The 72,089-nt window shown below is 39.4% G+C and overlaps 2 protein-coding genes across 6 annotated transcripts in view; one reads left to right on the forward strand and one right to left on the reverse strand.

The window, feature by feature from the left end:
- Positions 1 to 2,893: 2,893 nt before the first annotated feature.
- Positions 2,894 to 56,150, forward strand: STARD3NL (STARD3 N-terminal like). Of its 4 annotated transcripts, XM_087713095.1 has the most exons (9): positions 2,908 to 3,063; positions 6,796 to 7,092; positions 24,195 to 24,272; positions 26,299 to 26,376; positions 27,422 to 27,475; positions 27,585 to 27,702; positions 27,911 to 28,009; positions 40,182 to 40,255; positions 55,646 to 56,150. In XM_087713095.1, the coding sequence occupies exons 2-8, from the start codon at positions 6,868 to 6,870 to the stop codon at positions 40,235 to 40,237; spliced, it is 708 nt and encodes a 235-aa protein (XP_087569221.1). In that variant the 5' UTR covers positions 2,908 to 3,063; positions 6,796 to 6,867; the 3' UTR covers positions 40,238 to 40,255; positions 55,646 to 56,150. The 4 variants fall into 4 exon arrangements, with proteins under 4 accessions (XP_087569224.1, XP_087569221.1, XP_087569223.1 ...); XM_087713098.1 differs by lacking the exon at positions 6,796 to 7,092 and having other exon boundaries at positions 2,894 to 3,063; XM_087713097.1 differs by lacking the exon at positions 40,182 to 40,255.
- Positions 56,151 to 59,483: 3,333 nt separating this feature from the next.
- The window catches only part of AMPH (amphiphysin), a 228,107-nt gene continuing 215,501 nt past the window's right edge, over positions 59,484 to 72,089 (reverse strand). For both annotated transcript variants that reach the window (XM_087713101.1, XM_087713099.1), the window contains 4 exons: positions 66,450 to 66,596; positions 60,527 to 60,778; positions 59,951 to 60,052; positions 59,484 to 59,636 (listed from right to left, as the gene is read on the reverse strand). In XM_087713101.1, the coding sequence (XP_087569227.1) occupies positions 59,529 to 59,636; positions 59,951 to 60,052; positions 60,527 to 60,778; positions 66,450 to 66,596 (609 nt within the window). In that variant the 3' untranslated portion in view covers positions 59,484 to 59,528. The remainder of the gene's footprint in view (positions 59,637 to 59,950; positions 60,053 to 60,526; positions 60,779 to 66,449; positions 66,597 to 72,089) is intronic.

Here is a 72,089-nt window from a genome sequence, read left to right on the forward strand (position 1 = left end):
AATTACAGGTGAAACTCGAACAATTAGAATATCGTGCAAAAGTTCATTTATTTCAGTAATGCAACTTAAAAGGTGAAACTAATATATGAGATAGACTCATTACATGCAAAGCAAGATAGTTCAAGCTGTGATTTGTCATAATTGTGATGATTGTGGCTTACAGCTCATGAAAACCCCAAATCCACAATCTCAGAAAATTAGAATGTTACATGCAATCAATAAAACAAGGATTGTACATAGAACAATATCAGATCACTGAAAGGTATAAGCATGCATATGTACTCAGAATTTGGTTTGGGTCCCTTTTGCAGCAATTACTGCCTCAATGCGGGGTGGCATGGAAGCTATCAGCCTGTGGCACTGCTGAGGTATTATAGAAGACCTGGATGCTCCAATAGTGGCCTTCAGCTCTTCTGCATTATTCGGTCTCATGTCTCTCATCTTTCTCTTGGCAATGCCCCATAGATTCTCTATGGGGTTCAGGTCAGGCAAGTTTGCTGGCCAATCAAGCACAGTAATCCAACAGTCATTGAACCAGGGTTTGGTGCTTTTGGCAGTGTTGGCAGGTGCCAAGTCCTGCTGGAAAATGAAGTCAGCATCCCCATAAAGCTTGTCTGTGGAAGGAAGCATGAAGTGCTCCAAAATCTCCTGGTAGATGGCTGTGTTGACCCTGGACGTAATGAAGCACATTCATTACCAACACCAGGAGATGACATGGCTCCCCAAATCAACACAGACTGTGGAAACTTCACACTGGACTTCAAGCATCTTGCAGTGTATGCCTCTCCATTCTTCCTCCATACTCTGGGTCCTTGGTTTCCAAATGAGATGCAAAAGTTGCTCTCGTCAGAAGAGGACTTTGGACCACTGAGCAACAGACCAGGTCTGTTTTTCTTTAGCCCAGGTAAGATGCTTCTGATGTTGTTTGTTGTTCAGGAGTGGCTTGACAAGAGGAATACATTTGAAGCTCATGTCCAGGATCTGTCTGTGTGTGGTGGCTCTTGATGCACTGACTCCAGCCTCAGTCCACTCTTTGTGAAAGTCCCCAACACTTTTGAATGGCCTATTCTTGACAATCCTCTCCAGGCTGCGGTTATCCCTGCTGCTTGTGCACCTTTTTCTTCCACACTTTTCCCTTCCATATAACTTTCTATTAATGTGCTTTGATACAGCACTTAGGTAACATCCAACTTCTTTTGCAATTACCTTTTGTGGCTTTCCCTCCTTATGGAGTGTGTCAATGATGGTTTTCTGCATAACTGTCAGGTGAGCAGTCTTTCCCATGATTGTGATGCCTATTGAGAGACCATTTAAAGGCTCAGGAACACTTTGTGTTATGGCTTAATTAGCTGATTAGAGTGGGAAACTTTGAGCCTAGAATATTGCACCTTTTCACAATATTCTAATTTTCTGAGATTGTGGATTTGGGGTTTTCATGAGCTGTAAGCCACAATCATCACAATTATGACAAATCACAGCTTGAACTATCTTGCTTTACATGTAATGAGTCTATCTCATATATTAGTTTCATTTTTTAAGTTGCATTACTGAAATAAATGAACTTTTGCACGATATTCTAATTTTTCGAGTTTCACCTCTATAACTTAAAAAAAAAACTTCTATAGGATGATGTATCCTTAGTACTTCACTCCAGACAAGTTGTCAAGAATGTATAAAGGCACTTCAGATGAACATTGGAAATCTAAATGTAAAGAAGAGCCTTTTTATCATTTATGGTAGACGTGTGATAAAACAAAGAAATATTGTAGTAGAATTCATACCTTAATACAGAAAATTCTTAAAATGAATATAAACAGAAAACCAGAGACTTTTCTTTTAGATTTAATGGAAAAAGACTTGGAATTTTTTTTGAAACTTTAATATTATACATGTTGACTGCAGCAAGACTACACACAGAAATGGAAGGCCACCTCAATTCCCACAATGGAGAAATGGCTGCAAAACTGATGGCTAAATTGACTGCTTTGATCAAAGAAAAATACAAAGGCTTTTATTTCTACTTGGAAACTGCTTTTAGACTTTGTGCTTGAGGTGGGAAAAATGAAATGTTGATTTTGGGTTTTACCGATTAGATTGTTATAGAAATGGCTAGTTTAAACAATTATGTAAAAGTAAAAAAGCTGAGGTTTGATGTTAATATCTTATTCTATTGTACTGAAGTGGGTTGGAAGTCAATGCCTTTTTGTTCTTTATCCTCTTTTCTTTCCCCACTTTTGTCTTTCCCTTTTCCTTCCCAATCTTTCTTATTATTTACTTTTGTATTTTTTGTATGCTACATTATAAACTAATAAAATCTTTTTTTAAAAGAATTGTCTAGGAAAATTGAAGCAAAAAACTGAAGCAAAAAATTGATTTGTGGAAAAGTTGAAGTTCAGGTCTGAAAAGGTAGCTGAAGGAAAAAAAATGCCATTAAAAATCTTCCAATATACCTTGAGCGCAAGTTTAGCAGGGAGTCCCAATTAAATCCCAGGGCCCGGAATGCACATATGCAGCACAAAGCATGGGGGAAAGTAGAGGTAGTCTATGTGCTTTCCTGACCTTCTTTCATAAAGCCGACTCACACTTTATTTTTTTTAATGTATTGTATTCTTCTATGATATCGTTTAAATTTTAGTGCAGACCCTTACAATGGACATTAAATTTTCACCATAACTGAAAACTCGCACAATTAGTTCATGCGGACAGAATACTAGCCTTTCAGCGACAAACCACCTCTACGGTAAAAGGCTCCGAAGTTGAAGAGCCAAATAAAATGGAAGAACTTTCGCCCTCCGGATTTCCCCCCCCCCCCGCTTTCCTTTCGGATGGCCCCGCCCAGCAGTACCTCGCCCTTTGTTGGCACCGCCTTAGTGGCCGTCTGACAATTAGTCGTTCCGCTACCCATCCGGCTCCTCCCTCAAGGTCTCCGGGCGGTGTGTTATCACCGCCAACCAGGCGTGTCCTTAATTACTGCTGGGCCGACGGATGGTGAGCAGCTGCTTGAGGTGGGATGACCTCCGCAAGCCTGGCCCGCCCTTGAGAAAACCAGAGGGGTGCGACCCGGTAAGAGCTCCCCCCACCCCGGGTTTGAAAGCTGTTGCTCAGCCACCTTCTCCCCTGGGGCCTTGTGAAGGCGCTCGGCTAACACCGTACGCCATTCTTGCTGGCCTTTTCTCTCTTCCCGTTCCAGCACGTAATCAGTAAGGGGGAGGGACAATTGTGACAGCCTCTGTCCTCTCTCCATGGGTGGTCTCGAAAGGAACTCTGAAGAGTGCGGAACTCTCTTCCGCAGCCTCTCGTCTCTTCTACCCGTCGGGCAATAGCAAGATATGGCATCCAGTGGGCCTACTTTGCCCCCGGTGCAGATATTTCCCAGTTTTTCCCAGTGCGCTGGGGATAACCTCTATCCAGAGAGGAAAGATCAGGCTTAGTTGCAGGAGTGGGGAGGAGAAAGTGTAAGATGCTCGTCTCGGATGCCGTCCAGTAATAGCAGTAGACTTAGTAGTGGTTGATGGGCTAAAAGCTTTTATTAAGTGGGTGAAAAACGGCTGTCGGACGTCTCTGATGTGTTTTTACTGAACCAACCGCTGAATAGACTTCTATTAATTTTATTAGTTGGCAGTTCTGACTATATCTTCAAGATACACTCTGTATATATTATGTGCACACTCTTAATAGGAAATTGGAACCAAGAATATATTTCATTCAGTCCTGTCCCTATGTTTTGTTTGTTAGACTAAAGATTTTCTTTTTATAACTGGTCATCTAAACATCTAATGCTGTGAAAGATTAAGAACTTAAATCCAACTGTTTAAAAAACCACAAAAGTATCAGTAGGGACATAATCCAAAAATGTCAGAATAAAGTTGTAAGGAAACTGTTCTTAAAAAAAAAATTATGTATTAGATAACATTTACCATTAAAAGGCAATCTTCTTCAGTGCTGGAAGGAAGTTCCCTTTGCTCTGTAGCTTGTCCTGTCAATGTTAGTAGAGATGTTGTTTTCATCTACGAAGTTCTTTGATTACATCACTCATTATCAAAAAGCCTACTGACTGAGGATTATTTACTTTTAAATTTTTATCCCGTCTTTATAAGTAACTGAAGTCAGCAAACATACATAATACTTCTTCCACCTACTGTTTTTCTCCCAACAACTATGAAGAAGGTTGGTCTGGGTGATTGGTCCAAAGTTTCCTAAGCCAGCACCTTAAGTACTACACTAAACTATAAAATGTTTTGATCATCAAAATTTGGATGCTTCACAACTGTTTCATATTTATAATAATTGCAGTGTCCCAAGGTCATGTGATCTACCTTTTGCAACCTTCTGACAAACAGTCAATGGGGAAGCCAGATTCATTTAACAACTATGTTACTAACTTAACTGTAATAATTCAAGTAACATCTGTGGCATGAAAGACCATAAAATGGGGCAGAATTCACTTAACAGCTGTCTCACTTTGCAGCATAATCATGGTTAACAATTGTGATCGTAAATTGAGGATTACCTTAGACCAGTGATGTGCGGTGAGGTTTATGGCTGGTGAGGCAAAAAGAAAGAAAGCGGCTTTTGGCCACTGTCAAGAAAGAGGCTTTTGGCCGCTCCGGCACTGTGTCTGCCATCGAGGAAAAACTTCCTTAGACCAACGGAAGACTTCAAAAGCAGAGAGGTCCTATGGAAAGCTTCAAAGAATCAATGCTGGATGGAACCATAGCCACCCTGCTGCCCTGTCGCTATGTCCCAAAGCCCTGGCCTGCTGCTATGTCCAAAAGCCCTGCTGCTATGTCTAAAAGCCCTGCCGCTATGTCCAACATAAAAAAAAAGGTGCTAGCCCACGTGCAAGCAAAGGCGGGTAAAACACACACACACACACACACACACACACACACACACACACACACAAATTACTTACAATAATACAATTACTTACAAATTACATTAATTTTGAATTCCTCCCCCTCCCTCCGGCCCACATACCTTTCCCAACTGCCATTATGAAAATGTAAAAGGAAAAAGGTAAGAGCTGCTGAGATCAGACTGGATTAGCTGCTGTCAGAGTCCCCAATGGATGATTCTGCTTAACTGTTTAAAAAAGCCTCTAAAAAAAGGGCCCTCTACAGGAGGAGGCGAGAGAACCAAGTGCCTCATCTAAATAAGGAATTTTTTGGCTTTTAACCCTTGCTTAACTCGGATCGAGTGATCATAAAGATAGACTAAATGAGGCAAGGTGGTTCTCTCGCCTCCTCCTGCAGAGGGCACTTTTTTTAGAGGCTTTTTTAAACAGTTAAGCACTAAGCAGAGTCATCCACTATGACTCTGGCAGCAACTACCTCAGCCTTTTTCCTTTTAATTTTCTTTTCTTTTCATGATGACAGTGGTGAGGCCCTGCCTCCCCTGCCTGCATGTCACTGCCTTAGATTTACATTGTCATTTCTGATAACCCCTACTGGATTTTTGCTGTTTAATAGGGAGGGAAGGTGTTATAGTTTAAAGAAACGGAGAAATATAGGATGAAGAGATAGTTGGTTTTATTTTAAGAGTGATAAATTATTTATGTTGGTTATATTTTTCCTCCCCCCCCCCCCAAATCTCTCTCCCCCTTTTCTGCCCTTTATATTTTCTTTACTGTATTTATTTTGTAGTTATGTAAATTTTTATTTATTCATTTTTTAATTAAACTTATATTTAGCAGTTAGCAGTTAGACTTATATACCGCTTCATAGGGCTTTCAGCCCTCTCTAAGCGGTTTACAGAGTCAGCATATTGCCCCCACAACAATCCGGGTCCTCATTTTACCCACCTCGGAAGGATGGAAGGCTGAGTCAACCCTGAGCCGGTGAGATTTGAACAGCCGAACTGCAGAACTGCAGTCAGCTGAAGTAGCCTGCAGTGCTGCATTTAACCACTGCACCACCTTGGGTCTTATATTCCACTCAGCTTGTTAAGTGGCTTAAGATATTCAATTAAAATGCATAATAAAACATTAAAACAATAAGTAAGGATCATAAATTTAAAATTCAATTAAAATAAAATTAACCAGGATGGAGAGTGAGGTTGTAAAGTGTGCAAGGGAGGAGACAGAGTGACATCTACTTCATTAATCACTCCCAAAATACCAAACTCATTGAGCTGGCACAGCCATGTCTTCAAAATTTCAATAAATTCTACTTGTACAATATAATCTCTAATAATAGGGAAAATGAATCTATGGCTAAATAAATAAACTTATGTGAGTCACTTATGTAAATTCTATGTTGCTTTGGAAAAGAGATCAGTGAGTTTATTTTTAAATATAAAAAATGATTTAACTTGCCAATATCAGAGTTTGGATTGGATTTGAACCTTAGAAATAAGAAAACAGCTTGAAATTAATTTAGTTATTAAGTTTATATGCCATCCATCTCATTTTCCAAAATATACCAAAATAAATTATTAATTGGAAACCTAAATATATTAAACTTTTTAATATTTATATTTTCTATCTTTAGTTTGAAAAGAGAAATGAACTCTCTTTACTTAAGATGATAACAGCATAATTTGTCCTACCCACTTTGTTGTATTAGGAATATTTGACTTACTCTGGAGTAATGTGGAGAGAACAATCATGCTTTATTAGTTACATCAACTTATTTTCAATCAAGAGCCCTCAACCTTTTTTTGCCATGCTGAGAAAATTTAAGGCCAAAGACTAAACTTCTAGAACACATTGGTTTTGGGATGTATATATTGCATAATCAAATTTTATTAGTAAAGAATAGACTAATATGATTAATTGTGGCATTTCTTTTGTAGAGAAATCTTCAAAATGGATTAATCTGGTAGTAATGTTGAAGCTGAAACAAAGCTGCTGTAACCAAACACAGGATGAGTTGGATTTCAGGCGATCAAGAAAACGCCCAAGGCAGCAATCTGGGTTCTCATCCTTCTTTAAGGGATGTTCATTCCATCAACCCAACACAGCTAATGCCAAGAGTTGAGCCCTATGAAACCCGGGGGGGAAAAGGCATTTCCGATGTTCGAAGAACATTCTGTTTATTTGTCACATTTGACTTGTTGTTTATAACCTTCCTGTGGATAATAGAATTAAACGTGAGTTCCTTTTAAAAGTAGAAATATTTTGAGAATTTGTGAAAGCAGGAATAGTGAAGATTGTTTCTTTCATTAAATTAGACTGCAGTCCTTTGCTTACTGAACTAGAACTAAATTTCTGGGACACTTCCCCCCTCCCCCAAATATACAGCACTGAGCTATTTGAAACAGTTTAAACATACTACTTATGTAACAAAATTAATCAGTCTTTTTAGAAGTGTTTGCATCATGTAAAAATTCTAAGAAAAGATACCACTTGAGATAGCACTTTCATTTTTTGTAGATCTCTGAATCTTAGTCTATATCAGATACTCTATCAAATACCAGATATGCTATATCAAATATAGTGAGTCCTCAATTTACAACCATTCATTTTGTATGTATTCAAAGTTATATTGACAGTGAAAAAAGTGACTTACAAAAGATCCTCACACAATCAATGCAGCATCCCCACAGTCAAGTGTTGAAAATTTGAGTGCTTGTGACTAGTATCCATTTACAAAATTTGCAGCATATTAGGGTCACATATTAGGAACTTCTCTAACACAAAAAAATCAATGGAGGAAACTATTCACCCTAGCAAAAAAAAATCGCAAAATTGAGTTCACTTAACAACTGCCTTGCTTAACAACATAAATTCTGGTCTCAATTGTGGTTGTAAATTGAGTATTATCTAGAGCCGAAAGTCAGCTCTTAAAATATTGGGGAAAAAATAAGTGATTTATATTGTTTTATGAATCAGCTGCTATTTAAAGATGGAAATTCTTTTGATTCTGAAAATGGAGCTGGCATATTAAATTTCATAAAATATTTTATTGTTCCCTTTAAGGAGGAACTGTGAAGGAACAAAGAGGAGTAATATAATTGAAAAATAAATGTAGGTACTGTTGAAAGTCTACTTGGAAAGAGGTTTAATTGGGGGTTTGATTTTCTTGGTATAGTATAATTCTGATTGTGTGACCCAGAGAACTATTTTGGTCTCTCCAAAATCTGAATTGATGGTTATTTGTCACCTCAGCTGTTGTTCAATGAAAAATTGATTTGGAGGTTGATGATTCTAAAAAAAATAAATTTGAGGTTTGATTATGAATTCTTGGAATAATTTTATTGTAATCAGATAAGATGAGAGGAATTTTTGTGGCTTGTACTTACATATAATTGTATGTATGGTATACCCATAGTATACATAAGGGGAGCTAAAATAATGAAAATTAGAACATCACTCTTCTTTTTTACACAAGTCCATATTACACAAATCCAAGTGGAAAGATTTCTCCTTATTATTCAGCTTTACTTGCTTTATTAATTTTTAAAGATTGACTATAAATTTGCAAAAATATAAGAATTGAGTTTTATGCAAAAATATGACATGAAAATGAAAAATATATTAATTCCTTGCAATATATACCGTGTTTCCCCGAAAATAAGACAGGGTCTTATTTTCTTTTTACCCCTGAAATAAGCACTTGGTTGGGGAGGTCTTATTATTTTTGAGGTGCAGTAGGTGGTGAGCGTGGTCACCTCATGGCTGCTTCTCTTTGCAATATTTTCGGGGAGGACTTATTATTCGGGGAGGGCTTATTTTTAGGGAAACGGTGTTTGTTTGTGTGTGTGTGTGTATGTTATATATATAAATGAAAAAATAAAATAAAAGTGAAATGTCATTCATGCAGCATCAGAAAATCTCCAGAACTGTAAAGCCCACAAACTTGAAATTTGTCATGTATGTTCCTCTTGGCCTCTACGTGCTCGCTAAGAAAGGATTTTTTTTTAAATGACCATCAGATCATTAATATTTTTTATATTATTATTAAATGCTCTGATGCTAAGGAGTTAGGCATTCTATTCCCCTTCCCCACCTGAAAAGAACTCTGTTCCAATTGCAACGTGGACATTAGGGTTAGGGTTAGGGAAAATGCTCTGATGCTAATGAGTTAGACTGAGGGAGAGAAAGGGATAAGATTGAAGAGGCCTCTGTGGAGCAAGCCTGAGGGAGAGAATGGGCATTGGTTCTTACCTGATACGTTCATTCTCTGTTGAAGTGGAGACAGCAGCCAGACTGGGTTTCCTCCGTCCAGTAACCAATTGGACTGAGAGCAAAAATGTACATGTGTCAAGCCCGTGTCCTCTGTTTTTTTTTTCTCTCTCTCCGCACAAAAAAGTTCTGAATTGCATGACGTACCCCAGGGTGGGGCTGGCTGCTGTCTCCACTTGAACAGAGAATGAGCATATCAGGTAAGAACCAATGCCCATTCTTCTGTGATCATGGAGACAGCAGCCAGACTAGGACATACAAAAGACTGGGCTGCCCACTAGGGTGAGGATACTAAAGAAAGTCTGTTAAGGCAAAAGCATCACCCTGCGCCCAAGAGCTGCATCAGCCGATGCATACTTGTCTAACTTATAATGACGTATGAAGACCATGGAGGATTGCCATGTGGCTGCCCGGCAGACTTCTTCCAATGTGGCTTGTGTAGACCAAGCAGCAGTTGTCATAGCACTACGTGTAGAATGAGCTGTAAAGTTTAGAGGAACCTGCAAGGACTGACATTCATAAGACAGTTTAATACAGGCTCTGATCCACCGCCCCAGACTCGACAACAAAGCCTTATTACCCAAGGAGGCCCGGCGAAAAGATACGAAGAGAGCTTCCGAGTTACAGAACGAAGCGGTGTGGTCGATGTAGATCTTGAGGGCACTTCGTATGTCAAGAGTGTGCCACTTAACGCTCCTTCTCATGTCAAGGAAATGGGCAGAAATCAGGCAAGGTTAACTCTTGACCTCTGTGGAAGCAGCTATTCATCTTTGGTATGAATGTCGGGTCCAGTCTTAAAACGACTCGGTCTGGATGGAACACGCATAAGTCATGCCTGACTGAAAGGGCAGCCAAATCAGAAATATGACTGGCAGATGTTATAGCCACCAAAAACAACATCTTAAAGGACAACAGTTTCAAAGAAGTGGATCTCATAGGTTCAAAGGGCGAGGAAGTCAGAGCCTCTAGGACACGAGGCAAGTCCCAAGTCGGATACCTATGGATGGCAAGAGGATGCAGGTTGGATACTCCATGGAGAAATCTCTGGATCAAGGAATGAGAAGGTAGATGGTCAGAGGCAAGACCGTCTAGGACAGAAGCCAAAGCGCCACCTGTTGGCATAACATATTAGGGATAAGACCCTGATCAAGCCCCCTCTGTAAGAAGTCCAATATCTGTGGAATGGATGCTTTAAGTGGGTCAATAGTCTTGTTGGTACACCACAGTGCGAATGCCCTGCAGGTGGCATTGTAAATGCAGTTAGTAGAGCTTCTGCGTGATGCCTGAATAGTAGCAATGACGTTGAGGAAGATGTTATCGGCTGTTAAGGCTTGCCGCTCAATCGCAATGTGGTTAATTGTAGCCACTCGGGGTCGGGATGACAAACTGACCCTTGGTATAGAGACAGGAGAGACCGTTGGATGTGCCATGGAGTGGAGATTGACAGAGTCACTAGATTGGCATACCAAGGTCTGCATGGCCAATCCAGCGCTAGCAGCAATAGTTCTGCCTCCTGCTCCAACATTTTCTGAATTACTCTCTGAATGAGGGGAAGGGGCGGAAATTTGTACAGGAGACCTTTGGGCCAATGGCACCTGAGGGTGTCTACTCTTTCTGCCATGGGATCCATGAACCGCGAGTAATACCTGGGTACCTGATTGTTGTCTGCCGTTGCAAACAGGTCTAGGACTGGGAGACCAAATCGTAGTGTCGGTTGATGGAAGAGGTTCGGTTGGATGCTCCACTCCACCTGATCTATCCTGGTCTGGCTCAGCCAGTCTGCCTGGACGTTGGAGGCCCTGAGATGTGCTCTGTCCTGAGAGATGACAGGTGAGATTCCGCCCACCATCACAACAGGTTGGACTCCTGCATCAGATGCCAGGAACGTGTTCCCCCCTGCCTGTTTATGTGTGCCTTGGTCATGGTATTGTCTGTTAGGACTAATATATGGTGGTCCTGAGCCCTGTGTTGGAATTGTTTGAGGGCGAAGCGAACTGTCTAAAACTCTAGCCAATTTATGCTGTTTTAGCTTTCTTCGAAGGACCACTGACCCTGAGCCAGTAGGTCCTGCATGTGTGCCCCCCACCCCATCAGACTTGCGTCCGTCGTAAGTGTGAGATGGTCCGGATCCCTGAACAAGGTCCTTTGCAAAATTGCCGGGGATTGCCACCATTTGAGGGACTGTAAGACCTGACTGGGAAGGGGAACCCAGAGAGGGGAGCAGCTCCTGTCGGCCTTTTGATGGGGAAGCATGAACCATTGAAGGGTCCTGCTGTGGAACCTGGCCCACGGGACAACCCCGAAGCAAGACACCATCTTGCCCAAGACTTGGGAGAGAAGAAGAAGGGATGCCTTGGGTAGGTGCAGCACCTTTCTGACAATTTTCTTCAGACTGAGAATGCGGTCATTGGACAGAAACACCCTCCCCACCACAGTGTCTATCAAGACCCCAAGGTGAAGAATGCGAGTGCCGGGAATGAGGTGATTCTTCTTGAGATTCACCCCGAACCCGTGATTCCTCAGGGTGAGGAATGGTGAGAGCGAGATCCCTTTCTGCTTGAGTCGGAGACCTGGACAACAAGAGTAACAGAGAATCCGAACTGGAGATGACTTGATGTGGATGGCTAGGACAGTCAGCATATTTGTGAATACCCTGGGGGCCGAGGGCAATCCGAACGGAAGAGCTCAGTACTGGAAGTGCCTCGCCCCATAAGAGAAATGGGGATATTTTCAATGGTCTATGAAGATGGGAATATGAAGGTAAGGTTCAGTCAAGTCTACCAACATGAGGAAGTTGCCTTTCCTGAATCCCTGCAGGATGGGGTGCAGAGAATTCATTTTGAACTGCCAGTAGACAATATGGCGATTCAACGATTATAGATCCAAAATTGCTCTCCATCCCCCGGAATTCTTCTGTACCACAAACAGGCGGGAATAAAAATAAATACCCTTCCTGATGGGGAGGAACCAGTTGGATGGCCCGGATCTCCCAACAGGTGCTGAATGGCTGTTCCATCAGTGCCCTCTTGCGAGGACACCGAGAGACCGGGCATGGCACAAAGTGTTCCTGGGGGATGGAGAGGAATTCCAGCAAATTTGACAGTTTTGAGTACCCAATTGTCTGTTGTGGTCTCTTCCCAGCAGTGGGCAAAGAACGCCAGGCAGCCTCCGATCAGAAGAGAGTCCAGATAGTCATTTTCGTCGTGAAAATTGGCGGTTTCTTCCTCCACGGTAAGACTTCTTAGGGGGGAAATGTGCGTTTCTGTTAGATCTGTCCTGGTGAGATCCCTGTCTGGGAGTGTAGGGCTGATGTTGCAGACAGGAGAATGATGTTCCCCCATCTGCTGGCCGAAAGGGCAACCTGTAGTAAGGAGTAGGATGACTGTCCTGTTTTTTATATATGGATGAACGGACCTTGCGCTTTAGATCCAAAGGAGTACCAAATAATTGGGTGCCACTGAAGGGGGAGGCTGCCAGGCGCCATTTGGTACGGACATACGCCTGCCAAAGGGGCTCCAGAAACCACAGTAGGGGATGAAAGTACTGCAACCAGTGCGTCCACTGGGGGAGGCTCAAGGAATTTGTTGAGTTCCAGTGAAATGTTATAGAGACATTTGCCGAGGTTGGTTGGCTGTGGACCTGTGCCTGGGGAGTCCCACTGCTTCTGGATCACATTCAGGAATATCTTGGGAACAGGGATCACCTCTTTTTCCACAGTAGGTTCGGTGAATGGGGTACTGGGACCCTCAGTTGTAGTCAGTTCTGCTGGTTTTTCCTGTGAAGTAGAAGCTGAAGCAGAAGATAGTAAGATAGCAGCTTTAATGGCCTTAAGCAGTAGGGACTTAAAACACTCGGTTTTAAATAATCCGGCAAAGGCCGGGGCATCCAGGGTGACCGCCTCGTCGTCAGACAGATCTGAATCCCGCAGATTATTTTGTTCACCACCAACTGAGGCCTGAGAAGTAGAAGCAGAGTGATCAGGTTACTGAGCAGCTGCAGAAGATTTATGCTTGTGGCTATGTGATGGAGCAGGTTGGGGGCGCTGTTGTAGGCCAGCAGCCATGACCTGTTTAATGGTTTCAACAATGATGGTTGCCATATCTGCAGGAGAGGTGTACATGGCTTGGGGAATCCCTGAACCATGCGCCATAGGGAGGGAAGCCTGCTCAAAGGTGTGTTCCCTATTGAGAGGGACATTAAAGAAATTGCCTCTGTTGTCAGGTTCTATAGAAGAAGAGGACTCAGAAGAAGAAAATTCCCCATCTGAATCTGCCAGTGAAGGCAAGGGCCCATGGGAGGCAAGCTAGGTGGATCTAGGGAGACAACTTGGAGACCCTCGGGAGGAGGGGGGTGGGCTGGGTAGTTAGAACTTGTTGTTTTTGGGCTCTCTGAAATTCTTTCTCAAGAGCCTTCTGCCTTCGCTCTTCTGCCCTGGTAGTGGCTTTAGAGACCTTGGGATTTACCCCTGAGGAAATAGCCTCTTTGGCTTGCCTCTTCCTACTGCCTTTTGCCCCCGATTGCCCTGCCTCCTCCTATCCTCTATCTGCAGATATAGCTTGGTCAGTCATCTCAACCAACATAAATCAACACCACAATAAAGGTAGGCAACGGTTTCACCCGTTTGATGGCCAGGCACTCTTGATCGGGTCCACCAGGAATGATCCTGGGTCGCTGGGCACCTGTAATGGCTGCTGCAGAATTCGTGCCTTTTTTAAAATGGCCGACTTTTTTTCTTCTGAGGCTTTTCCAAGCCTCAAAATGGCCTCCGCTATCTTTGCGGGCTTTTCTGACCTGCAGAATGGCCACCAACATTCAAAGTGACCGGGCGCTCCACAGAATGGCCACTGATATTGTCTGAAACCGCTGCACATGAAAGGGCTGGTCGCGCGACTCTTCAAGTGCCCAGAGTCCAGGAATGCCTTGGAGAAACAGCTACGGAGCCATAGCTCATGAGCTGGCCGATCCAACTGCAAGGCAGGCTTCCTGAGTGAAATCATGGCCACAGTCAGTCAGAACGGCTGAAGAGAGGCAGCCTGGAAGCAGTTTTGAATTTCCCTCCAATTTGGTCAGAAGAAAAAAATGATTTAAAAAGATTTAAAGGAAAAAGTTTTGTAAAAAATCACCAATTAATGCTATAAAGCTAAAATTTGGAGGAGAGATCAATTCTCACTGCTAGTCTTGGTTGGACTGAGTCTGAACTGGAGAGGAGCCACAAGGGCCTGATGACATCATAAGTGTAGACTCAGTCCAATTGGTTACTGGATGGAGTAAACCCAGTCTGGCTGCTGTCTCCACGATCACAGGAGAAGGGAATATGAGAGGGTCAATGGGGCCAGCCTAAGGGAGAGAAGGGAGATAGGAGAGGATTCTTTGGGGCAAGTCTGAGGGAGAGAAGGAAGAGGAGAGGATCAATGGGGTCAGCCTAAGGGAGAGAAGGGGGATAGGAGAAGATTCTGTGGAGTAAACATGAGGGAGAGAAGGGGAGAGGAGAGGCTGATTAACATTAATTTTCAAGCTGTGTCAATTTATCAAGGCTGATCATATAGTTTTATAGTGGAACACAGGTATCCAACTAGTTATATATATTTGCAGGGTGGGTTCATTACTTATAACATGTTTAATTGTGACATTTAGTTACAAGATATGCAAAGATATGCAGAGAAGGAACTTTTTATGTTAACTGTCTTATTTACCGTGCACATACATACCTACACACACAAGATTTATGTTAGAATATGACCCGTTTAATTATTCATGTGCTTTGATTAAAAAGATCATTCAGGTAGTTATTTAAATCACACTTGTATACTAAAGATAACTTTTGACCACATCTATTTACTTTTTAAAAACATAACAATTGAGTAATTTATTATCTTAAATATATATGCATATTTCCCCCAAAGAAAGAAATAATATGGAGCTAATTATCCTTCCCACAAATTATACAACTCTACAATTTGTTTTCTCAAGCTTATTTAGTGATAGGAATTCTGGATTCAGCATCATAAAATTTGAACAAGTTTTTATTGTGCATGAGTAAAATGCAGAAAGCATAGTTCTTATTCAGTAATGTTTAACATTTGTGGTGTTTTGGAATGCTTGATATGCTGCTTAAGCATATTTTGCAATAATTAACAAGTTAATGGAATGTTGTGTAATTATAATACTATATTGTAGAAGTGGCTGAAGGTGGCTTGCCTAGGCATATTAGGATATAGGACAAAAAATAAGGACTGGATTTCTAAAAAGTAGTCTTTGTGCAAAAATTAGAAGAAAGGATTATTGATGATTTTGTAATATTTTAATTTGAAATTATACATTGTTAGTAAAAGAATACTACTACTCAGCTATTATTGCCATAAATTATTTCTAAAAGTAGATTTGGTATAAAATCATTACAATGTGCAGTGGGAAGGAGTTATATATGAAAATTCTCAATTCAAGTGCATGAGTCCTTTTCTTCCTTCAGAGAGAATTTTTTTTAAAAAAATGTTTTTATTGAACATATTTCATATATTTCATTATTTACACCACATTTTCAAACTTTACAGCGCTCCAGTATCAGTTTTGCTCATAATTGCATAATGGTTATTTCATTATTCTTATTTTCCAATTATATACATCACTGTTTATATATATTATATAAATATTTATACATCTATATTTTACCTTTTAGCTTTAAATTGTATCTATATTCATAAATACATATATAGTACCTTTTCACTTTAATTTACTCTTAAATAATATTTATGTATAATCTGGTACAAATTTGTATCATTTGTCCCAAATCATATAGTACAGGGCGGGGCATAACCTTTTCCTAGGGGGTCACAGCAACACTTGTAATAACAACACAAATAATTCATACACCATTCGAAAGCCCATCAAAAACTGAGTTTATTGACACGATTTAATAGTCAGTATGACCACCATTAGCCCTTCGAACAGCATTCAAACGAGGTGGATAAGAACACAACAAATCTTCAAACAGTTCCGTTCGATTTTCCAGATTTTTCAACACAGTTTCCAAATTCATTCTCAAAGTTTCAACCGAAACAAATTTAACATTTAATAGCTCATTCAATTCAGTTTTTTATGGGCTTTAAAATGAGGTGTCGCGGAAGTTGTAAACTGCTGTCGATCTTGCTGTGACCCCCTAGGAAAAGGTTATGCCCCGCCCTGAAAATCGAACGGAACTGTTTGAAGATTTGTTGTGTTCTTATCCACCTCGTTTGAATGCTGTTCGAAGGGCTAATGGTGGTCATACTGACTATTAAATCGTGTCAATAAACTCAGTTTTTGATGGGCTTTCGAATGGTGTATGAATTATTTGTGTTGTTATTACAAGTGTTGCTGTGACCCCCTAGGAAAAGGTTATGCCCCGCCCTGTATTCCGTTTCTCCTCTGTCTTTCAATTCCATAGTTAACATGTCCATGTTGTAATTTCCTCTAACCCAGTGGTTCTCAACCTTTCTAATGCCGCGACTCTTTAATACAATTCCTCATATTGTGGTGACCCCCAACCATAAAATTATTTTAGTTGCTACTTCATAACTGTAATTTTGCTACTGTTATGAATCGTAATGTAAATATCTAATATGCAGGATGTATTTTTCTTATTACAAATTAAACATAATTAAAGCATTGTGATTAATCTGCCAATCTTGATTTGGGAGAAGATCAGCCAGGCTGGGATTTTCCAGGATAAAACTACCTCCCTGCCTGCCTCCAGCAGCAGTTCGTGGTTTACATGAGTTTCACTTTATTAAGTTTACTTTTTTTACATTCCATTCCCCACCCACCCAGTTTTCTTTTTCTTTCTTTCTTTCTTTCTTTCTTTCTTTCTTTCTTTCTTTCTTTCTTTCTTTCTTTCTTTCTTTCTTTCTTTTCATTCCTCCCTCCCTCCCTTTTTCTTTCTTTCTTTCTTTTTCTTTTTTTCCTTCCATTCCTCCCTCCCTCCCTTTTCTTTCTCTTTTTTTCTTTTCATTCCTACCTACCTACTTTCCTTCCTTCCTTCCTTCCTTTCTTTCTTTCTTTCTTTCTTTCTTTCTTTCTTTCTTTCTTTCTTTCTTTCTTTCTTTCTTTCTTTCGGATCGTTACAAGCAGGCGTGGGAGCACGTAGCAGTTAATTTGTGCGAGCAATCGATTTAACACAGATTAAGAAGTTGCCCTTTAAATGGGATTTTAAATGGAGGCTTAAGCTACATTGAACTGTGCTTCCATCCTGAGTGGAATTCCTCGAGACGGAAGGAATGGGTGGGCGGGGCCTGTCCTCCCCTCTGGCCTCTCCTACCAGCCCTTCCCGAGGGCCAAAAAGCCTCCTAGCTCAGTTTAGACCGCAGGACAGGACCGGCTGTGGGGGCAGCAAAGGCAGCATTCAGGCCCAAGGCAGCTTGAATCCTGGCATGCATCTGCCTGGGCAAGGGCCTGTCCTGCCAGCTGAAGCGGGTGGCCCGACTGCCCGCTGGTCTCCTGCTCTCCAGCCGCCTTTGAGCCTCTGTGCAGGCAGCTGGGTTGAAGTGGCACCACCAACCGCGCTTGCTTTGGAGCCGAGGCTGATCCACCACCCAGAAGAACCTGTCTCCCCCTTCAGCGCCTCGGCCTTTCCCTGGTGTGGAGACCAGGTGGGACAGCGTCTGGGTTGTGCCCGGAGCCGGGAGGAGGCTGCTTCGCCACCCAGCACTCTTCATGCACCTGCTGCTTCAGGACATGCTCCTGAGCATGGGTGATGCCAGTAGAGGTGGATGGTCTTAGGCGACCCCTATGAAAGGGCCACTCGACCCCCAAAGGGGTTGTGACCCACAGATTGAGAACCGCTGCTCTAACCATTTCCTTATTTTGATCCGATACTTCCTGCCTTCTGGACATGTCCACCACACATGGAAAAATGTTTGTTTGTACTTACATCTCCTGTATTCCGTCGATCTACAGTTGCAAGAAAAAGTATGTGAACCCCTTGGGATTATGTGGAGTTTTGCATGAATTGGTCATAAAATGTGCTCTGAACTTCATCTAAGTCACAACAATAGAAAAACACAGTCTGCTGAAAATAATACTACAAAAACATTAGATGTTGCCATGGTTTAATTGCACATAACATGTAAACATTCACAGTGCAGGGAGGAAAAAGTATGTGAACCCTTGGTCTTAATAACTGATTGATCCTCCTTTGGCAGCAATAACCTCAACCAAACGTTTCTTGTAGTTGCAGATCAGACCTGCACAACAATCTGGAGTAATTGTGGACCACTCCTCTTCACAAAACTGTTTCAGTGTAGCAATATTCTTAGGATGTCTGGTGTGAATCGCTCTCTTAAGGTCATGCCACAGCATTTCAATCGGGTTGAGGTCAGGACTCTGACTGGGCCACTCCAAAGGGCGTATTCAACACAAAAATGGCTTCAACAGCATAGAATACGCCCTTTGGAGTGGCCCAGTCAGAGTCCTGACCTCAACCCGATTGAAATGCTGTGGCATGACCTTAAGAGAGCGATTCACACCAGACATCCTAAGAATATTGCTACACTGAAACAGTTTTGTGAAGAGGAGTGGTCCACAATTACTCCAGATTGTTGTGCAGGTCTGATCTGCAACTACAAGAAACGTTTGGTTGAGATTATTGCTGCCAAAGGAGGATCAATCAGTTATTAAGACCAAGGGTTCACATACTTTTTCCTCCCTGCACTGTGAATGTTTACATGTTATGTGCAATTAAACCATGGCAACATCTAATGTTTGTGTAGTATTATTTTCAGCAGACTGTGTTTGTCTATTGTTGTGACTTAGATGAGGTTCAGAGCACATTTTATGACCAATTCATGCAAAACTCCATGTAATCCCAAGGGGTTCACATACTTTTTCTTGCAACTGCATTTGGGAACAATTTGGCCAATCTTGCTGGGGGTAAATGCCAACGATAAAACATTTTATATAGATTTTCTTTATAGGCTGCCTACATTGTTAATTTGTAGTTTTCCACTCACAATTTTTCCCAATATTGCAATTTAATAATATAGCCAAAGTTTTTTGCCCAAATTATCATAGTTTCCTTGACCATTTCTTCTTTCATTTTAAATCTCAGGAAATAATTGTATGCTTTTATATCATTTTTTCCTCCATCCCCTGTATTATTTTATCAAGCTCTTGTTGTTCTTTATAGAAGCCATAAATCCTTTTTATATCTTGTCTGAATTTGTAAGTATGGCCACCAATGTATCTCTATTCCTTGATATTTTAGCTCTGGATCTGACTTTAATTTTCCTTGATTATCTAATAGGTCTTTATATCTTACTATCTTATTTAAGTCTGGTACATTGGGGTATATCACTTCCTCCATGGTTGATAGTCAAGTCGGTATTTTCGTATAATGGTTTCTCTTAATTTCTCCCCAAACATATAGAAGAGCATATCTAACTTGGTATCTCTGAAAATATGCGTGTGATTTATGTTTCCCTTCCCTGATGAATGAAGGCCAGTCTAATTGCAGATCATTGTCCTCTATTGTCAAAACCCTTTTATTTTTTAAATTTATCTAATCTTTTATCCATGTCACAGCTACTGCTTGGTAATATAGTTCCCATAAGAGAAAGATGGAATAATTATTTCTGCTGGTATCTTTTATATGTTGATTTTTTATCTAAAGTTTGGTTATTATTATGTACCGTATTTATCGGCGTATAACACGCAGTTTTAAAACTAAAATTGGAAGCTTAAACCCTGCCTGCGTGTTATACGCCGATACTGCGCGTTATACGCCGGGTCCACTGTTCCCTCTAAGGTGCGCGGCCGCGCGGCCGCGCACATGGCAAGAAACCCCCGCGCAGAGGTTTCTAACTCCCGCGCAGAGGTTTCTTTCAAAGCAAACGTGGGGGAGTCCTTTGCAGGCGGCTAGAACTGGCCGCCCGCAAAGGACCTTCCCAAACTTGTTTCAGCGGCAGCTCTCAGCCTGGCGGCAGCGTCACTCAGACTGTGAAAGGAGGGGGAGGAGGAGGGAACTAAAGAGAGCTTTTACCGAGTCTGCGCCCCACAGCCAGGACTGTCCTTGCGCCCCTCAAGCCGCGTTTCTTCCTGCAAAGCCCTTCTGGCGTCAAGCGGAACTCTCGGGTTGCCCGAAGGGCTTTGCGGGGAAGAAACGCGGCTGGAGGCGCAAGGACGGTCCTGGCTGTGGGGCGCAGACTCGGTAAAAGCCTCTCTTTGGTTCCCTCCTCCTCCTCCTCCTCCTCCTCCTTCTTTCTGGAGCCCCTTCCTCAAAGATTTGGTACCAAAGCAATGGCGGTGAGGAAGTTGTGTCTTTTGGATTTTGCACTGTTGTCTTTTCAATGGTTCTCAGACTGGTTGAACCTTTAGCAGCTGGGGTGATATTCTTTACTGTTAAGGTTACAATTGGATGTGTTGGACAAATCTTAAAAGATGAAACTTTTATTAAAACGTTTGACTTAACTAAAAACGTCTTCCTTTTTCTTCTTCTTCTTAAATATGATTTATTTATTTATTTTTACTTCAGAAGTTTGATGACCGTTATACAAACTAATCCAACCTAAATGTAGAGGAGGAGAAGAAGGGGGGGGGGATTTAAAAAGAGCAGAGGAAAAAGAAAAGAAAGCATGAAGAAAACATAAAGAAAGGGATGGGAGGGAGGGAAGGAAGGAAGGCACTTTATGTTGAAACAGAAAATATTATATAAGGAAGAAAATGGAAATAACTTTTTGCTCAAAGAGGTGTTTTTTCATTTCATATTTGCCTTTTAAGAGGAGTTAATGTTATAATTCATGTTCTAATGTTATAAATTTTAATCCAACATTAAGTTCCGAGCTTCCAAGTCATTTATTTTTAATGAAAAAAATTTTTACTCAAATTTTTGTGTTAAAATGGGGGATGCGTGTTATACGCCGGTGCGTGTTATACGCCGATAAATACGGTATTTAGTTTGTATGGTTGCCCAACTCAAAAGAACTTCCCTGTTTGTGATTCAGGACAGCTAAGTTAGGTTAAAACAAATTTAAAAAATATCCAACAAAAATAAAATCAACAATAGGAAAATACATTAGTGCAGCCAAAATAATTTCTATAAACCATCACAAAACATGCTTATCACTTTTGTCCAATACCTAGGAGAAGAGCCATGTTTTTCAAGACCTTAGGAATGGTAATTCAAATCTCAGGGAGCATACTAATTTAAAAGGCAGGCACTACCATAGAACTTACTAGGTCTCATAAATACTGTTGTTTCATATAGAGGACACAAAACCTCCCCTCCCTGTTGGATCTTCTGGAATAAGCAAGGATAAGTGAGTCTAGGTTATAAAGTGCTTCATGGTAACCATCTTGAATTGCCCTTGAAAGCCTTTGGGGAGCTAGTGCAGCTCCCAAAGTAGTAGTGTTGCATGGACATAGCATGGAGGAGTAACACTCTATCCAGACTTAAAGATGGAAGGGCCACTAAAATATATTAACTACTTTATCTTGCTACAGTTTGTTCCCCCCCCCCCCCATCTAGACTACCATACCCTCCAAACAAATTTGATGTATCACTTGGTTGGCAGGTAAAGATAGACATAATTATGTAGCTGGACATAATTAACAATGTGATGGAACATATCCATGCTAACCTTATTCATTTTAAATAGGAATGAAAAGAGTAGAAAGTTCTGAAGAATCCAAAAAGCCTCTATAAACATCTCTCACCTCTCACCACAATTCCAGTTAGAACTAGTTGTATAACGAGAAGGCCTTGAAATTGACCCTAACTCCTAAGCTGATCCAGAAGGATATCATCATTTATCATATTTAAGATCCCTGAGAAAACAAAGGGAGTCTCCATGGTGGTTGTGTCAGAGATCATCAAAAATTAATGCTGTCTCAGTACTGTATCCTAATCTGAAACTTGATTGGGACTAGATAAGCTTCATCTTCCAGGGTAAGTTGACGCTATATCCCTTCTCAAAATCTTATAAAAGATATAGCCTTCTGAAAAATATTATATAAAAAGAGAAAGTTTTTATCCAGTAATGTTGGATCTAGTGATAGTTTCTTGAGGAAACTATCTACCCTCTCTCAAGGATGCAACATCCCTCACCTGGATCCAACTATGTATCATTTCCCAGGAGGACTTAACCCACCAGAGCATACATGGATCTAATGCAGAAGTGGCCAACACCAGAATCGTTGGGGAAAGGGCAGAACATTTTCCAGATGACTAAGGCACAGGATTTATACTACGCTTTAAAAACCAACAAAATGTCACTTTACATTTTATAAAGTAGTGAACCAACATGTCTATTGAGTGTTAAAATGTTGCATATATTTATTTCTTCCTTACTTTCTGCTCCCGTAATATTTTTTTCCATTTGTGGTACTTCAGTTTTAGTGTAGATGGTACTTTTCTTGGCTTCCTAGTAGATACCTGAATTTATAGAGATGGCTTAGTTTGATTGGAGAAGTTTCATTTGGGTTTTTATTATATCATTTACAATTTTGATAACTGAAAACATATTTACATATATTTTCTGTTATACCACTAACCATTTAAAGCCCAACCCAAACAAAATCCAAGCGTGTGCTTTCCACCTCTGAAATTGAAATACAAGGGAAGAATTGGATATTACATGGCAAGGGAACCGACTACAGCACTGTCCAATATTGAAGTATCATGGCATGACATTCAACAGGACATTCTCTTTTAAACAGCTTTACTTGAACATTAAGGCAGAACAATATTATCAGGAAATTGATAAATTACATATGGGCAGCTCATCCATCTACATTACGCACATCAGCTTTGGCCTTGAGCATCTCTGCAGCACAGTATGCTGCTCTAGTATGGGGCGCATCTGCATCTGCAAAACAAGTTATCGCAATCAAAAAGCAATATTTTTAATAGCATGCTAAAAAGCAGTATGCTTAGTGACAGGTTGTTTCAAACCTACACCAATTGACAAAATATATCCTCTCACAGGCATTGCCCCACCTAAGATCATGAGAGAAGTAACAGCAGATGCTGAAAGAACTAAGCAAGAGATGCTTAACAACCTTTGAATGGTCATATGCCACAAGCCCGCCAACTCAGATCTATTAACAGCTTTATGGCAAAAACAAACATTCTTGAAGAGGCAACAAGAACAAAATTGAATTAAAAGATGGAGGAAGGAGACCATTGAAGGAAGGAATAACGTTAAAGTAGGATATGGCTGAAAGATCTGATCTCCCTTATACTACTTGGAGGCTCTTCATGAATAACAATGTACTTTGTGAATGTGGAGAGATATAGAGCCCGGCCCATCTGCAGATATGTCGGCAACTATCAAAAACATGTATTGATAATTACTTATTTTTGGTCAACAAAGTTAGTTCTAGATACGGAAGAAGAAATATAAATTTTCTGTTAAATGTTATCAGAGGTTCTCCTGATACATAAAAATTGTCAGAAAATAGATATCATTTTGTGTTTATTTCATTTTTTTCATAAAATCTTCCAACATGCAATGTTCCAGCATGAAAAAATAATCACTTTTCTGCTCCAATCATTTAATTAACTAGGATCAGTTTTGAGAATATTTCATTAAATAATTAAGGCTCATTAGAATTAACTTACACTCTTAAATCTTACAAACTTTGACTCACTTCATCATAATGAAGCTTGCACTATGTAAGTTCCAGAGATGCAAATGCCTGACTGAAAACTCTGAAAATCTCCACAAAAAAGTCATTTATTCTAGAAAAATTACAGCAGTATTTCTTAAATTGACCCACAGTTAGAAAAATAATCTTGAAATGGAGAATACAGTAGTGAATTTACTTAAGCATACCATTCTGTCAGAATCACTTCAGGAGCAAAACATAAAAACATCCAAGTGAAACTCAGAACAGCAGCTACAGATCTTTGACTTCACTCAAAAGAAATATCAAGATTTCAATAAATTCTGTGTAGTATTAAATATTAATTACTTTGGACTATATTCTTAGAATTATGTAACCGCTATCTTAAATTTACCATTGCAGAATGGAATATGTTACTAATATATGGTTGAACACATAAGGTGTTACTGACTAGTTTAAATATTTCCTTTAGGTAAATGGTGGCATTGAAAAAACACTAGAAAAAGAAGTTCTGCATTATGACTACCATTATTCATATTTTGATATCTTTGTAAGTATTTTGTATTTTTGCATTTTAACTATTGTTAAAAAATTAATTCCTCTGCTTAATCTACAATAATTTAAAAATAACAAGAAATCTTAAAAGAATACGTAAATAGCTACATTAAAAAAAAATGATTTTCAGCACTGTAAGAGGAATTCATATACAGGACTCTATATTGCATTTTGTTTACAATTTACCGTTAAGATTTTGTTTTAACTGAGTAAAACTTGGTATCTGACAAGTTTTCCATTGATTTTAAACTTAAAAACATCCCATGAAGCATCCCCCCACCCAGATTTCTAGTATTGAAATAATTAAAAATAAAAGAGAGAACAAGTATGGGAGAGATGAGATGCGAATCTCAAATCTCCCAAGAGATTTATAGAATTTTAACAAGAATTTTTAAAAAGCTAGTTAATAAGTGAAAAAAATGTATTGTTTTACTCAAACTTGACTTCTGGAAACTTCATGGGAATATCCATGTCATTTTTTTTGGAAAGGGCAAAAGTAATTTGCCATTGTCGTCTTCTAGTCTAGCCTGTATGATAAGTTAATATGGTCAGAATAACTTTTTCTTTAAATTATGTTGCTGAACTGAAGAGCCAAGGTGGCGCAGTGGTTAAATGCAGCACTGCAGGCTACTGCTAGATCAGCAGGTCAGCGGTTCAAATCTCACCGGCTCAGGGTTGACTCAGCCTTCCATCCTTCTGAGGTGGGTAAAATGAGGACCCAGATTGTTGGGGGCAATATGCTGACTCTCTGTAAACCGCTTAGAGAGGCCTGAAAGGCCTATGAAGCGGTATATAAGTCCACTGCTATTGCTATTGCTATTGCTATTGAAATAAAGTTCAAGACTGAATTAAGATTGACTTGAAGTAATCAAGAGTGAATTTAAATAAAGGATATTTAAATTCTGTTTGGTTCTCCTTATACTAACACATTATAGCAGTGATGGCGAACCTGTGGCACATGTGTCACAGGTGGCCCACAGAGCCATCTCTGTGGGCATGTGAACTGTCTCCCCAGCACATGCGCACATGCCTCCTGCCAGCCAACTGGTTTTCGCGTCACTGCTGCACATGCAGGGGCACATGTTGGTGGGGTCATGCAGATGGGGCAGGGTGCATGTGAGGATCACGTGTGTGTGCGGGAGTGGGGAAGCATGGGGGTCATGCGTGCATTGCATTATGGGTGCACACTTTCGGCACGCGATGACAAAAGGTTAGCCATCACTGCACTATAAAAACCATCATTTTAAACATCACTTTTGTGCCAGCATCTGATTGATGGATCAAAAGTTTTAGTTTAAAAAAAGCAATTCAATCTGAACCTGTGGTTCATGATTTGAGGTCAGGGAACTAAGAAACCTGACAACTGACAAAAAGATAAAGATTGGGTCTAACATTAATGCTAAATGTATCAAAAAAATAATGGACAACAAACTAATGACGCAAACAATCCATGATATTAGGGAAGTAAATTGAGGGAGCAAATGTTGATGTACATGTACAAATGTTGATAGGAAAGATAAAAATTGTAGTACAATGCATGATGAAAACTGTTCCAAAATATATCATTTATTAGTTATTATAAAATGCAAATACTTTGAGTTGGATAATTAAAATAGTTTGTTAAATTTATTTTCTGCTTATCTTGCCATGGGTTTACTATAGGCGACTGGTGTAATAAAAACAGTTTACCTATGTGAACAAATAGTTTTAGAGAGATCAGAATTTTTATTATAATTTTCTCCCAGATTTGAAGTTATGCTGTCAGTATTAATTCAAATTTAATCTTTGACAATTTATTGAATACAAAATTGGATATGCGTATACCAAAAGATCATGGAGGAATCTTTTCAGACAGGTTAGATTGTGAAGACATGGAAATAATTATGTTTTACAGGCAAAAGGAGGCAGCAGGTGGTGGCAACTTGACAAAACTGTGCCTTGGGGAAAAAAGGAGAGTGGGACCATAAAAGATTAAGAAGATGCTTTTATATAATCTTTTCTTTCCATATTTTATTCCATAGCTCCTGGCAGTTTTTCGGTTCAAGATTTTGATACTTGCATATGCGCTGTGCAGACTACAGCACTGGTGGGCAATAGCAGTAAGTTGCAGATTGATCAAGTGAATTTTGGAATGAAGAACCTACATTGCTATAAAATAGATATGAAATGGTATTACCCTTAGGCTTATAACAGATAAAATTAAAGGTTTCCTGTTGGGTAGTTATAATAATTATGTGTGATAAAACCTTTATTTAGAAATAAAATGCTTCAAAGTTTTTTTTCCAAATAAATAACCTAAACAGCTACAATCGATACTTCTGCAGAGCAATGAAATGTATAATTTAAAATCTTATTATGTTTATCTTAAACCATATCTCAAATAAAAAATGACTATTAAAAAGTTTCTACAAAATGTACATATTTAAGGAAGTCAACATTTAACAAAGCACCTAGAGCTTTTTGTTTGTTTTATTTAAAAATAATTCACCCAGATATGGGTAGAGTAATATTCAAATATGATATTATGTATTAATATTAATTGAATTTAGGTTATTCTACAAATTTTCAACTATTATTAGCGTAAAATAATGATAGATAGGATATTTTGTCTCTTTTGTTTACTTTTTAATTTTAGTAATCAAAGCACTTTACTGAATGAGCTTTACATTTCAACAGATATAGAACTTTTTTACTTAGGGGTTTAGGACTGGTAATTGGATTTTCCCCTCTTTTACAAATACTGCTGCTGCTGTTCTTCTCCCCATTCCTTCTTAGATTTATTTCTCAACTTTATTTTGCACAACTGAAGGTGGTATGAATAATGCTTTTGTTTCCTGTTTTCCTTACAGCAATAATTCTGGGAGTTGTATCTTTAATGTATACTCAAAACCCACTGTAGTGAATAGGCTTGTTAAGATGGGGGAAAAAAATTTCTGGGTACATATAAAAGCAGAGAAGTGTGGGATATTCTTTTGATAATATTTGGCTGTTTACACAAGTCCATAGTTTTAAAAGTTTTAAGATTGCTAATTGTTGCCAAAGCTTTATGAGAACTATTATACCTCAATGATTGCATGTTTATAGTTGTGTATTTTGGTGAGAAACATTTTTATATATGTATGTATGTATTCATATTTCTTTCAGTTTACAACTGCTGTAACCAGTGGCTTCTTATTAATAAAAGTAATTATTTCAAAGGTATGGAATTTAATAGTGTATATCTGTTTATATTATTTAAATCATATAACTGTTTTATTGTTTTTTTACATAACTTATTTTTTCCCCCTCTTCCTTGTTCCTCTTTAAGCTGTTATCTCAGGGTGCTTTTGGCTATGTGTTGCCTATCATATCTTTTCTTCTTGCCTGGATAGAAACATGGTTCTTGGATTTCAAAGTTTTACCACAAGAAGCAGAAAAAGAAACCAGTAAGGCTTCTTCCCCCACTTTCCTCCAGTAATGTATGCAGACAGAAGAAGTCTGAAAGTATACAACATTAGAATTCATGAGATGCAATTATAATTTGAATATAATATTAAAATGAATTAAATCAGGGCACCATATTAAAAGTATGACTAATTATATTTGTTTTGTAAGATAAAGTAATAAAGAAATACTATGATTATTTGCCTTTAGGACTATTGCTAGTACAGGATGCTTCTGAACGAGCTGCCCTTATTCAACCTGGGCTCCTTTCTGATGGGCAGTTTTATTCCCCTCCTGAATCTGAAGCAGGTAATTAAAATTTAGATCAAGCAGACTGGGGAGTACATTTGGAATTTTGAGAATACATATTCATAAAATACTTGTCACCAGTTGCCTATTTACAAAATGACCATGTAATCACTCACAAAAATCATTTACAAGAAGGCAATTTATGGGCTAGTTCAGTGATTTTTGTAGATGCATGCCAAAAGCTCACATGCACCCATAATGCAATGCATGTGTGACCACCCCTGCGCACCCCTGTATGTGCGTGTGACCACCCATATAAGCCCCATGCATGTACGTGCAACCCCTTGCACTCACCCTGCCCCGTGTGCATGCGCACATGACCCCCACATGCACTCCGTGCATTGGTGTGCGACTCCTGCGCATCTGTGCACAATGGGTACTGTGACCCCCACCCATGCATACATGTGTGCTCCCCCGCTCATGTGCATGTGTCTCCCACATGCACACCACGCATGAATGGCAGAGACCTGAAAACCAGCTGGCTGGCAGGTGGAGTGAGCTGGAGCAACGGCTCATGTGCCCGCAGAGAGAGCTCTGCGTGCCATCTGTGGCATGCATGCCATAGATTCACCATCATGGGGCTAGTTCTTTGCTTTCCTTTTTAATGTTGTACCGCCCCAATAAATTTTCTTTGTTTCCAGGCCAGATAGTCTCTTTTGTTCACTTTTTTATTTTAATAATCAGAGCACTTGACCAAATTACCATTTCAACAGATATAGAATTGATAAATATGTAGTTCAGATATTCTAGAAATATTTCTTGGTACTTTGCTTTACAATTTGCCATTATTTATTTAATGATTAAAATTATCTTTAATAAAATCCATTTAGTGCATGATATCTGATAATGCATAAAATGATATGCCTGATGTTTGATTAACTTTCTCAAAATGAAAACAAAAGTTTTGTTCTCATTGTTCTCAGTTTTCTTTTTCCCATTTGTACATTCCTCAATTCCAACTACCCAGAAATATCCACAGCTGATGACATTATTTTTTTCAGTAGGGTAGAGTCCTAATTATGGCTCTTAAGCATGTGCCTGTTGTCCTGCTGTTTTAACAGTGATAGTTAGCGCAGGAAGCTGTAAACACAGAAAGTTAATCCAGAATAACAAGTGGAACATAATTATTTAATTATTTGAATCATCATTCAGTCATTCATATGTTCCTTCCATATAGTGTCCCTGCTTTCATGGTTCTTGGGAGAACATAATTTATCATTGCAGGGAGGAGTCTAATTAGACAAGCCATCATTGATATATGAACAGAGCATTATTGATTTGGCATATAGCTTGACTTTCCCCAGTTTAACACAGTTTATTGTGCCAAATTCTGTTTGGATCCTAACATTCAGAATGTATGCATATTTTGCATTAATTTCATCACTATTATATGGATGAAATTTATTCTGTTTTCCTCGGCTTTCTTTTATGCTTCATATGTCTCAATCACACCAGCACAACATAGTCTATAATAGTTAATCTAATAAACATTTTTCCTGTTAAGATTACACTGATGAAGACAGATTAGGTATATAACATGCCTGATTGTTCCTACTGAAAAATAATTAAAATAGCACTCTTTATGCTATAGAGAGAGATTATATTCCTTGATGCAGTAGTAATGAATAGATGGCCATTCAGAATGAAAGCTGATAGGAACTATGGTTATTGAAGTGAAGGCTGATTGAAAAGTTGAATAATGAACTGAATTGATTAGCTTCTCTTTTTTTGTTTATGGTACTAAAATGAATTACACTCAGGCCAACAGTTTTCAATTAGCCAAAATTGGCATTATTATAATTTTACTCCCTTTTTGGAAGGGAAATATTGAAACTTGTTTTCCCAACTCTTCCAGTTGCCGTTGTTAAGTGATCACATAGGTCAATAAGTGTATGTAGTGAAAGATCTATCTTTCCCTCCGTGCACAGAAGGGAACTCCAGCAATGTGATCCAAGCTTTGTTTCTCTAGCCTGCTGTAGTAGTGTCACCTTTCCCATGCATGGAAGGGAGGAGAAATCCTTTGGCAGGCAGCAGGACCTTGCAGTCCTTCTTGCCAGCTTCTCCCATTGACTCTCTGGAGAAGCCAGCAGAGAAGATTTTAAAAGTTGATCACATTTTTGAGGATCACTTGACAACTGCTTATATATATGAACAGGTTGTTAACTGTACAAAATGCAGTCACATGATTGGCAATGCAACGACAGCAGTAACTTCAAGGATGAGTTGTAAGTAGATTTTTAACAATCTGGCATAACTTTGAATGATTGTTAAATAAATTGAGGACTATTTGTACTTTTTTGTTTAAATACAGGTTAGGTTTAGTGAAGTTTTGTGTGTTCTACAGTAAATGAAATCTCCCAAATGTAACCATTATATCAAGCTGTTTGAATCTTGCTTGGGTAAATGTCTCCCTGAGATGTTTTGGTAATTTTAATTTTAAATAGTTGTCCATTTGGAAGGTGTGTTTATATTTACTTAGCTATTTCAGGCTACCAATCTTACTAAATGTGGCTATGTCATTTTGAGCTTCTAAATCAGTAGTAGTAAACCTGATCTCTACCGCCCACTAGTGGTGTTCCAGCTTTCATGGTGGGTGGTAGGGGTTTTGTCCGATACTGAAGCACTTTCCTTTTTTTTACTTTAATTGACTTTTTAAAAGAAATTCATAGCATTATTTAAAAATTTTCATTAGGTTTTCATAAAATCACCATTACTGTGGAACCGGTGGACGGTTAGAAAATTTTACTACTAACAGAGATACAAAAGTGGGCGGTAGGTATAAAAAGGTTAACTACCCCTGTTCTAAATCCATGATTCTTTTGGCATTTTTTTTTTGTTCTGTTACACAGGGCGCAGGGAGATCACAGCTCTTTATATAATTTGTCAATTTAATAATCAAGAGGGTTTGTGAGTCTATCCATCTCCACTCTGACAGCTGCAGCAGATGTTTTAGGGTCCACACACACAAAATACATGTTAGATGCTGAGACTGTGCTTGCTCTAAAACTGTAATAGGGTGTAAACCCCAAACCTCAGCTCCGTATAGGGATTACCTTGGCTTTATATACTTTTATTAGTGGTACTAAAGAGTCTGGGTAACTGATTCTTTAATTAGAGTAAGATACAAGCGAGCTTTTGCTCTAAGTGTGCTCCATTGGTGGCTACAAGCCCAAGATCCAGGTCTTGGAAAATGTTGTGGCCAAGTATATGAAGGTGCTAACCTGTTCAATTGGTTCCCACTCTAGTTGCCATCTATGTCTCTCGGTATGTTTACCAAACACCATAATTTTTTATTGGGATTTGCTAATAATTAGAGAATTATCCTGATAGTAGTAGCTAAATCTCTTAGTAGTCTACACAATCCTACTTGTGAGTACGATAACAGCATAAAGCAATGTCAGAGTTTTGGCAGCATGACTATTATTATGAGAGAAACCCAGGAGCAAAAACCCAGCACATAGACCTTTTATACAATTAATAGTGGTTTATATACAAATATATACAGACATATACATGGAAATAAATCCTTTACCACTCAGCTACAAACACAAGGAAAGAAATGAGATACACGACGAGAGAGAGAAATGCCCTCTAATATATATATATATATATTACTGCGCATGTGCGAAGGAAGATGGCTGCCTGAGCTCACCGCTCAGGTTGGAAGACAGAGAAAATACCCAGTCTGTGCCATTACCGACCGCTGGACCTCTCAAACGGAAGGCTTTGGGAGAGAGGAATCCAGAGCGTCCGGAGGGCTGCCTGCTGGAAAGACATTCTTGGGCATCCTGGGACGAGCCTCGGCGGTGTTGAACAACGTGGGACGGCCATCGGGCGCCGTCCCCCCCCCCCCCGTGGATGGTGGCTTTTGAGCTGACAGGCAGCGTTTCTTGCTGGCGTGGACAGAGAGAGGCAGCCGATAGGCAACGTTTCTAGCTGGCGTGGAGCGAGAAAGGCAGAGACAGTCTTGGGCGAGCCTCGGCGGTGTTGGACAGCGTGGGACGGCCTTCGGGCGGCGTTTCCCCCCCCCCCGCGGATGGTGGTTTCTCAGTCAACAGGCAGCGTTTCTATCGGGGAGAGCGGCGTTTTCATCTGGAGGGAGGCTGAAGGAGCCTGCTCCAGTGGCCTGATAATTTCTGGCGAGCGACTGCTGGGCACCCCCCCCGCCCTCCTCTGCTGCCCCCCCCCGCTGCCCCCCCCCTCGCCACATGAACAATAGACAGTAATGGCGCCTTCTTAACGAGGCCAACCTACAATCTTGGCCTGAGGGAGCTTTGGCCCTCTCTAATTGCTGGCTAAGAGAGCCTCGCCCTCCCCCCCCTGCTGCTGGGTGACGTTTCTTTCTTTTCGGCTTTGGCATTTCAGCTGCTCCTTGTGAGGGATTGAGATTCACGCCGGGCTAGCCATCGCCCCATGGAGAAGGTGGTCAGCCAGGAACAGTACTGGGAGAGAATGGGAGGCTGTTCACATCTACTGCCATTCCAGCTCGGCTGGGCACCCCCTCCTCCTGCTCCCTTCGGCTTGGCCCCTCCTTTCGGTGAATTCTCCCCCCCACCTGGTTGCTGCTGCTGCAGGGCCTTCTACAGGGCCTTCTGCTGTTCGACATCTGACTCTTTTTTGAGCGCGGCTTCTGGACTGCATTTCCATCTGGCACGGCCACTGCTACCTGATACCACCCTGGACTTCTGGCCTCAGAGAGCGCCACCATTAGATGAGCGGGGGTACTGCAGTATGCAAGAAAGCCCCCTGCTTCCTTCAACTACTCTGGACTTTCTGGATTTTCCCAGAATCTGTCTGTTGCAGAGCCATCTGCTGAGAACTATTTGGCTCTCCCTGAACTCGCATTTTAACAATTTTGCGTTACTTTTATTCTTCTTATTTCCTTCTTTTCTTTTCTCCCTTTTCCTTCTATTTTTAGTATGTTGAGTATATGGGATTGTATGTAAGTGTGTGAGTGACCCACTTTTATTGTTATTACTGTTGCATTTGTGTATTTTAATAATTACGTGGGGACTGGTTGTGTGAGTGTCTGAGTATGCTTGGCTCGGAGGACCTGCTAGGGAAGGCGGGGGGTACCGGGGTGGTTGGGGGGACTACGGCCACGGGAGTGGGTCGGAGCATTGCGGTCGTGACAGGGAGAGGCAGATACGGCGGGGACCTTAGGGCTAGCCATTACCGGGGAAGGAGGGTTCGCTACATTACAGAGATCCCTCCTTCCGGCCCTTTGAGTCCCACTCCAAGACCAGATGGCGCGAGTAGCCAGGACCCTGGTCTCAGGCTGCTGTTGCTAAATGCCAGGTCTGTTATCCACAAGGCTCCCCTCGTCCGGGACTTAATTGTTGACGAGAGGGCAGACCTGGCATGTATTACTGAAACCTGGCTGGGCGCAGAAGGAGGAGTCCCCCTTGTAGAGATGTGCCCAGAGGGATTTCAGGTGCTTCATCAGCCGAGAGCCCAGGGAAGGGGTGGCGGTGTGGCTATTGTAATCCGGGAGTCTGTTACCTCGTAGGGTCCCTGCTCCGGAGCTTGTCGGGTGTGAGTCCCTGCTGATAAAGTTGGACCTCAAGGGTCAAGTGGGTTTGCTGCTAACGTACCTGCCTCCCAACTGCGTTGCAGCATCCCTCCCCTCGCTCCTCGAGTCAGTAGCCGAGCTGGCAGTTGAGTTCCCCAGGCTTATAGTTCTGGGGGACTTCAATTTGCCATCGCTCGGTGAACGCTCTGATGGGGCGCAGGAGTTCATGGCTTCCATGACAGCCATGGGCTTGACCCAGGTAATTCGGGGCTCAACCCATGCAGCGGGTCACATGCTCGACCTCGTATTCCTCTCGGAGCAGTGGATGTGTGATCTTGGTCTGAGGGGTAATGAGATCATACCCCTGTCGTGGTCAGACCACTGCCTACTGAGGCTTGACTTCCGGAGGCCAAACCCCCACCGTAGGGAGGAGGAACCGACCAGGTGGTTCCGCCCCAGGCGACTTATGGACCCATTGAGGTTCCAGACGGAGCTTGGGGTCATTCCTGATACTCTCGCCCACAGTTCGGCGGAGACTCTGGTTGCCGCCTGGCATTCGGCGGCGTCGGAGTCTCTTGATCGGATTGCGCCACTACGGCCCCTCCGGGTCAGTGGATCCCGGAGGCCCCCTTGGTTTACCGAGGAGCTCCGGGAGAAGAAACGCCGGAGGAGATGCCTAGAGCACCAGTGGAGGTCCGATAAGTCCGAGGCGAACCGAGCACTTCTAACCACCTGCACCAAGGACTACGTCCGAGCATTAAGAACTGCCAAAAGATCTTACATTTCTGCCTTGGTTGCGTCCGCCGAGTCACGCCCAGCCGCCCTGTTTAGGATAACCCGCTCCCTCCTTAACAGGAGGGATGCGGGAGACCCCTTGCAGGGTAGGGCTGAGGACTATGCTCAATTCTTGCCGGACAAAATAGCTCGGTTTCGGTCGGACTTGGACTCCACCGCAGTAGATCCAGCCGAGACACAGGAGGACCGCTTGGCAAATCATCTCTGGGTTGAGTTCCAGGATGTTGCCTCTGGGGATGTGGACAAGGCCATTCGAGCTGTAAGTGCCTCCACCTGTATTCTGGACCCGTGTCCCTCCTGGCTGGTTGCCAACAGCAGGGAGGTGACACATGGCTGGATCCAGGCGGTCGTGACCGCCTCCCTTCGGGAGGGGCACTTCCCCGCCGTACTTAAAACGGCGGTGGTGAGACCCCTCCTGAAGAAACCATCCTTGGATCCAGCCATTTTAAACAACTTTCGTCCTGTCTCCAACCTCCCCTTTATCGGGAAGGTTGTTGAGAAGGTGGTGGCCTTCCAGCTTCAACGGGCCTTGGAGGAAGCTAGTTATCTTGACCCCTTCCAGTCCGGCTTCAGACCTGGTTACAGCACAGAAACCGCTTTGGTCGCATTGACCGATGATCTCTGGAGGGCCAGAGATGGAGGCTATGCATCCATCCTGGTTCTCCTTGACCTCTCAGCGGCTTTCGATACCATCGACCATGGTATCCTTCTGCGACGACTGCGGGAGATGGGAGTGGGAGGCACTGTTTTACGGTGGTTCTCCTCCTACCTCTCGGACAGGTCGCAGTCGGTGTTGGTCGGGGGGCAGAGATCGTCCCTGAGGCCCCTAACATGTGGGGTGCCACAGGGTTCGGTCTTATCCCCCCTACTATTTAACATTTACATGAAACCGCTGGGCGAGATCATTCGGAGGCACGGGATAAAATACCACCAATATGCGGACGATACGCAACTGTATCTGTCCGCCCCGTGCCAACTCAATGAAGCGGTGGACGTGATGAACCAGGGTCTAGAGGCCGTTAGGAACTGGATGAGCGCTAACAAACTGGTACTCAACCCGGACAAGACCGAGTGGCTGTTGTGCTTCCCTCCCAATAATTTGGCTAATGTACCAACACTTAGGCTGGGGGGTCAAATTTTACACCCCTCAGATAGGGTCCGCAACTTAGGAGTCCTCCTGGACCCACAGCTGACTTTTGACCACCAGCTGTCAGCTGTGACCAGGGGGGCATTTGCCCAGGTTCGCCTGGTCCGCCAGTTGCGGCCCTACCTAGACCGGGAGGCTCTCACAACAGTCACTCGAGCCCTTGTGATCTCTAGGCTGGAATACTGCAATGGGCTCTACATGGGGTTGCCCTTGAAGTGCATCCGGCGACTACAGTTAGTCCAGAATGCAGCCGCGCGAGTGATAGTGGGCGCACCGCGGTTCGCCCACGTTACACCTGTCCTCCGCGAGCTGCACTGGCTACCTGTTGGTCTCCGGGTGCGCTTCAGGGTACTGATGACCACCTTTAAAGCACTCCATGGTAGTGGATCTGGGTACTTGAGAGACCGCCTCCTGCCGATTACCTCCCTTCGACCAATTCGATTGCACAGACTGGGCCTCCTCCGAATCCCATCTGCCAGTCAATGCCGACTGGCGACCACACGGAGGAGAGCCTTTTCTGTTGCAGCTCCGACCCTGTGGAACGATCTCCCCGCTGAGATCCGTACCCTCACCACCGTCCAGACCTTCCGCGCAGCCCTCAAGATCTGGCTCTCCCAGCAGGCCTGGGGATAGGTTCCTAATTCACCCGCCCGAGTGTTTGATTGTTGAACGAAAGTTGTGTTTTACTATTTTTTTCTTTGTTCACATTTTGTTTTGTTTTTGATGTTGCACTTCCCTCCCTTGTGATTGTAAGCCGCCCTGAGTCCCCTCAGGGAAAAGGGCGGCCTATAAATTTTAATAAATTCAAATTCAAATTCAAATATATACATCTCTTAAAAAGGTACATGACTTGTGTGGCCCCCATCAGAGTCTTAAAGAGGCGATGCCTGTATTGCTGAATCATCCTCATTTCATTAGCTTACATCCTTACATCAGCTGGCAGCTATTAAATCCTCAGTACCTGACAAGCAAGATGTTACAAGTTCTTCCCCCCTCCCCCAAGTTTTTTATTTTTTACACATCAGTGTATTAACAGTGTGGTATCAGTATTACATAAATACTTTTTATTACATAAAAATGTGTATTTTATTAATTCCCCTTTCTCTAAATCCCCTCCCTCTGGTTTTTTTTGTTCTATTTAATTATGCTACTACTATATTAAGCATATTCCCTATTCTAACCATCATCTCTAACCCATCTTAAGGCTTTGATTATTCTTTTCTTAGCTTGTCTCGCATATTCAATTCTTGAATCTTTATTTTTATCTGTTTCCTCATCTTGCCTACTCAATTTAAACTTTCCTCCTTTTTCTATCCTTTTCCATTGTCTAGTTTCCAAAATATCTGCTCTTGCCCCTATCTTTCTCCCATTAAAATCTTCCTGTTTCCCGGGTTTCTTTTTTAATTTCCTTAGAGCACTCTCTGCTTGGCTTATGTCATCAATCTCTATTTTTTTAAATTATTATCTGTGTCCGTCCCCCGTCCTCCCCCGTTCCATTTGTTTTGTCTGTTTCCTTTTTCCATCCCCTCTTCTAGTTGGCTACTCCTCTTCCTGGGCGTCTTGAACACTCACTGTCTCTTGTATTATATTTCCCAGCATTTCGTCTAGACTCTCAATTTTTTCCATGATTTTCCTGTAATGTCTTGTCAGTGTCTCCTTTATACTTTGAAATGCTGATGCCACCTCTTCTCAAGTTCCACTCCCTCCTTCTTGATGAGGCATCTCGTTGAATTTTATTGAATCCTTTTTTGTTCAATAATCCAAAGACCATATGTTTGAACTTATAAACACTTCTCAAAATGTTCATTGTTCTTATTTTTTTATATTCCAAGCTTAATCCTCTGTTCCTCTGGAGAGCCCCTTAAATCTTCCAGCACTTCTTTAAATTCCTCTATAAATCCACTCTTATATTGTCAGGGGTCTTTTCAGCAATATTTTCTTTCATATTCTCAAAGTTCACAGAGGGGTCATGTTTAAATCTCCAGTAGGCAAGCAAAAGTTTGGGAATGTGTTGCTCTTCCTTCCGTTAGCAGGTGGCACTCTTTAATTAATTTTCAATATTAAACAGTTTTTTCCACGATGTAATGTTAATTTTTTAGTAAATAATTCCAGCATTTCAAAATGCCTTTCCAATAAAAAGCCTGTCCAGTTTAAAAGTCCAATTTTCTGTATTTTTAGCAATTTTTCTATCTTCTTTTTTCTGCTCCCTCTGATTCTGCCTCCTTCAATTTTAGTATTTTTTCCAAGTGCCTGGCCATTAAATAATTGTCAACCCATTTCAAAATTCTTTTTAGGATTTGAGAATTCAAATAAATAAAATTCTTCTCTTCCAGTTCCCAACATTGACCACCAACTTCTCTCCAGCACTGCTTAGATGGTCAATCTCTCTCCCATCTTTCTGGCAGCCATCTTAGACTGTCTCTTTTTCTCTTCCTGGCATAGAGAAACAGCTCTAGTGTTCATCAGGAGATTGTAATCTCTCCTTCAACCTCAAAGAACATTACTCCTTAGCTTCACTAGTCCTAGAGAGCAGCTTTTTGGCTCCCTTGGTGCCCACAAACAGGAGAAAACCAGCACAGGAACGGAGCTGACCGTTCTTTGTGGCTGGAGACCATGGGAGGCTCCACTCTTTTGGGATAAAGCAAGCAAGGTGTTACAATTTCTATTTAGGATCGTTGGCAAGTGCATCATAGGGTCTTTTATCTTGGGTTGATAAAACCACAGAAGGAAAACATTCCTGCTGCTGTTGCTCCTCCATGTTAATCTCTAAAAACAGCATATAAAAATTAATTTTTTTTAAAGAGGCAAGAGTGATTAAACCTTGTTAAAAATTAGTTTAAAAGGCCTAAAAATAATTGAAATATTAAAACTGCATAGATTAAGATTTTAAAAACTAAACTGAACTAAACTGAAATCAGAACCTACATTTCCCGAAACTCTCACATAGGAGGAGGAGGAGTTGGAAGCTGCATTAGGCTTTCATGTGAGCCGGGAAGCTCCAGTGAACAATAGAAATAATAAACACCAAAATATAAAATAGTTGAAATATGTACAATGAGCTCTGTGCTCATGTTCTATGTATTCGTATCTCAAATGAATTTGACCATTGCAGTACGTTTGCCTGACTTATATAGCATTTTTATTGCTGGCAACAAAACGCTGGATAAATGAAAATGTCATCTAATCCTCATCTACTCAAAACATTTTTGTTGAACAAATAGACTAGTACCTCAAGCAATTTAAAATGTTTCTTATTCTCATGAATTCTATATAGATGATATTGTATTGTTTTTCTCTTGTAAGCTTAACAATAGTTAAAAAATAAAAATGCCACAAAATAAGTTTAGGATGTAACAATATTGCAAGTAGCATTTTATATTATAATGATTATATAAAATAATACACAATAGTATTACTTTGGTGAGTAATTTTGTAAACAAAAAGTTATATAAAAATCAGATTTTTAGTATTTAAAGTTTATAGAGCAATAACTAAACTGTGTTGAAGTTTGTTTTTTGCTGGGGTATATATGCTAAATGTGGTACTGACACAGAAGTATTACATGGTTTTGTACTACTTGGTGAAACCAGGCAATAGAACATTTTGGGGAAATAATAAGACTCAAGAAATGAAATGATTTCTCTTTTATCTAGTGATCTTGAAGGAAAATTTTGAGCATTCCATGTTTAGTACATATATATATATATATATTGTGGCTCAAATTTCAGGAAACAGATTAGTCTAAGAAAGTTTAGGGCATGAGTGTCATGCTCGATTTCATTGAGGGCTGTATCAGGGTTGTGTTTGACCGTTTTGGGCGGGGCAAGGCCAGCTCGACGTCACTTGTGTCAGGAGCCGCTGTGGTGGCCAGAATGCTCTGCCAGCAAAAATGGGCTCATGAGCCCCATTTTTAGCTGCAATGGCCTTCTGCAACCCTTTGCCAGCAAAAACGGAGCTCACAAGGGCAACTTGTGACCCTTCTGAGCTCCGTTTTTGGGTGCAATGACTTCCTGCAACCCTCTGCCAGTGAAAACAAAAAAGTTTTAATTTTAAACTTGAAAATGGAGTCAGGCTATTTACTTGATACCGAACTACACATTTTCCTTGCTGCTAAGATTATTCCAGGCTGTATACATACGTTTAGGTAGGTTTCTCTTTTAGATTGAAGAAATTATCAAAAGATAGTCACTTCTGCATGTATATTTTTGTTATAATTCGGTGGCATTATGATTGAAAAGCATATGTATATATTTGGCAAGTTAGATTAATTATAATGAGGAGCAGGATAATTATAGAAACAGTTACAAAATGTTTCTGATTAAATTAATTGACATTTAGACATAACATTAGATAATTTTAGTTTCTCGTAATAGAGAGCCAGTTTGATGTAGTGTTAAATTAGTGACTACAAACTGGGAGACCATGAATTTTAGTTCATATGTCTGTGTAGTTGTATCATGATTGGTAGATTGGTGCTGATTGGTGCTGGCTGTGTGTCCATTGTTGTTTTGTGTTGTAACGGCCTGGGTGGTGGGTGGGGCTCGTTTGTTGACTAGGGCTGGTTTATACACACACACACACACACACATACATACACACACACACATACATACACACACACACATACATACACACATATATACATACATACATACACACACACATACTACTTAGTAAAGCTTAACGGCTGCATTGTCTTAAATATTTTGTTTTTATAGGATCTGATGAAGAATCTGATGAAGAAAAGCAGGATAGTGAAAAACCAGTTGTATAACAAATATTGCAATTGGAGGTGAGATTGGAGGTTTGAACAACAACTCTGACATAGACTTTATGTTTTGCATCAGATATGAGATATAAGCCAGCAATGTGCCGCAGTGGTCAAAAAAGCTAATACAATCCTGAGTTGTATAAACAGAGGCATAGAATCACGATCATGTTAAGTATTCATGCCACTTTACAAAACCCTAGTAAGACCACACCTGGGGGACTTCCGGCAGTGACGTCATCATGCTAGGGTTGAGGAATGGCAGCTCCTGTAAACTGTAACTCAAACTTCTTCATTTGGGCTCATTTTTGAGCACTACGGAACCTGAAAGGATCAGCAAATTCAGGGGTAACCTCTGAAGACTCTGTGATGGTAAGGCAAACCCCCCCCCCCCCCCAGTGGGTAGGAGAAACCCACTAAATGGATGAGGATCTATTCTGTCACTTGGACAGGACTGGAGCGATGGCGACTGCATAAGAGGGAAGCAAATAGAAAAAGCAGTTGAAATTGAGGCATTTGTTATCATTGACAACCCAAAAAAAGGAGGACAACACGAAATTGGCAGAGCAGGTGAGCTCTGTGGTGAAGACTGTTTTTACAGTCCAGATTCTTGCCAAAAAGCAGTGAGAGCTGAGGCAGAGAGCTGAAAGTGGAAATGTGAATAATAGAAGGGACGTGGCCGCAGAGGGAAACCCGATAGGAGAGGGAGGAGAAAGCACCAAAAGCCAACATTTACAACGGGAGTGGGATATATTAGCTGTTGAGAAGACCTGGAAAGCACACAAAGGATCATATAACAGTCGGGCTGGTTGTTTGTTTTTTTTCTTCTCCTTTCTGCTCTTTTTTCTGCTCTTTTTTCTTTCTAAAGAATAGCTGAACTTTGAATAGAGTTTCAATCATGAACAATAAATCCAGGTAATGAAGAGTTCAATGGTTTTTTTTGGGGGGGGATATTCTACAAATATACAGTATTTACTCTCCACAGAAGTTGGAACTGGATAGGGGATAGTAGAAAAAGAGCTGTTTTGGAACAGTTGGAGAATTCTTTTATTCTCCCCCCCCCCCCCTTTGTTCTGTCTTTGCCCCTGGGCCTGCTGTGATTATTGACTGTGATTGACGGAATGGACAGTGACATCTAGTGGATTATAAATTTGAACTCCGAAGGCTGATGCAAGAGAAATTGGCTGTGACATATGGTGGATTAAAGAAAACCATAGAGAAACTAATTATTAGAACTGAGTATCTGTATAACTGACATGACTGAGAGATATTTATTTGCATGATAATAGTGTGATATATAATTATGTGATATATAATAGTTAAGGATAAAAAATAGAATAGAATAATATATAGGATTGTCTAGATATTGAAATGTGATATTAAGAAAGGTTAATTATTGTTAAATATTGAGATATATAGCTACTAATATTTGTGGTAAAGTAGAACCTGTATGCAATTGTGGGCGAGGATAAATAGAGGGATAAAGATGGCAACTAGTACTAATTTAATGAAGATAGGGAAAAAAACAGCATACAACCCTGCTTCAGCAACATCCTCACCCTCAAATCAAAGATCTATTGAGAGTGCATTGGGGCTGGAGAAAGGCGGAGCAATGGCAGGAACAACAGGACCAGCACAAACAATGCAAAGTATGCAATTGATGCTCCAGATGATACAAGAGACAATGACCAAAACCCAAGAAGCGATAGCCACAAATCACGAAGAGACGAAGAGGAACCATGAAGAAATTAAAAACGAAATGGGAGAATTGAAAGGAAATATCAAAAAGATGGATGACAAAATTGAAAAGATACAGAATGTCTTAACAATCAACGAACAGAAAATCCAGAACATCAAAACAAAATAGAACAAACAGATCAGAAGATGGAAGGAATGGAGTTAAAATATGCACGAGTCAATAAAGAGTTAGAGGAATCAATAATCCAACTTGAAAACGAAAGAGTTTCATTTTATCTAAGATTCCAAAACATAGTTGAAAAAAAAAGAGGAAGACCTGAAAGGAAAAATGATTGAAATCTTCGCTGAAATTTTACAGAGAAAGGAACAAGAGTTGAGAGGAGACATTGATGAGGCTTATCGTGTGCATGCCAATTATGCCAAAAGACATAGGCTACCAAAAGAAGGGCATGTAAGATTTGCCAAAAAAACAACTAGAGACGAAGTGTACAAAAAAAACAAAAAAACAGAGAAGGAACAATAACATATAAGGGAAAAGAGTTGATTACTCTTAAACAGATACCACGGAGAGTCTGGGAACAATGTAGATGGTACCAATTTTTAACTAACCAGTTAAATAAAAACAGAATAATGTACAGATGGTTAGTACCAGAAGGAATATTGGTCTCTTGGCAAGGAAAAAGATACAAAATAGAAAATATAGAACAAGCGCAAGAATTTTACGAAAAATACTTCACAAGGGAAGAAGAACAAGGAAGTAAAGAGGACCTAGAAAGTAGAAGTCAAGAAGAAGAAACAGCAGAAGACAAGGAAAGAAACAGGAAAGAACAGGAGCAAGAAAGAAAGCAGAAAGGAAAGGCACGAGAGGGAAAAGTTAGATACAAACCAGAAGTAATAAAAAAATCTAAAGATGGACCAGGAAATAACAATTATCTTGTTAAACTTGAATGGATTGAACGCACCAAAGAAAAGAGGGCAGACATTTAACAAACTTAGAAAACTGAAGGCAAACATGACTTGAATACAGGAAGTGCACATTAAAAGGGAACATATTAATTTACTGGAAAACAAAAAATTAGGGAAACTATATACAGCACTGGCAGATAAAAAAAGACCTATATAAAGGAAAAAATAAAGTCCAAAGCAGTCTACTCTGATGAAGAAGGCAGGATTCTAATGATTGAATTAGAGACAACAGAAAAACTGATATTATTAATAGTCATATATGCACCAAATCAGAAACAAGAGGAATTCTATAGGAAATTACACAACAAAATAAATGAATTAGAATATGAAAATATTTGCTTAATTGGGGATTATAACGCAATAGTGGATCAAAAGATGGATTATGAAAGTAAAAGAAATAATAAGACCCCCCCCCCCCAAAAGTTACCTAAACCCTTTTTGAGATGGCAATGGAATATAAACTACATGATATTTGGAAAGAAAGGCACAAAACAAGAAAGCAATGTACCTTTTATTCGAACTCCCACCAGTCCTTATTGAGAATTGACATGGCCTGGATATCATCTGGACTTTGTAATCAATTAGAGGAAATCAAAATTGAAATAAATGAGTGGGTAGATCATAACCCAATAAAATTAAAATGGAAAGGCCAAAAAAGAAGAAAAATATGGATGATGAACCCAAATATCGTAAACGAAATAGAGTACACCCAAATGCTGGAGAAAGAATTAAAACTATTTTTTAGAATAAATAAAAAATAAGATACCTCAATTCAAAATCTCTGGGATACCATGAAAACATACATAAGAGGCAGGGATGTGCAGTCACGGGAGGCGGGGGAGGCGGGGGAGGCAGAGCCTCACCACTGTCATCATGAAAAGAAAAAAAAATGTAAAAGGAAAAAGGCAAGAGCTGAGGTCAGGCTGAGCTAGTTGCTGCCAGAGTCACTGTGGATGACTCTGCTTAGTGCTTAACTGTTTAAAAAAGCCTCTTTAAAAAGTGCCCTCTACAGGAGGAGGCAGGAGAACAATGTGCCTCATCTAGTCTAGTGTTTTATGATCACTCAAGCAGAGTTAAGCAAGGGTTAAAAGTCGAAAAATTCCTGACATAGATGAGGCACGTCGTTCTCCCGCCTCCTCCTGTAGAGGGCACTTTTTAGAGGCTTTTTTTAAACAGTTAAGCACTAAGCAGAGTCAGCCACGGTGACTCTGGCAGCAACTAGCTCAGCCTGACCTCAGCTCTTGCCTTTTTCCTTTTACATTTTTTTTCCCTTTTCATGATGGCAGGCAAGAGCAGAGTTGAAATCCTCTCTGAAACAGCTGGAAAAGGTACGTGTGTGGATCGGAGGGAGTGGGAGGAATTCAAAAAGTTTGATTGCATGCAGAGCCACATTGCCTTTTCAAACATACACACACACACAAAGAGAGAGAGAGAGAGAGAGAGCTGGATAAAAGTATATAAGCCCAGCTTAACTGATTACAAGTTTGAAAAGGCAACGTGGCTCCACCTGCAATCAAAGGCTCGGATCGGAAGGCAGCAGGGGAATGGGGGAAGGGTATGGCAGAGGAGCTGCTTTCAAGCCATTGGAAAATATATCCAATCCAACTTCTGTGTTTGTGTTTGTTTGAGAATGAGTGAGTGAGAGAGGGATCCAACTTCTCTGTGCATGTGTCTGTTTGAGAGAGGGGGGAGGGAGGGAGAGAGGGAGGAAGGACGTTACACCCATCCTCCGCGAGCTGCACTGGCTACCTGTCGGTCTCCGGGTGCGCTTCAGGGTACTGATGACCACCTTTAAAGCACTCCATGGTAGTGGATCTGGGTACTTGAGAGACCGCCTCCTGCCGATTACCTCCCTTCGACCAACTAGATCGCACAGACTGGGCCTCCTCCGAATTCCATCTGCCAGTCAATGTCGACTGGCGACTACACGAAGGAGAGCCTTTTCTGTTGCAGCTCCGACCCTGTGGAACGATCTCCCCGTTGAGATTCGTACCCTCACCACCATCCAGACCTTCCGCGCAGCCCTCAAGATCTGGCTCTCCCAGCAGGCCTGGGGATAGGTTTCCAAGTTACCCGCCCGAGTGTTGATTGCTGAACGAAAGTTGTGTTTTATTTTTTTCTTTGTTCACATTTTGTTTTGTCTTTTGATACTGCACCCCCTTCCCTTGTGATTGTAAGCTGCCCTGAGTCCCCTCAGGGAAAAGGGCGGCCTATAAATACAATAAACGAAACGAAACGAAACGAAGGAGGGGGAGGGAGAAGAAAAAGAATGAAGGAAAACTTTTTCGCAAAGGAGAAAAACAAATGCTGTTGTTTAAATCAGAACTGAGCATGCCTGGCTGTGGAATTCTGGAAGTTGAAGTCCACAAGTCTAAAAAAATTTGAAACCTCTGTGTCAGTGCCTCACCAGCCAACCTCATCACACATCACTGATAAGAGGCCTCACAATCGCCTACATTGTGAGAAAAATCAGAAAACAAAAAGAGCAACAAGAACATATGCAAAAAGAACCTAGGGAAGCCGAAGGTGAATTACAGGGAGACCCAAAGAATAAAATTAAAAAAGAAAAAAGAGAGATGATAAAACAAGATTAACTTAATAACTCAAAAAGAATTAGCACAGAAAATTAAAGCGGCCAAACAAAATTACTTTGAACAAGCCAACAAACCTGGATGATGGCTGGCATACAGATTGAAAAATGAAAGAGAAAAAAGGATGATATACCAATTAAAAGATTACGAGGGAAATATTCAACGTACATCAGAAGAAAAGAAGGCTTTTATTCAAAAATACTTCACAAAACTATACGTGCAAGATAGTATGGAGGAAACTAAGATAAAACAATATTTGAACCCAGAAAAGATAATTCCAATCTCAAAAGAACAAAGGGAGGTGATATACAGGCCAATAATGATAGCTGAAGTAGAATTAGTCCTGAAAAACGAGAAAAATAATAAAACCTCAGGACCAAACGGAATCCCGGTGGAGTTATACAAATATAATCAAATAATATTGGAAGAATTAGGAGTGGAAATGTTTAACGAAGTCTTAGGAAAGCCAAGATGCCTGAATCATGGACGGAAGCAATAATATCGCTAATCCCAAAAGAAGAAGCCAATTTACAAGAAATCCAAAACTACAGACCAATTTCACTATTGAAATCTGATTATAAAATATTTGCAGTGATTATGGCAGGAAGAATTAAACAAGTTTTCAATGAATGAATACATCCAGACCAAAATGGATTTTTACCTCACAGACACCTTAAAAACAATACAAGAGTCATTCGAGACATAATAGAATATATTATGAGGCGCATCCAGAAAAGCAATTGGTACTGGTTTTCCTTGATGCACAAAAAGCATTCAACAACGTAATTTGGAAATTTATAACAACAGAACTAGATAGGATGAAAATCGGAGAAAAATTTACAAAAATGATAGAAAAACTTTATAACATCCAGACAACCAAAGTTCTGATGAACAGAGAACTAACAGAGAAGATCGAAATAAAAGAGGGAGTTAAACAGGGATGCCCCCTCTCTCCCTTACTGTTTATACTAACTCTGGAAATATTGTTAAATGAAATTAGGAAGGACCAGGGAATAATAGCAATAGCAGTTAGACTTATATACCGCTTCATAGGGCTTTCAGCCCTCTCTAAGCGGTTTACAGAGTCAGCATATCGCCCCCACAGTCTGGGTCCTCATTTCACCCACCTCGGAAGGATGGAAGGCTGAGTCAACCTTGAGCCGGTGAGATTAGAACCGCTGAACTGCAGATAGCAGTCATCTGAAGTGGCCTGCAGTACTGCACCCTAACCACTCAAAAATTAGAAGAATATGGCGGTGGCAGGATTAAAAATTAATAAAAGCAAAACAAAAATATGACAAAAAAGCAAGAAGAGGAATTGGAATTAGTAACTAAAATGCAAATATCTAAGAAAGTGAAATACTTGGGGAATCTGGATGTCGGCAAAATGTTCTACAATTAAAGAAAACAATTATAATAAATTAGTGACACAAATAAAGAAAGATTTAGAAAGCTGGAAAAATATTCAGCTATCACTAATGGGACGTATAGCCACAGTTAAAATGAATATTTTACCAAGAATTTTATTTTTGTTGCAAGCTGCACCTATTAATCCTGGTATAGCAATAGCAATAGCAATAACAGTTAGACTTATATACCGCTTCATAGGGCTTTCAGCCCTCTCTAAGCAGTTTACAGAGTCAGCATATTTGCCCCACAGTCAGGGTCCTCATTTCACCCACCTCGGAAGGATGGAAGACTGAGTCAACCTTGAGCCGGTGAGATTTGAACTGCCGAACTGCAGATAGCAGTCAGCTGAAGTGGCCTGCAGTACTGCACTCTAACCACTGCGCCACCTCGCCTCTTAGTTAGGTAAAACTTTCTTTCAGGAATTAAACAAACTAACTGCTAGGTTCATCTGGCAAGGATGAAAAGCGAGGATTATACTAAAGTCAATGCAAGATAGCAAGGAGAGAGGAGGCTTAGCTTTACCAAATTGGAAGTTATACGCAGTAATAACTATTAGCAGTAACAACAACAAGGGTGTAGGGTGAATAGAGTTAAAGAATAAAAGAATTTTGGCTTTAGAAGGCCCTGACCTGCAAGCATCTGTATATGTTCCTATGGGATGATAAAAATAAAACGCACAAATACTTTCAAAAACATAATTAGAAATGCGTTATTGCAAAACTGGCTCAAAATTTTAAAACACCACTATGTGAAAATCCCTAATAGGCTATCCCTGACAGAAAGCACCCAAATTTTACAGATATGAATACAGTGTTAAGATACAGAGACTTAATTAACGGACAGGGATATTTAAAAACAATTGAAGAATTGGCAGAACAAAACATGAAAATTGACTGGCTAACCAACTTGCAAATCAAAACTAAACACAATAATGATACTAAATTATACAGCAGCAAAATAGAACCATACGAATTAGATAAAATAATCCAAAGCTCAGAAAGAAAGGTGATAGGGAGAATATATAAATTTCTTCTGAAATATAAAATGGAAGGAGAAATTGTGAAAGAACAAATGATAAAATGGGCACAGAACTTTGGCTACAATATTGAATTAGATAAATGGGAAAAAATTTGGGGGACAAATTTAAAAATGACACTATCAGTTGCATACAAGGAAAAGCAGTACAAAATGTTTTATAGATGGCACCTTGCACCAGTAAGGTTAGCAAAAATCTCAGCAAATACCTCCCCAAAATGTTGGAAATGTGAATCAACACATGGAACATATTATCACGTATGGTGGACATGTGAGGAGGCTAAAAAGTATTGGAAAAGGATTAAAAATTTCCTAGAGTCAATAACAGGAGTCAAAATAGATTGGAAACCAGAAATTTTTCTACTAGGAATGATGGCTGCGAAATATAAAAAAGAAATCCAGTATTTAATTTTACACATAATTATGGCGGCAAGGATTGCCTTCGCTCAGAAATGGTAAATAAATTAATACCAAGCGAAGATGAAATAATAAGAAAGGTTATGGACTGTGCCGAAATGGAGAAATTAACAAAAGAAATCCAGGGAAAATTACCTGAATATTATCAGATATGGGAAAAATGGTATAGGTGGATGGAGGAAAGAAACAAGGATCAATGAAAGAAGTCAATAAAGTCCAAAAATAGAAATTAAAGAGAATTAACATATATATATTGTATGCACACAAGAGAATTTAAATTTATTAGAGGTAATCACTCAATATAGCAGATAGATGAGTAAAATAAGAGAGTTAAAAATAGTGAAATGCAAATGAAATATACTAGAAGGGGAAATAACATAAGGAGAATTGTATTGATTTGAAATTGCTATTAGAAAGAACAGGAAGTTCCTGTTTGTACTGTATTGTGTAAACGTAGTGTATGTCTAAGTTTTGTGTGTGTGTATTTTGTATGTTTGTAAATAAATAAAACTATATATATATATATATATATATATATATATGTGTGTGTGTGTTTATTTGTGCTGATAAACATATATATATATATGTGTGTGTGTGTGTGTTTATTTGTGCTGATAAACATATATATATGTGTGTGTGTGTGTGTGTGTGTGTTTTTATTTGTGCTGATAAATAAATAAAGGGAGACTAGTATAGATCTATTTCAAGCTATTTAGCTCTCATCAGCTAGCCATACCCTTACTGGGATTTGAACCTGGGCTATATTGCACACTAGGCATACTAGGCAGAGATCTTAGCCATTAGGCCACAGGCTCTTATCCGTTTATCAGCGAAGCCAGGGTGAAAGGTATCTATTAGATTTTTTACAACCCCTGGTAAGCCCCAATTATGGGAGGAAGCTAACTGCTTCCATCATCTGTCCTTCGGCTCGTCACAAGAGTCCATCATGACAGAAACCCAATATTTTTACTGTTGCCTTTGTTATATTTGTGTTTTTTTTATTTGTGCTGATAAATAAATAAAGGGAGACTAGTATAGATCTATTTCAAGCTATTTAGCTCTCATCAGCTAGCCATACCCTTACTGGGATTTGAACCTGGGCTATATTGCACACTAGGCATACTAGGCAGAGATCTTAGCCATTAGGCCACAGGCTCTTATCCATTTATCAGCGAAGCCAGGGTGAAAGGTATCTATTAGATTTTTTTACAACCCCTGATTTATTTATTGTCATGTGTATATATATATATATATATATATATATATATATATATATATATATATATATATATATATATATATATATATATATATATATATATATATATATATATATATATATATATATATATATATATATATATATATATATATATATATATATATATATATATATATATTAAAAAAGACCACACCTGGAATACTGCAACCAATTTTGATCACCATACTACAAAAAAGATGTTGAAACTTTGGAAAAAGTTCAGAGAAGAACAACTAAGATGATCGAAGGTCTGGAGACTAAACCATATGAAGAATGACTGCAGGTTTTGGGTGTAGTCTAAAACAGTGTTTTTCAACCACTGTGCCGTGGCACACTAGTGTGCCGCGGCACAGTGTGAGGTGTGCCGTGGGAAAAACACTCGCCCCCCCCAAAAAATCGTTTTTAAAATGCGCTTTCTGAACTCGGCCTCTGTTGTCTTGGGAGCCTTCGGGGCAAATTCGCTTAATCTCCCGCCGCCGTCGTCCCTTTCACCCGAACCAGAGCTAGGGCAAGCCCCGTGGCCGTTGCACACGTGCGCGATCCTATTTTCTCCAGGGGACGACGAGCCCGAGGAAGAGGGAGCCGCGCAAGGGTGGGGCTTGTCATTGCAGGCTTTGGGCTGACCCTGCCTGAGAGCAGCTGCAGCTGCAAGCCAAGAGAAATTGAGAGAGAGGGAATGTGCACGTTGCGCTCTCCAGAAGGGCTAGGAGTGGGTCCGGCGGCTAAGGCTAAGCAACGCGCGGCCTTCGCCGGGACTGACAGCCGCGGCGAAAGCAGCCCCCGCCGGCCGGCCCTCGCTTTTGTCTGCTGGGTAGTGAAGGCGGAGGAGGAGGAAGCAGCCCGGCGTCGCTGCTCGCCTTTCCCGCTCTGTGCGTGGGAGAATGTGTGTGTGTGTGTGTGTGTGAGAGAGAGAGAGAGAGAGAGAGGTAATTCATAAAATCCCTTCCCCCTCTAGCCATTCTTCCCCTTTCCTACAACTGACATTGGTTTTTTTTTTAAAAAAATTGTGGCGGAGGCTGTTTGCTTCAACGTGGCTTGCCTCGTCTTTTGGGGCGGGAGGAGGGCTCTGCCATAATTCCACATTAGCCAACAGTTTTTCCATGCTAGAGCTAGAAGTGTTGTGTAAGCCCAATCTATATGAGAACCAATAGAAATTAGTGGATGAATTCAATAAACCATGGTTAACCATGTATAAATGTCTTGTGGAAACATTCCCATGTTGTCCTATTGCAAGTAGATTCGGTGTGTGTGTGTCAGGGTGGAAGGAAAATTGAAGTAAGATTATAAGCACAGTTGTAGTTTTAGTAGTTTTATTTAGAGGCAAATAAACGTGACTTGCCTCGTTCTTTTTGTTTATTTGATTCCTATTCAAGAGAATTACTTTATATATAGTCAATATAGGCACAGAGTTAAAAATTTTTAACATTTTCTAATGGTGGTGTGCCTCGTGATTTTTTTCATGAAAAAAGTGTGCCTTTGCACAAAAAAGGTTGAAAAACACTGGTCTAAAAGAAAAGAAGAATTAGGGCGACCTGATAGCAGTATTCTAGTATTTGAGAGGGGATCAAATTATTCTCCCAAGCACTAGAGGGCAGGACAAGAAATAATGGAAGCTAATCAAAGAGAGAAGCAACCTGGAATTAAGGAGAAACTTCCTAACAGTGAGAACAGTTAACCAGTGGAACAGCTTGCCTCCAGAAATCATGGGCGCTCCATCACTGGAGGTTTTTAAGAATAGACTGGACAGTCACTTATCTGAGATGGTATAGATTCTCCTGTTTGAGCAAGAAGCTGGACTAAAAGACCTCCAAGTTCCCCTCCAGATTTTATTCTATTCTTTTTCTTATTCTTACTAGATGTTTTACTATTATACCAACTGACTTTCCAAAGTATTTGAGCATTAAATTATAAATTGTTGAATATTTCAGGAGTCTTTGAAATGCTTCTTGGAAAGGACTGAAATGCTGGCAGAGGGTGTTTCTGGAGATTTTCAGTCATCCATGTCATGGTTGTCCCAAAGATGCTTTTTCAAGAGGCAACTGGACATTTTCTTTGAAGATGTTTTGCTTCTCATCCAAGAAGCTTCTGGGATGAGAACTATGTCTTCAAAGAATAATCTAAAAGTCTAGTTGCCTCTTGAAAAAACACATTTGGGGAATTGGTAGAGGCTGAACATTTTCACTCCACCCTTTTGTTTCTCAGTTTTCCTAACAGTCTAGTTTAGTAAAATAATTTTATTTTGCAATGAATTTCTTGTATATTAAGTCTCTTGACTATGTAAGTATTTTTCAAAACAAACAGTGATAAATTTATTACTTGGCTGTATTTATATTACATCAAAGTATACTATTTGACTATATTTCAACTTCATTTTTTATTTTTTATTTTATTTTATTTTATTTTATACACATAAGTACATCAACAGAACACATAAACACATTAACAAAAATAACCACATAACTTAAAAAAAACATAGGAACAATAAATTCCATCGTATATCATACAGTAGTTCCGAATCGGTCTCTTTGCAGTTAGTGTTTTCCTTTCTATACATTTCTATCTTGCGTTCATAATCTCGTTACTCATTATCCATTTTTATATACATTTCTTTATTTATTTATACTTAGCTACTTATGATCAAGTATTATTTACCTATATTGTGCTTTATATTTTTACTGTCATATTATTCCATTTAAAAGGGTATGAGGTATAATTTGGAATGTATTATTTACCATCCTTCACACCTGCTATGACACCACCTTATTTTCTCTTTCTTTTCTTTTCTCCCTCCCTCCCTTCTCTACTTCCTTCCTCCTCTCCTTCCCCTTCTTCCTTCCCTTACTTCTCCCCTACTCTTACCCTCTGTCTTCTCCTTCCTACCCTCTCTTTCTCTTTTTCTCTCTTCCTCCCTCCTCTCCTTCTCTTTCTCTCCCTCCCACCCATCTCTCCTTACCTCTTTCTTCTTCCCCTATCTCTCCTCCACATCTCACCTTATTTTCTCTTTCTTTTCTTTTCTCCCTCCCTTCCTTCTCTACTTCCTTCCTTCCTCCTCTCCTTCCCCTTCTTCCTTCCCTTACTTCTCCCCTACTTCTACCCTCTTTCTTCTCCTTCCTACCCTTTCTCCTTCTCTTTTTCTCTCTTCCTCCCTCCTCCTCTTTCTCTCCCTTCCACCCACCTCTCCTTACTTCTTTCTTCTTCCCCTACCTCTCCTCCACATTTCTTCTTCCTCTCCTACTATCTCTCCTTCTCTCTCCTCTCTCCCACCCTCCACTTCTTTCCTTCGTCCCTCCATTCTCTACTTCCTTCCTGCCCTCCTTTCCTTCCTTCTTCCCTTCCTTTCTTTTTCTATTGTTATAGGTGTCTCTTTCAAATCCAGTTTATGTTTTCTTGAAGGTATTATTTCTACAAATCCATTTTTTTTCATATCATTTCCTTTTTTCTCTATCATTCTACAGTCTATATGCCAGCTATCATCCTGATTTGATTTCACCAATCATGACCCCCTTGTTTTACTCATAATTATTATTTTTGAGAGTTGTTCTATTCTTTCATTGCTTTTTATTTCTTTGCTCCATCCATCTATACCAATTAACCCATATCTGGTCTACTTTCAATTTCTTAGGAATATTAAACATCTGGGCTCTTTTTTTTTTTAGTGAGTTCAGTCCATTCAAGTTTATCGACATAATTGTTATTTCTTGATCCATCTTTAGTTGAGATTGTTTCTTTTACTTCTAGTTTGTATCTGACTTTTCCCTCTCGCGCTTCCTTCTCTGCTCTCTCTCTTTCTTGCCTCTGTTCTTGTCTCCTGCTTCTTCCGCTGTCTTCTGATGTTTCTTCCACTTCACCTCTGTATTCTAGTTCCTCTTTGCTTCCTTGTTTTCCTTCCCTATTACAGTGTTCTTCATAGAATTTGTGTGCTTCTTCTAAATTCTCTATCTTATATCTTTTTCCTTGCCAAGATACCAGAACCCCTTCTGGTACCAGCCATCTGTACATTATTCTGTGTTTATTCAACTCGTTTGTTAAAAATTGGTATTCCTTGTGTTGTTCCCGGATTTTCCGTGGGATCTGTTTAAGCGTGGTCAGCTCTTTTCCCTGTAGTATAATCGTTTCTTCTCTGGTTTTTTTGTACACTTCATCTCTGGCAGTTTTCTTAGTGAATCTTACATGTACTTCTCTTGGGAGCCTATGTCTCCTTGCATAATTAGTATTCACCCTGTAAACCTCATCAATGTTTGCTCTCATTTCTTGTTCTGGTTTTTGGAGAAATTCAGTAAGGATAATAATCATTTTTTCTTTCAGATCTTCCTCCTTCTCTTCCATTATGTTTTGAAATCTTAGGTAGAATGCCGCTTTTTCGTTTTCAACTCGGATTATTGACAATTCCAATTCTTTATTAAGTTCCCTATATTCTATTTCCATTTTTCCCATCTTCTGATCTGATTGTTGTATTTTTTCTTCCATACATTGGATTTTCTGTTTGTTGATTGTTAAGGCATTCTGTATCTTTTCAACTTTATTGTCTACATTTTTTATTGTTCCTTTCAATTCTCCCATTTCATTTTTTAATTCTCTGTGATTTTTCCTTGCCTCTGCTTGGCTTATAGCCAAGGTCTCCTGTATCATCTGGAGCATCGCTTGCATGTTTTGCATTGTAGGTGCTGGTCCTGCTGATTCTGCCATCTTTTCCCCTTTCTCCAACCCCCACGCACTCTCCATTGTTTTTTGATTTGAGGAAGGGGGCGTTGCTGCACTCACATTGTGTATGGTCTTTTTCCCTAATTTTGATGAGGTTGCCATTTTTAACCCCTTTTTTTGGTCTTGCCCACTATTGGTTATAACTTTTACCTTATTTATACCTTATCAGTAATATCAATGATATATTATAATTATTATAATTGTATAAACCAATATTCAACAACAATTCCACAATTATCCTTCCTTGGTATCACCTTTCAATACTTAAACAGTCCTATGTAATAATACTAGTAGTATTCTATTTGATTAATTTGATTAGTAAATATCATAAATTTGTACATCACACCCTATTCTTATATCAATAAATATCTCTCAGTTTTGTCGGTTGTTCAATATTCAGTTCTAATAATTAGTCTCTTTAAGTCACTCTTTCCTTGGTGTCAGTGTTAAGAGTCCACGAAGCAAAAGACAGACCTCTTTCTTGTCTCTGGCACAGCTCCAAGCTCCCAGTCAAATCGATATCAGATACTTAAAAAATTCAACCCAGCGGCAGAAGAGCTGGTAAGCAGAAAAAAAAGGAAACTCCATTTGCCAACCCGACTATTATGCAGTCATTTCTTTAAACCTTCCAAATCCTTCCGGCAAATTTTATCCCCTGAAGTCCATGTCGGGATTTCGTTCTTACTGTGGCTGATCTTAAGGTTGTTGCGGCTGTCCCTTCCTGTCCATTCTAACTCAGCCTCTTTGCACTGCTTCTTCTCAGCAAACTTAAACTGTAAAAAACAGCCACTCTCTCGGCTTCTTCTTCTCTCAGCTCACCCATTTTGCCAGTTTCGCGTTGCTTTCCTCTCTGGATTGTTGGCAATAATAACAAGCACCCAAATTCGTCTGCTTCTATTTCTGTTTCTTCCTTCTATGCGGCCGCCATTGCTCAGTCCTAACCAGATGGTAGGATATTTCTTCGTCCATTTAGGGGGGTTTCTCCTATCTGCCGGGGGATTTGCCTTACCACCCCGGCGTCTGCACAATATCCCCTTTGATCTGCTGGTCTCTTCGGGATCAGCAGTGCTCCAAAATGAGCCCACACAAAGAAATTAGAGTTAGGGGTTAGAGGAGCTCTCTTACCCCGCTCTAGGCACAGTGACGTCACCACCCAGAAGCCGACTATATTTCAACTTTAGAAGGTTCGTATGATTGATTGCTGCACACAAAGAAACAATCTTAGGCACAGAGAGAATTGGGGAGATTTAAGTTAAAATCCTGTTCCTTTAATGCTAAATCCTGTATGTAAGGATATGCTAATTGTAATATTGCATGTTTTGTTTCCTTTTTCAGAGTGAAAACTTGACTGGAATGGCTTGAAGATTCCCACTCATAGAACTATTATGGTGATGCTGGCAGTTCACTTATTGTTGAAACTCCTAATGGCATCGTTAATTTAATTATTAATCAAAGGAATTTATCTCCCTGCTCTATAATACCTCATCAAACCTGTTTTGCATCTTCATACATCTACATATATGTGCAGACAGAACACACAGACACACATGCATACATACATATTTCTGTATGTGTGTTTATGTGTGTGATTAAATCATACCTAATATGAAGAAATACTTGTTATAATGTATTAATTTAGGTTTGAAATACATCTGGTCTTCTGAGATGTGGGGGAATTAAATCAGTAGTCTGTATAGTGGTCAGCTAATAAGGATTTAGATTTGTTATAATTTTTGCATTAACTTTAATTTTAACAATACATCTTTTTTTAAATGAAGTACACATTTGTGTATTAAAGAAACACATTAATAAAAAGTGATATCATAGATTTCTTTGTAAATTCTCAATGTTGTGAGGTAGTCCTTGAAGTCCTAATGAACCTACCTGGAGGTATTTACGACCTTGATTCAAAGTTCCGATGGATGCCCCCTATCCCCTGCAGTCACACTTTGGACCCTGAGGTGGTTTCCATCTTCAAAAAACAAAACAAAACCCAGATCCAGAAAAGTACAGACCAATCAGCCTAACATCAATACCCAGGAAGATACTGGAAACTATAATTTAAAAAAAATCTGCCAACATTTGGAAATGATGTAGGGTCTCCTGCTTGGGTGTGGGGTTGGATTAGATAACCTACAAGATCCCTTCCAACTCTGTTAATCTGTTATCTGTTAATCTAATCTATCCAACTTTGTGTCTAATGTAGGACTAGAATTTATGGACCCTTAGTTTCTACCCAGATACCTTGATCACTATATCAAACTGATTCTCAACCTGTAATTTCCAAGTTAATTATTAACAATGTTTTTATACCAATGACTTTGGAATAGAGGTTGTCCTCGAATTATGACCACAATTAAGATCAAAATTTATGTTGCTAAATGAGACATTTGTTAGGTGAGTTTTGCCCAATTTTATAACCTTTTTTGCAGTTATTAAGTGAATCATTGCAGTTGTTAACCATTGTAACATGTTTAAGTGACTCTGGCTTCCCCATTGACACTGCTTATCAGAACATAATCACATGACACCCCCCCTCCCCAGGACACTGCAACTAAATATGAGTCAGTTGCCTCATATCTAAATTTTGATGATATAACCATGGGATGCTGCAACTGTCATAAGCGTGAAAAATGGTTGGAAGTCACTTTTTTCAGTGCTGTTGTACTTTTGAACTGTCGCTAAACAAACTATTGTAAGTTGATAACTATCTCTTGGCAGTTTGTAAAATAGAAACAATAGTCCCACTTCACCTAAATCTAGCAACCCTATTTCTCAACAGTTGAAAGCTTTACAAAGAATTTTCAAGATCTTCCAAAAGAAAAATTTTAAAACAGGAGCTTATATTGGGAGATAACATGCCTTTGCTTGTCTTATTTAGCATATGCTTGTCAAATGCTTGTCTCATTTAGCAGTGGAACTTTAAATTTATTTGCTAATTTGTTAAATTAAATTTTCCCTAACTTGCTGTGGGGCTACTCTATGTGTCTTACAGTAATAAATAGAAATATAAATGAAAAGTGCATAAATAGAAATAATAGAACCATAAAGTAAATAATGACAATGGAACATAAAGGAATGACAAAGAAATACCCATCAACTGGCTGAATATATTGGATGGATCATTTCTGCTTGGAATAGAAAGTTATTCAGCACTTCTTAGGTTATGACCAACTTGCATGGCTTTGCAATATTATTTCAAGCTTTGTGTGAAAATTTCCCTAAGTATTACATTTTTAATTGTTAAAATGGACAGTAAAAGCCATATACCTTGAATTGACTTTTATGAAAATTGGTACTTATACTTCAAATAAACTGCTTCTGTTAGTCCTCCAGTAGGAACTTCTCAGAATAAATGTCTCCAGTCCAGGCATAAAATAAAGCTTTGTATGTTAATTGTAATCCAATTCTCAATTACAGTGATACCCCAGTACCCAACCTCAATTGATTCGGCGAGGCACAATGAGTACCAAAAGTGATGAATACTAAATATTTTTCCCCATAAGGAATAATGTAATGAATCACAAGGCAGTCGATACTGACAAGTCCAGCTTATGCGCTGAGTACCAAACAATAAATACTGGGACAAAGTTTTCACATCAAAATGCTTTGAGTAGCAAATTCAATGAGTTTCAAAGCAGTTTATACTAAGGTACTGTGTTTAGTATTGATTTCCTCTCTTGGCCTTTCAATACATACAGTAGTTAGTTAAATTTTGGGGTGTTTACACACCCAGTTTATTAATGTAATGAAATAGACCTTAGGTAAAAATTAATTTCAGTGAGGCCTGATAAATGGACAAACTGTAGAAGTGATAGTGTTGCAAGCTACTGAGCATCATATGTTCATCTGGGCTAACACGTCATTCTTGCTAAACCATAGATTTAGCGCTTTGATACAATGAACCATGTAGGGTGAAGAGCAGTAATTTAGTTTTAAGGCCAATAAGATGTGTGATAGAATTTAAAAAATGCTGTGATAATATATGTACAAGAGCATATATAAAAATTGAGCTTATGGAGTTGATCATAGATTTATTTAAAATGACACAACACTGAAAAACAATAGTTACAGATATCTTTTTGATATACACTATATAATTTGGAGGATGGTTGAATATATGTTGGATAAATGCATACTGTGAAAATATGTTGCCTTAATTAATCTTCACTTAATTCTGAAATGTATTTATTCATCCAGACATTTTAAAAATGCAAAATCTACCACTATAGTTTGCTTGCCAGAATAATTTCATCCTTATCTATAGTAGATAGATAATGTAGAGGTGAACGAGCCATGCCTTCACTTGTGTTTCAACTGCTTTGAAAATGAGTTTGGTAGCTTTTTTATAATGCTTGAAATGATAATTTTGCATTACAAATGCATAGTTTACTACTCAATATTTTGGTAATGATGTAGCTAGTTTTCTTTTGCAACAGAATTCTCTATTGATACCTGATAATAAGAGCAAATGTTTGAATGGTTCTACATTAAATAATGACTATAATAGATATTTGCTAATGCATAAAATCAGTTGATAGCCAACCTTCAAAGGGGATAACAGTGATTCTAATGCATATTACCCTTCCTCTGTAATAACTCTCTATTAGTTTCCTAAGTTTAACAATTACACATGTTCTCCAGTTTTTCCTGATTTCATGTCAAATGTTTGCTATTTAATGTCATCAATAACTTGTGCTGCAGGTTAGTTTCTTAGAATTTTTATGTGCTATGTATGCATACAACACGCAGGTATCTCTGTATATGTACATACATATAGAAGAAAATAACATGGATTTTTTTTGAGGCAGATTTCCCCCCCAAATACATTGAAAATAGAATACTTTGATTTCAGTACTACAGGATTACTAATTAAGTCTTCTGCAGTGCAGCAACTCAATTCAATACAGTTAGTACAGAAAAGTTAAGGTTTGGTATTGAGGAGCCTACTCATTTGCATGGGGAAAGGTCAAGTTACAGGATCACCATAGCTCTGACAAAGTACAAACAAACCTGTTGCCATATATATGTGAACAAATAAGTACTTCCCCGCCCCATACTGTTTCAGAATATGCTAGCTTTTAATTTCTTGCAATCATGCTCATTTGATGTGCTTCAGCTGAATTTTGTCTGAAGTGATGGCTCAACTATGGACTTCTATATGTTGGAGATGTTCAAACTGAGCTTCCTATGAGGATGTTGCCTCTGGAGCTGGGAATTATTCGAAACGACAGGTGAAGTTTTCAGGGAACAGTCCCTTGTATGTGGATGCATCTTTATATTGAAGCCAATTGCTTTCCTTAATGCCTGTTAACCAACCTGCTTCCTGAAAGGAAAAGAAAACTTTAGTTTTCTAATTATATTTCCATAAGAACTGCTCATATGTATTGTCTATGAAAGTCTATATCTTTTTAAAAAGAGCAAAGGTTAGCAATGTTCCTCCATCTACATTATGAGTGAAAATAATCAGCTTTTACAATATGGCCTGTAGTAATTTTAGCATACTTTATTTTTTCACTACGAAGCCCTTCTAAAATATTTTCTCCTATGAATAAAAAATATTCCTGTGAGCATTTCACTTTTCAGTAAAAAGCAAATTTATTTAAAAACTTAATATAAGAAAATCCCATCTGCTATTACCTGATCTGCTTCTGCTGCTGATGGGATTACCAATACAATATCGCCTCTTTCCAATGTCAGTTCATCACTGTTGGCTGCCTCAAAATCATGCAGAGCTTCAACCTAAGAACAGAAATAAGTGTCTATGGACTAATTATATATTTATAGATATTTTACTTTATCTAATGTTACAAGGCACAGTATATCTACTGTAGTGACTAAGTAAAACATTTCTTTTGTTTCTTTTTGCTCCTGAAACAAAGAATGTTCCATAGATTGGACACATTCTAAGCAACCAAGAGTGGATGTTGATATGTCTCCATATATGTCCTTTTAATGTTTTTTGGCAACATGATCTATACATCTTCATGTGTGACAAAACTTGAAAAACAAGACTTATTTCAACCTTTTGTTGGCTACATTTTGAGGCTATGCAAGTATTCCTCAACCTTGCCAAGTTCAAGGTGGATGGCCTTCAACTCCAAGAATTCCTCAGCTCATGTTGGCTGGAGAGTTCTGAGAATTGAAATCCACCCATCTTAAAGTTGCCAAGTTTGAGAGATATTGGTTATACTACTAATAAATCCTGAAATAAACCTTATAGAGGAAGCCGGGAGGCATGTCATCTGTTGCTGCAGGCTGCTTCTCAGAAGATGCGGGCTGTACTTCTATTACATTTGTTGGATCACTTATATCATCCGAAGATTCAACAGTGGGTACTTCAGTTTTCTGATTAGCAACTTCTTCCATAGAATCTTTAGATTCAGTTACTTGTATTTCATGATAGTCTCCATCTTCATTGTTTGAGGCAGGCTCTATAACTACTGATGGGATGCTACTAAGGTTGTCCTTAGAAGAAGAAAAAAGGAAGGTGAAAGGAGAAAGCAATATTTTGAATAAAAATATCAATTACTGATACTTCCAAGAATTATTCTGGACTTTTAGAGCAACCTCTCAGATCCAAATACCTAGAATTTTTTTTATATATAAAAAATGGATATAATGTGCTTTCCTTTTGTGATCCTACCTCACTTACCTTTCAAAGATCTCCAGCGCTTGGGTTAGAGAAGGAAGGAAAGCTGCTTCATTCCTGGGCTACATGGTGGCCACTTTTTTCTGGGCAGCTGCATTGAATTGTAATCAGTCTGAAAATGGTGGCTACTTCAGGATCATGCCATGTGGCCCAGGAAAGAAAAGGCCTGATCTGTTTCTTTAACAGAAGTTCCGGAGAGGACTAATGTAGAGCTTTCTGGAATTACATTAGGGAAGCAGGGCAGGCCTTTTCTTTCCTGGGCCACATGGTGTGTTGAGTTGAGTTGAGTTGCGTTTATTTATAGGCCGCCCTTTTCCCTGAGGGGACTCAGGGCGGCTAACAACTTGTATGGGAAGGGAAGACATACAATAACATAAAAACACAATATATAATTAAAATCAAGCAACATTCATTCAACATTCGGGTGGGGGCAAATTATGGTCTTTGTGATGCTGTAAGCAGCCATTTTCTGGACAGCTGCATTGAATTATGGACCTCAAGGGCTGGGAAACAGCAGGGGATGTCTTAGGGGGAGAGGAAGGCCCTGGGAGATGTGCAGAAGGGTCTGCCCTAGACTTTTCAAGGCCTCATCAGGGAAGATTGGGGGGTTGTAAGTGAGACAATTATGTGGATACTTCACATAACAGCCATCATGACATCTGACCACAATGGTCAGGGTCCATTATGGTTGTCTTGCAAGTTTTCCCCAAATTACTGGGTGGGGGGCTTTCCCCCCTCTTTATTTAAGGAGGAAACCTGACTACTTTAAAGGAAATATTTGATTTATTGGCCAATGAAATGCTTGAACATTTTAACTCCTTACTGGAGTTACTATTAATGACAAAGAACAACTGAGATGGATTCATTGGATTTATAAGTGCAATTGAATAATCATTTAAAAATTGAAAAAGACATAGATTCTCCTTTCAAATTGGAAATATAAGAGATTTATTGGTGGTGTTTCATAAAAACTACAACTGGACTTGAAAAATGATAAGAATTTTGAAAGAACAAGAAAAGATCCTGGAAGAAGAAAAGTTAATTTTTTATTTATGGGACTTAAATAAGATTAGGAGGAAAAAGGAAAAGATAAATTTGAGTTATCTGATTATAGTTAAAAAATTCTTATTTCTGGTGACATTGAATGGTTATCTGGTTTGGATGGTGTTTCTTTTGGAAATATCTAGTGGAGAAATATATTAGTTTTTGAGATCTCAAAAAGATGATTGTGTTTGGTAAATGTTTAATAGTTTTTAATTTTCTCTTTTTTACAATATTTAATCATAAAGAGACAGATGAGGGCAATGCAGACTAAATGGGACAGAAGCCTACATACACCATGTGCACAATTATTAGGCAAGTGAGTATTTTGACCACATCATCCTTGGTATGCATATTTTCCACCTCCAAGCTATATAACCTTGAATATGTAGTGGATATAATAGCAATAGCAGTTAGACTTATATACCGCTTCATAGGGCTTTCAGCCCTCTCTAAGCGGTTTACAGAGTTAGCATATTGCCCCCAACAACAATCCGGGTCCTCATTTTACCCACCTCGGAAGGATGGAAGGCTGAGTCAACCCTGAGCCGGTGAGATTTGAACAGCCAAACTGCAGAACTGCAGTCAGCTGAAGTAGCATGCAGTGCTGCATTTAACCACTGCGCCACCTCGGCTCTTATAAGCATATCAGGGATGTATATTTGTGTAATGAGGGTAAATGTGACCTAAGGAGATCAACACCCTATATCAAGGTGTGCATAATTATTAGGCAGTTTCTTTTCTTCAGGCAAAATGGATTTAACTGACTCTGAAAAGTTAAAAATTGTAAAAAGTCTTTCAGAAAGATGCAGCACTCTTGAAATTGCTAAGATATTGGATTGCGATCACAGAATCATCAAATGTTTTGTTGCAAACAACCAATTGGGTTGCAAGAAACATGATGAGAAAAAAAGACACACATTAATTGCCAAAAATTTGAGAAAAATCAAACATGAAGCTACCAAAAACCCATTATCCCCCAGTGCTGTCATATTTTAGAACTGCAACCTACCTGGAATGCCCAGAAGTAAAAAGTGTTCAGTGCTCAGAGACATAGCCAAGGTAAGGAAGGCTGAAACCTGATCACCACTGAACAGGACACATAAGTTGAAATGGCAAGACTGAGCCCAGAAATATCTGAAGACAGATTTTTCAAAGGTTTTATGGACTGATGAAATGAGAGTGACCCTTGACGGACCAGATGGATGGACCTGTGGCTGGATCAATAATGGGCACAGAGCTTCACTTCGACTCAAGACGCCAGCAAGGTGGAGGTACTGGTATAGGCTGGTTTTGTTAAAGATGAGCTAGTTGATGTTGGATTCAAAATCAAATCCCAAACCTGCCAGTTTTAGAAGACACTCTCTTCAAGCAGTGGTACAGGAAAACGTCTGCATTTTTCAAGTATACCATGATTTTTATGCAGGAAAATGCTCCATCCCATGCATCTAAGTACTCCACTACATGGCTAGCCAGTAAAGACCTTAAAGATGAAAGAATATGGCCCTCTTCCTCGCCTGACCTAAACTCTATTGAGAACTTGTGGGCCCTTCTTAAATGGGAGATTTATGGTGAAGGAAAAGAATACACCTCTCTGAACAGTGTTTGGGAGGCTGTGATTGCTGCTGCACAAAAAATTAATCATCAGACTCCATGAATGGAAGGCTTATGATTGTTATTGAAAAGAAGGGTAGCTATATTGGTCCCTATTTTTTTGATCTGTAAGATATTTATTTATAAATTTGTAAATTTTGAGTTGTTTTTTTTATTATTCTCACTTAAACAGGTGAAAATTTTATTTTTTATTTAGTTGCTTAATAATTCTGCACACTAATAGTTGCCCAATAATTGTGCACAGAGGTGGGTTCCTACCAGTTTCTACCTGTTCGGGCAAACTGGTAGTAGTAATTGGGCCTGGGCCTGTAGGAATAGCAGGTTGGCCACGTACCAAACCAGTCTCCTGGTTGATGCTTGCTCACCCACCCGACTTGTCTGTCAGACAGCAAGCTGATCGGAGCTGGAAAATGGCAGCCTGGCAAAGAACCCTTTCAGCCATCTCTTTGAGTGCTAGAGGATCACAGGCTTCTTTTCCATCCAGCTGCTGGTCGCGGGGCACTGAAATGTCCTCCAGCCAGTGAGAAGAAAGCTGTGCATGCACAGAGATGGCAGCAGGACTTTTTGGTGCCCTGCAGCCAGTGACTGGGTGGAAAAGAAGCCTCTTGGCTTCCAAGTTCAGTAGCAGGCTCGGTACCTTCACAGGGTCACATTTCTCCATGCAGAGATCAAAAGGCGTGGAACAGCACCTTTTCCATAGCCCACAATAGCCCTTCCTGTTCTCTACCTGCTTTTTAAACCTTACCTCCATGAAGGGAACATCCAAATGGCACTGCCTTAAGGACAAAGCCGGCATAGCTGCCTAGACTTAAGAAAACAAACAGCTGAGGGAAGGAGCTATCCCTCCCTCCCAACCACCTGCCTCGGCAACTCCAAGGATGCATGTGCACCTTCGCATGGTCGAGCAGAGCACACCGAAAGTGTGGGAGGGACAATCTTGCAATCTGGCAAGGAAGAGGAACGCTCTCTCCGTTTCCCTGGGGAAGACCCCTGAACCTGTTTTCGGGTCAGTACTGTAATGGAGAACATGCACTTCAGCGGTGATGTTTGTGGTCCCCGGCTTTGATTTATACAGGATTAACTCAATTGTTTAAGGTTTGTGTCAAGACACTAAACCACAGGCTAATCACACTGGAATGGATTCGCATTAGAAACCAAGCCACACATTTTAAGTTTATATGGTATCCTAGACCAATTCATGTGCCTTCAGACTAGTGCTGCAGAATCTCCAGGTGCCTGGACTCTTCTCCTAAGCAGTTTTAGGTATCCTATGAATGTGCGTTGAGGCAGAAAAGAGGCTGCTCCGATGCCCTGTCCCAAATCCCGCAAAGGAGATGGAGTGAGTGAGGGAGAATCAGTTAAAGAAGGATCAATTTTAAGTAGCCTACAAATTCATTTTTCTGAAATAGGTGCTCTCTTTGAGAGCCAGTGGTGCTGTCACCTCTCCCGCTGGCCGGGTGGACAAAGCGAGTGGGTTGTGGCCTCTGTCTGGACGAGCTGCAGACCTGTCCTGGGGAGGCGGGAAGTGGATCACCCGGGTGACTTCTGCAATGGCCGCAGGAGTGCCCCTTCTCACCTCTGATAGCTGGCATGCTGAGCTGGGCCAACTGGGTCCCTCCCCCCAAAACATTGCCCTCAATTCGGTGAGCGTGGCTTGGGGGGGCTTGTGACTGTGTGTGCATGAGTGGCATCAAGTTGTCCATGCCCACTCAGTCACATGCCCTCCCACCTATCTACACCCACTGAACCAGTGGTGAAAATTTTTGAAACCCACCGATTGTGCACACCTCACTTTTACTTTCTTAAATATTTAGATTTGAGGTTCATTAACATTTTGGATTGACCAAGAGCACTGTAGTTGTTCAATAATAAAATTAATCCTCCAAAATACAGCTTGCCTAATAATTGTGCACACAGTATATTTATATTATTAGGTACTTGTGTGGATTTTTTGTGAGAATCCAAGAGAAATATAATTATGGTTTTGGAATTTGATAAGTTGTTACTGAAATCACTTTCGGATTTTTTTTGACAAACTAATGAAGCATAATTTTTATTTTAGGATTTGATAATTAGAGTTGTATGGGATTATAGAAGTAATAATAATAGACTAAGAATTAGATATATTTTTTATCTGTATCCATACCAAAGAAAGTCAAGCCTTTTTTTCATTCATTTATAGTTTACCTTTTGTCTGATTCTTTCTTTTTTTCTATTATATTACTTGCTTATTTTTTATTCATGTTTTCAAAAGAGACAGCACAGCAGCGGGATGGAAGGTGGGGAGAGAGAATTGTATTCTGGTACTTGCAAGATTCTGTCAATGTAGCTTTACAATAAATAGAATTAGCTCATCTAGTTGTGATATCCATCTTATCTTGTGATAAGATAGATACTTACTTTGAAAGATACTGGTATTTTGATAGATACAGGTACTTTGATTCTTGCAAGATTGATATTAGGGTTGGAAAATATTGTGTTCTAACACAATTTAAAATAGCACAGGCTATAAACTTTTTAAAAATTACAATATTAGCTTATTTAATTTTTTAAAACTTTCAATTTTAAAACATATTATTACACCATCATAAAGTTGCGCTAGATTTTAATTTAAATCCTACACAATTATTCTAAAAACTACTGAAGTGATTACAGAGGAATGTCAAAGAGAATTCTCAATACCTCAATTCTCAATACCACACTCAATAGTTCCCAAAATTCTTGGGACAAGCCATGACCAAACTTGGGGATTTGTGGTAGAGTTAAGACCATAAATTTTCAAAATCATGCTGGAAGGAAAAAAGGAAAAAAAGGTTCCTGCTTTGGTAGTACCTGGGTGTCGTCTGCTTTTCCTTCAATGTAATCTATGCTGCTTTCAGTAACTGCTATTTCATCAGTAATAGCAACTTCACCACCTTCATTTGTAGAAGTGGCATCAACACACTCAGTTTCAGTAGCACCTTCAATTACCGAGTCCATCTGCAAATAAGAAAGTAAAACTCTTTGTTATTCACATAGATCCCTTTTAATATATCCAATCCTATAATAAATAAAAGAGCTTTTAGGGGGGAAGAAGGCGGGGCTTAGCAGTGAGAAGACGGACTTTCAGGCAGTTCCTGAATGACCATCTATACCGGGGTCTTTTTTGGACGATTCGTTTGAATCTAAGCTGTCCCGTAGAGACAGTGACGTGGGGGGAACTCCAGTGGTCCCAGAGATGTTCGCAAAATCTCTGGGAACCTAAGGAAAGCCTTCCTAATCCAGTGACTTCCGGATCAGCTCGATGCTGACTACAACTGCAAAGCCCAGAGAGAGAGCTGGATATGAACATGTCGTTTGATGTGAGTTTTAAATCCTTTTTCTTGTTGGAAAGAGAACACTCTAAATTTGGAAACTTAGTTTAAAATAAGGCTGATAAGTGAGAAAAGCGGCGGCGATAAATGTTTGCCATTTGGAAGTTTCTTTTTCTGTTCCTTTTTTTTTTAATTCTTGGAAGCCGGGCTGGACTTTCCTGTAATTTAAATCGGCTTTTGCGTTCCTTCTTTTTGTTGTCGATACCTTTAACTTCGAATCTAATGGGGCACTAAATTTTAAACTTAAAGTGCTTTGAAGATCTGGTTTTTTTGTTTGTTTTTCTTCGTTGCCTTTTAGCCCTTTTGATGTTTTTTTTTTTTAACAATTAGTAATTAACAAACGCCACGGAAGGGACTAAAACAAGCTGTAAACTACAAATTACAAGCCAACACTGCCATCTTGTGGACTTGAACTTTGTTATTAAAATCCCCCCTGTAATGCATTTGATTTACGTATTTACGCAGCTGGGAACCTGTTAGATAAAACAGCAAAGCTGAGAGTGACCTTGGAGAGACTCTTATCTTAGGGGGGGGGGGAAAGAGTCCGGAAAAAATCATTTGTTTTAGCTTGTTGGCATCCTTTCATCTCCCAACACCATTTTCATATTATCTGCTGTGGAGACATCGACATTGAGTTTTTCTTTTTTGATCATCACCATCGACCTTTTGATCTTTTACATTTTTTTTTCTTTTCTGTTTTGAGTATTCTTTTTAGCCTTTGGATCACCTCTTGACTATTTACATTTTTTCTGCTTTTTCCTTTTATCACTTGTAGCTGAAGCACCTCTTCTTCCCTTTTTGGAGGGGGGGTGTCTTCTTTTTCTTTTTTACTATTTCATATTCTCTTATTTATATATATATATATATATATATATATATATATATATATATATATATATATATATATATATATATATATATATATATATATATATATATATATATATATATATATATATATATATATATATATATATATATATAATTGTACTCTTACTGCATTCCTTTCATCTTTGAAACAAAAAAAAGTTCCTTTTTCTTTCCTTCCTTTTCTCTCCCTTCTCCCTTTTCCTTCCCTCTCTCTTTTCCCCCCTGTTCTCATCTCCCCCTCCCTCTCCTCTGTGTACTTTACGTACTTAATCCACCATACTTATAACCCTCCACCCTCTAATACTAATTGGCTATGAGTAGAAAAGCAGCTGCCTCTGGCTTTACATCAACCCCTGCCCCCTCACCTGCGGGAGGCCAGAGGACAACACAGACGATGTCCCATCAGGAAAAAGAGAAGGAAGCCAACTTTGAAACACTTATACAAATGATGCAGAAAATGCAAGCAGGAAACGATACCCTTGTAAAAAAATGGAGGCAATGGAACAACAAAACCAAAGCATAGTGCAAAAAGTTGATAATATGGAAGGAAAAGTAGAAAGTATACACAACTGGATGCTGAAATATGAAAATAGGATTCAAAAAATTGAAAATAAGATTCAAGAAGGAGAGAAGAAAACTGAAAAGCTAGAAATCAGACTAAGTGATGTAGAAAGAGAGAGCAGTGGAATATTAAGATGGGAGATGGACAGGTCTGAATTTTTCTTAAGATTTCAAAACATAGAAGAAGAAAAAGGAGAGGACTTAGTTCAGATAATTTCAAATATTTTGATAGATGTTCTGGGGATGTCCCAGGACCAAATAAAAGAAACAATTGATGAGACTTTTAGAGTATACACAAGATATGCAATGAGAAATGCTCTTCCAAGGGAAGTGCATGTAAGATTTACTAAGAAAACAATTAAATCACAAATCTTACAGAAATTGAGAGATAGAAAATTAGAATATAAAGGTAAGGAGATTGTAGTACTCAAACAAATTCCAAGAGAGGTGAGAGAGAGGAGAAGAGAATATCAATTTCTGACTAAAGTATTGATAAAAAAGGTGTTAACTACAGATGGCTCATACCGGAAGGTTTACTATGTACTTGCCAAGGACAAAGACACAGGATAGATACAACTGAGAAGGCAGAAGCTTTCTACGAAGAATACTTTAGAGAAACGGCGGAGAAAGCTGGGAAAGACGATGCAGTGATACAAATATTGGAACCACCTGCAACCGCGACCGAAAAAATAGAACGAGCAGCAGGTGGAAGTGAGAAAGAAGGGGAGACAGGGAATGGGAGTCGCAAAGAAAAACGAGAACCTAGATCTACTAGAGCGATAAATCCTTTATATAAAGTATAAACATGGAAGAAAGAAAAATGATTACAATTAACATTAATGGACTTAATTCGGCAACTAAAAGGAAGAAAGTATTCCATAAATTAGAGAAATTACAACTTGACATAATCTGTCTGCAAGAAGTACATATTCAAAAGAAATATGAACATTTACTAACTCAACCAAAGCTTGGGAAAATGTTTTCATCATTGGCAAATTGCAAGAAAAGAGGAGTGGTCTTTTATATTAAAGGCAACATCCCAACAAAAGTAGTCTACGCAGAGGAAGAGGGAAGAATTTTGATGGTGGAAATTATGGATACCAAAAAGACACTCCTAATTGGAATCTACGCCCCCAATGAAAAACAAGATGAATTTTACAAAAAACTACACAAAAAAGTTTTGGAACTAGACTATGCTGATATTTGTATGATGGGAAACTTTAATGGCATTGTGAATCAAAATATGGACTATAAAACACATAAAACAAAAAAATTAAATAGGAAGCTTCTACCGAAATCTTTTTTTAGGATGACAGATGAACTAAATCTAAAAGATATATGGAGAGAAAGAAATGCTAAAAAAGAAAAATATACCTTCTACTCAAATAGACATTCTTCATTCTCTAGAATAGATATGATATGGGTCTCAGCGGAGTTGAGCTCCAACATAAAAGAAATTGAGATTGAAGCAAGTACCTGGGCGGACCACAATCCAATTTTAACTAAATGGAAAGGCCAAAGGGCAAGATCCAGATGGACACTAAATAACACTATATTGAAAGAAAAAGAGTTTGTACAAAAAATGGAAAAAGAGCTAGTCCTTTTCCTTAAAGAAAATAGGAAAGAAGATACGTCGTTGCAGAATCTCTGGGATACAATGAAGGCTGTTATCAGAGGTTTGACAATAGATTACACAAGGAAGAGAAACTCAAAGAAAAGACAAATGCATAAAGCTCTAGACAATGACTATAAAACACTTGAAAGAGATCTACAGAGAGCACCACAAAAAAAAGATGTTAAAATAAAAATGGACATAATTAAACACAAAATGGACCTATTAGAAAAGGAAGAACTGGCACAAAAAATTAGAGGTGCCAAACAGAATTATTTTGAAAATGCGAATAAACCAGGCAGGTGGTTGGCATATAAGATGAAAAAAGAGAGAGAAACAAAGAAAATACTTCAACTAAGAGATAAACAAGGAGAAATTCCGTATGGAAATACCGAAAAAAAATATTATACACGATTACTACGTAAAACTCTATGAACAAGAGAAGGTGGAGGAGGGACGAGTCAAAAAGTATCTACAAGATGCCAATCTCCCCCAGGTACCAGATGAAACTAGAACAATGTTAGAAAGTAAAATAACAATGATGGAGCTAACAGAGGCACTTAAAAAACAAAATAATGGGAAAGCCCCAGGACCAGATGGCCTACCCGTGGAATTCTACAGAACATTTGAAGAAATATTGACCCTCCCACTCCTACAAGTAATGAATGAAGTGATGACTGAGAGCCAAATACCGAAGTCATGGTCAGAAGCGTATATCACATTACTACCCAAGGAAGAGACTGATTTAACACAAATCAAGAATTATAGACCAATCTCTTTATTAAATTCAGACTACAAGCTATTTGCATCTATACTAGCTGAGAGACTTAAAAAATACTTAAATGGCTTCATCCATTCAGATCAAAATGGCTTTTTACCTAAAAGACAAATCAAAGACAATATGAGAATAATTTTGAATACCTTGGAATACTATGAGGCCCACCCAGAAAATCAATTGGCACTGATGTTCCTCGATGCGCAGAAGGCCTTTGATAATGTGAATTGGCAGTTTATGTTTTTGCAACTGGAGCAGATGAACTTTGGCAAGAAATTCACTCAAACTATACGAACGATATACCAGAAACAAGCAGCAAAGATAATGGTAAATGGAGAACTAACAGAACCGATTGAAAGAAAGAGAGGTACAAGACAAGGCTGCCCACTATCACCGCTACTCTTTGTCCTAACACTAGAGGTCTTAAATAGAAGGATCAGAGAAGAAGAAGAAATAAGAGGAATGAAAATTAAGAGAGAAGAGTATAAATTGCAAGCGTTCGCAGACGACTTAGTTTTTATTCTTGAAGATCCATTAGAAACTGCACTCAAATTGTTAGAAAGAATAGAGGAATATGGAGAAGTAGCAGGCTTGAAAATAAACAAAGATAAAACAAAGATCATGACAAAGAATATCCCAGCTACACAAAAGGAACAGCTGTCAGAAATGTTGCAGATTCAAAACACAAGTAAGATTAAATATTTGGGGATACATTTATCACCTAGATATAGCACTCTTAAAGAGGATAATTATACTAGATTAAAACGACAAATAGCAATCGATTTGGAGAAATGGGAAAACTTGCATTTATCAATGATGGGAAGAATTTCTACAATTAAAATGAACATTTTACCTAGAATTCTATATTTGTTTCAGACAATCCCAATCAGACTGGGTAAGGATTTTTTTCTAGATTTAAATAAAATAGTTTTGAAATTTATTTGGCAAGGGAAAAAAGCTAGAATAAAACTTAAATTACTACAAGATGTTAGATCAAGAGGAGGTTTTGGGTTACCCGATTGGGAGCTATACTATCAGGCAGCAAACCTGATGTGGATTAAGGAGTGGATATCATTAAAAAACTCTAGATTATTGAATGTAGAAGGTCACGATTTGCTGTTGGGATGGCATGCTTTCTTATGGTATAAGGGAACTAAACCACATGGTTATTTTAGAAGACATTATATAAGGGAGGCGTTGTTGTTAAATTGGGAAAAGACTAAAAAATTACATTATTTAAAAATTCCAGTCTGGACATCAACAATTGAAGCATTTTCGTATCCGATAATACATAAAAAGGA

This window comes from Thamnophis sirtalis, unplaced genomic scaffold (assembly GCF_051295495.1).
Source record: "Thamnophis sirtalis isolate CommonGarterSnake01/CBP01778 unplaced genomic scaffold, rThaSir2_p1.2 scaffold_4, whole genome shotgun sequence".
NCBI lineage: Eukaryota > Metazoa > Chordata > Lepidosauria > Squamata > Natricidae > Thamnophis > Thamnophis sirtalis.

What these genes read in the sequence shown, in the direction of transcription:
- STARD3NL (XM_087713095.1), top strand. Translation starts at nt 6,868, where the DNA reads ATGAGTTGGATTTCAGGCGATCAAGAAAACGCCCAAGGCAGCAATCTG. An exon ending in TAAAAGTAATTATTTCAAAG is followed by an intron (nt 27,476 to 27,584) that starts GTATGGAATTTA and finishes TTCCTCTTTAAG; the next exon opens with CTGTTATCTCAGGGTGCTTT. An exon ending in AGAAGCAGAAAAAGAAACCA is followed by an intron (nt 27,703 to 27,910) that starts GTAAGGCTTCTT and finishes ATTTGCCTTTAG; the next exon opens with GACTATTGCTAGTACAGGAT.